At 45.8% G+C, this 72089-nt stretch overlaps 2 protein-coding genes across 2 annotated transcripts; one reads left to right on the forward strand and one right to left on the reverse strand.

Annotated features, from left to right (window-relative positions):
- The first annotated feature begins 30448 nt into the window (after positions 1-30448).
- On the forward strand, positions 30449-33306 carry LOC125551534 (ALG6, ALG8 glycosyltransferase family). The gene is made up of 6 exons (XM_048714792.2): positions 30449-30914; positions 31003-31195; positions 31299-31406; positions 32063-32224; positions 32401-32653; positions 32744-33306. Exons 1-6 carry the CDS (start codon positions 30517-30519, stop codon positions 33181-33183), a joined length of 1554 nt encoding a protein of 517 aa, XP_048570749.1. The 5' UTR covers positions 30449-30516; the 3' UTR covers positions 33184-33306.
- A 543-nt stretch (positions 33307-33849) lies between these two features.
- Positions 33850-38861, reverse strand: LOC125551533 (Leucine-rich repeat protein kinase family protein). Its single transcript, XM_048714791.2, has 18 exons — positions 38565-38861; positions 38288-38414; positions 38119-38190; positions 37926-38000; positions 37764-37835; positions 37501-37662; positions 37323-37397; positions 37163-37234; positions 36997-37068; positions 36842-36910; positions 36664-36738; positions 36505-36576; positions 36271-36405; positions 35701-36173; positions 35437-35592; positions 34980-35336; positions 34660-34895; positions 33850-34554 (listed from the first exon to the last, which is right to left on the reverse strand). Exons 1-18 carry the CDS (start codon positions 38677-38679, stop codon positions 34039-34041), a joined length of 2931 nt encoding a protein of 976 aa, XP_048570748.2. The 5' UTR covers positions 38680-38861; the 3' UTR covers positions 33850-34038.
- Between the last annotated feature and the right edge of the window lie 33228 nt (positions 38862-72089).

A 72089-nucleotide genomic window follows, 5' to 3' on the forward strand; every position in this document is an offset into this window, starting at 1 on the left:
TTGCCTCTAGGGTATATTTCCTTCAGTCTCCCACTTGCACTAGAGTCAATAATCTAGTTCACATTGCCATGTGATTTAACATCAATGGTTCACATCACCATGTGATTAACACCCATAGTTCACATCGACATGTGACCAACACCCAGAGGGTTTACTAGAGTCAATAATCTAGTTCACATCACTATGTGATTAACACCCAAAGAGTAATGAGGTGTGATCATGTTTTGCCTGTGAGAGAAGTTTAGTCAACGGGTCTGCCACATTCAGATCCGTAAGTATTTTGCAAATTTCTATGTTAACAATGCTCTGCATGGAGCTACTCTAGCTAATTGCTCCCACTTTCAATATGTATCCAGATTGAGACTTAGAGTCATCTGGATCAGTGTCAAAACTTGCATCGACGTAAATTTTTACGACGAACCTTTTGTCACCTCCATAATTGAGAAATATTTCCTTATTCCACTAAGGATAATTTTGACCGCTGTCCAGTGATCTACTCTTAGATCACTATTGTACTCCCTTGCTTAACACAGTGTAGGGTATACAATAGATCTGGTACACAGCATGGCATACTTTATAGAACCTATTGCTGAGGCATAGGGAATGACTTTCATTCTCTTTCTATCTTCTGCCGTGGTCGGGCTTTGAGTCTTACTCAATTTCACACCTTGTAACCCCTGTTCAAGAATTCATCCGATTAACGAGTTAACTTGCCGATTAATCCCTACTCATAGGGTCACCGAGTAGCCGATAAACTAATAAATCGTCCGATTAATTGATTAAATGGCCGATTAACTTGCCGATTAGCCTATTAATCCCCTACTCGCCAGCCAACCGAGCAGTTACCAGTTAACGATTTCCTCAACAATGCTTGTAACACAGCCAAGAGCTCTTTCTTTGACTGTTCCATTTTTGAACTACAAAATATTGTCAAGGTATGTACTCATTGAAAAAACTTATCAAGCGTCTTGATCTATCTCTATAGATCTTGATGCTTAATATGTAAGCAGCTTCACCGAGGTCTTTCTTTGAAAAACTTCTTTCAAAACACTCCTTTATGCTTTGCAAAATAATTCTACATTATTTCTGATCAACAATATGTCATTCACATATACTTATCAGAAATGCTGTAGTGCTCCCACTCACTTTCTTGTAAATACAGGCTTCACCGCAAGTCTGTATAAAACTATATGCTTTGATCATCTCATCAAAGCGCATATTCCAACTCCGAGATGCTTGCACCAGTCCATAGATGGATCGCTGGAGCTTGCACATTTTGTTAGCACCTTTAGGATTGACAAAACCTTCTGGTTGTATCATATACAACTCTTCTTTAATAAATCCATTAAGGAATGCAGTTTTGTTTATCCATTTGCCGGATTTCATAAAATGCGGCAATTGCTAACATGATTCGGACAGATTTAAGCATAGATACGAGTGAGAAAATCTCATCGTAGTCAACACCTTGAACTTTGTCAAAAACCCTTTTCGACAAGTCTAGCTTTGTAGATAGTAACACTACTATCAACGTCTGTCTTCCTCTTGAAGATCCATTTATTCTCAATGGCTTGCCGAACATCGGGCAAGTCAACCAAAGTCCATACTTTGTTCTCATACATGGATCCTATCTCAGATTTCATGGCCTCAAGCCATTTTGCGGAATCTGGGCTCATCATCGCTTCCTCATAGTTCGTAGGTTCGTCATGGTCAAGTAGAATGATCTCCAGAACAAGATTACCGTACCACTCTGGTGCGGATCTCACTCTGGTTAACCTACGAGATTTGGTAGTAACTTGATCTGAAGTTACATGATCATCATCATTAGCTTCCTCACTAATTGGTGTAGTAGTCACAGGAACAGATTTCTGTGATGAACTACTTTCCAATAAGGGAGAAGGTACAATTACCTTATCAAGTTCTACTTTCCTCCCACTCACTTCTTTCAAGAGAAACTCCTTCTCTTGAAAGGATCCACTCTTAGCAACGAATGTCTTGCCTTCGGATCTGTGATAGAAGGTGTACCCAACAGTCTCCTTTGGGTATCCTATGAAGACATATTTCTCTGATTTGGGTTTGAGCTTATCAGGATGAAACTTTTTCATATAAGCATTGCAACCCCAAACTTTAAGAAACGACAACTTCGGTTTCTTGCCAAACCACAGTTCATATGGTGTCGTCTCAACAGATTTAGATGGTGCCCCTTTTTAAACGTGAATGCAGCTGTCTCTAATGCATGACCCCAAAACGATAGTGGTAAATCGGTAAGAAACATCATAGATTGCACTATATCCAATAAAGTACAGTTATGACGTTCGAACACACCATTATGCTGTGGTGTTCCAGGTGGCATGAATTCGTGAAACTATTCCACATAGTTTTAATTGAAGACCAAACTCGTAACTCAAATATTTGTCTCTGCGATCAGATCGTAGAAACCTTATTTTTCTTGTTACGATGATTTTTCACTTCACTCTGAAATTCTTTGAACTTTTCAAATGTTTCAGACTTATGTTTCATCAAGTAGATATACCCATATCTGCTCAAATCATATGTGAAGCTCAGAAAATAACGATACCCGCCATGAGCTTCAACACTCATCAGATTGTATACATCAGTATGTATTATTTCCAATAATTCAGTTGCTCACTCCATTGTTTCGGAGAACGGAGTCTTTAGTCATCTTGCCCATAAGGCATGGTTCGCAAGCACCAAGTGATTCATAATCAAGTGATTCCAAAATCCCATCAGCATGGAGTTTCTTCATGCGCTTTACACCAATATGACCTAAACGGCAGTGCCACAAATAAGTTGCACTATCATTATTAACTTTGCATCTTATGGCTTCAAATTATGAATATGTGTATCACTACGATCGAGATCCAACAAATCATTTTCGTTGGTGTGTATGACCATAGAAGGTTTTATTCATGTAAACAGAACAACAATTGTTCTCTAACTTAAATGAATAACTGTATTGCAATAAACATGATCAAATCATATTCATGCTCAACGCAAACACCAAATAACACTTATTTAGTTTCAACACTAATCCGAAAGTATAGGGAGAGTGCGATGATGATCATATCAATCTTGGAACTACTTCCAACACACATCGTCACCTTGACTTTTACTAGTTTCTGTTTATTCTGCAACTCCCGTTTCGAGTTACTACTTTTAGCAACTGAACCAGTATCAAATGTCGAGGGGTTGCTATAAACACTAGTAAAGTACACATCAATAACATGTATATCGAATATACCTTTGTTCACTTTGCCATCCTTCTTATCCACCAATTACTTGGGGTAGTTCCACTTCTAGTGACCAGTCCCTTTGCAGTAGAAGCACTTAGTCTCAGGCTTAGGACCAGACTTGGGCTTCTTCACTTGAGCAGCAACTTCTTTGCTGTTCTTCTTGAAGTTCCCCTTCTTCCCTTTGCCCTTTTCTTGAAACTAGTGGTCTTGTCAACCATCAACACTTGATGCTCTTTCTTGATTTCTACCTTCATCGATTTCATCATAATGAAAAGCTCAGGAGTCGTTTTCGTCATCCCTTGCATACTATAGTTCATCACGAAGTTCTACTAACTTGGTGATGGTGACTAGAGAATTCTGTCAATCACTATCTTATCTGGAAGATTAACTCTCACTTGATTCAAGCGATTGTAGTACCCAGACAATCTGAACACATGCTCACTAGTTGAGCGATTCTCCTCCATCTTTTAGCTATAGAACTTGTTGGAGACTTCATATCTCTCAACTCGGGTATTTGCTTGAAATATTAACTTCAACTCCTGGAACATCTCATATGGTCCATGACGTTCAAAACGTCTTTGAAGTCCCGATTCTAAGCCGTTAAGCAAGGTGCACTAAACTATCAAGTAGTCATCATATTGAGCTAGCCAAACGTTCATAGCGTCTGCATTTGCTCCTGCAATAGGTCTGTCACCTAAAGGTGCATCAAGGACATAATTCTTCTGTGCAGCAATGAGGATAATCCTCAGATCACGGATCCAATCCGCATCATTGCTACTAACATCTTTCAACTTAGTTTTCTCTAGGAACATATCAAAATAAAACAGGGGAGCTAAATGCGAGCTATTGATCTACAACATAGATATGCTAATACTACCAGGACTAAGTTCATGATAAATTTAAGTTCAATTAATCATATTACTCAAGAACTCCCACTTAGATAGACATCCCTCTAATCCTCTAAGTGATCACGTGATCCAAATCAACTAAACCATGTCCGATCATCACGTGAGATGGAGTAGTTTCATTGGTGAACATCACTATGTTGATCATATCTATTATATGATTCACGCTCGACCTTTCGGTCTCCGTGTTCCGAGGCCATATCTGTATATGCTTGGTTCGTCAAGTATAACCTGAGTATTCCGCGTGTGCAACTGTTTTGCACCCGTTGTATTTGAACGTAGAGCCTATCACACCCGATCATCATGTGGTGTCTCAGCACGAAGAACTTTTGCAACGGTGCATACTCAGGGAGAACACTTCTTGATAATTAGTGAGAGATCACCTTAAAATGCTACCGTCAATCAAAGCAAGATAAGATGCATAAAAGATAAACATCACATGCAATCAATATAAGTGATATGATATGGCCATCATCATCTTGTGCTTGCGATCTCCATCTTCGAAGCACCGTCATGATCACCATCGTCACCGGCGCGATACTTTGATCACCATCGTAGCATCGTTGTCGTCTCGCCAATCTTATGCTTCCACGACTATCGCTACCGTTTAGTGATAAAGTAAAGCATTACAGCGCAATTGCATTGCATACAATAAAGCGACAACCCATATGGCTCCTGCCAGTTGCCGATAACTCGGTTACAAAACATGATCATCTCATACAATAAAATTTAGTATCATGTTTTGACCATATCACATCACAACATGCCCTGCAAAAACAAGTTAGACGTCTTCTACTTTGTTTGTTGCAAGTTTTACGTGGTTGCTACGGGCTTAAGCAAGAACCAATCTTACCTACGCATCAAAACCACAACGATAGTTTGTCAAGTTGGTGCTGTTTTAACCTTCGCAAGGACCGGGCGTAGCCACACTCGGTTCAACTAAAGTTGGAGAAACTGACACCCGCCAGCCACCTGTGTGCAAAGCACGTCGGTAGAACCAGTCTCGCATAAGCGTACGCGTAATGTCGGTCTGGGCCGCTTCATCCAACAATACCGCCGAACCAAAGTATGACATGCTGGTAAGCAGTATGACTTATATCGCCCACAACTCACCTGTGTTCTACTCGTGCATATAACATCAACACATAAAACCTAGGCTCGGATGCCACTGTTGGGGAACGTAGTAATTTCAAAAAAATTCCTACGCACACGCAAGATCATGGTGATGCATAGCAACGAGAGGGGAGAGTGTTGTCTACGTACCCTCGTAGACCGACAGCAGAAGCGTTATGACAACACGGTTGATGTAGTCGTACGTCTTCACGGCCCGACCGATCAAGCACCGAAACTACGGCACCTCCGAGTTCTAGCACACGTTCAGCTCGATGACGATCCCCGGACTCCGATCCAGCAAAGTGTCGGGGAAGAGTTCCGTCAGCACGACGGCGTGGTGACGATCTTGATGTTCTACTGTCGCAGGGCTTCGCCTAAGCACCACTACAATATTATCGAAGACTATGGTGGAGGGGGGCACCGCACACGGCTAAGAGAACGATCTTGAAGATCAACTTGTGTGTCTAGAGGTGCCCCCCTGCCCCCGTATATAAAGGAGCAAGTGGGGGTGCGGCCGGCCCAAGGAGGAGATGCGCAGGAGGAGTCCTACTCCTACCGGGAGTAGGACCCCCCCCCCTTTTCCCTAGTTGGATTAGGACTTGGGGGGAAGGAGGAGAGGGAAGAAAGGAAAGGGGGGGCGCCGCCCCTCCTCCTTGTCCAATTCGGACTTGGGGGGGAAGGGGCGCGCGGCAGCCCCTAGGCCTCCTCTCCTTTTCCTCCACTAGGCCCATTAAGGCCCATTAGGTTACCGGGGGGTTCCGGTAACCTCCCGGTACTCCGGTAAAATGCCGATTTCACCCGGAACACTTCCGATGTCCAAACATAGGCTTCCAATATATCAATATTTATGTCTCGACCATTTTGAGACTCCTCGTCATGTCCGTGATCACATCCGGGACTCCGAACAAACTTTGGTACATCAAAATATATAAACTCATAATGAAACTGTCATCGTAACATTAAGCGTGCGGACCCTACGGGTTCGAGAACAATGTAGACATGACCGAGACATGTCTCCGGTCAATAACCAATAGCGAAACCTGGATGCTCATATTGGCTCCCACATATTCTATGAAGATCTTTATCGGTCAGACCGCATAACAACATACTTTGTTCCCTTTGTCATCGGTATGTTACTTGCCCGAGATTCGATCGTCGGTATCTCAATACCTAGTTCAATCTCGTTACCAGCAAGTCTCTTTACTCGTTCCGTAATACATCATCTCGCAACTAACTCATTAGTTGCAATGCTTGCAAGGCTTAAGTGATGTGCATTACCGAGAGGGCCCAGAGATACCTCTCCGACAATTGGAGTGACAAATCCTAATCTCGAAATACGCCAACCCAACATGTACCTTTGGAGACACCTGTAGAGCTCCTTTATAATCACCCAGTTACGTTGTGATGTTTGGTAGCACACAAAGTATTCCTCCGGCAAACGGGAGTTGCATAATCTCATAGTCATAGGAACATGTATAAGTCATGAAGAAAGCAATAGCAACATACTAAACGATAGGGTGCTAAGCTAATGGAATGGGTCATGTCAATCACATCATTCTCCTAATGATGTGATCCCATTAATCAAATGACAACACATGTCTATGGTTAGGAAACATAACCATGTTCGATCAACAAGCTAGTCAAGTAGAGGCATACTAGTGACGTTTAGTTTGTCTATGTATTCACACAAGTATTATGCTTCCGGTTAATACAATTCTAGCATGAATAATTAACATTTATCATGATATAAGGAGATAAATAATAACTTTATTATTGCCTCTAGGGTATATTTCCTTCATTTCAATCCTACCGGTGGTTCGTTGAAGACCTTTCTGAAGTTTGTGCTATATCTCTCTTAATCCTTTTCAACGAGAATAAGTAGTATGCCAAATCCGTTTGCTCGTCATCAATTAAATTGGTGAAGGATACGCATAACGTAATTCTTATTATTGTTTCATCCAAGTGATCTAATTCCTGCTTTCCGGAGTGGTTCATCATATCACATTCTCGGTTCGAGATGCTTTATCTTTTCTTTTCCAAGAGTTCCAAGCTCTCACAATTATATCACCACGGAGATCCATCTAATCATTGCAAGTCTTCACCTTGTGTTTTCAACTTCTCTTTCATTTTGATTGATCATTCTTTTGTTACCGGAGTTCTTCATGGAGGTTCTACATGATGGTTCATAAAGGATTTAATTCCTTCTTGAAGTGTTCATCGAGATTCTTTTCAGAGGAGCTCAAACATTCTTCATCTTCCATTTCTAAGTGCAGTTCTTCCTATTTTATCTTTTTGAGGTGGTGTTATGTCATTCTTGATAATTTTCCTTCGTGTTTCATGATTCACAAGTTATCAAGAATGAGGTATTTTAAATCCATCAATCTCGCCATTGGAGTTATCTTGGGTTATATTTCACCTAGAGCTTTCCCTAAGGATTGTTGCTAATTATGGTGTTTATAAATGACCCATGTTTTTTTATCCTCCCGATGAAATAGTTTCTCGTCTCCTTGTTCATATCAATTCAAATCCATTGTTTCCGTTAGTGGCAAAATTTCACCTCATAGTTTTGAGAAGTTTTCCATAAGCCCACTACAAGCTTACTCTTTTCGTTGTTGGTTTTCCAACAACTTCGTTCGACCCTTCTACTAAGGATGCCTTTTCAAGCTCAATTGTGGCAGAAGTTGGCATTTTCTTCTTCATTCTTTTATTTCAATTATCAATCTTCTATTCTTTCTCCCGGAGGCTTTGTGTTGTTGCTCTTTTCAATCATCATCTCGAATGGTGAGGATCGTGTTTTTTTCCATGCCTATCCATTCAACCGGAGTGGCGTGTTCTTCATTCAAGTTCTCTTATCTTATCAAATTTTGCCTCCTTTCTCAACCGGAGTGCTTCCCGAATTTGTTCTTCCTTGTTCCTCTTTCCTAACGGAGTGCTTTCAACTTTGTTCATCTCCATTGTATTCCTTTCTCGAAATTGGTTAACCTCGCAAGGTTCAGTGGTTTCACTCGTTTGTCAAAGAAGCAACTTAGTTTTACCTCTCCTCTTCCTCTTCCTTTTTCCCTCTGGTGCCAACCTAGATCTCGGGACGAGATCCTCTCGTAGTGGTGGAGTGTTGTGACGCCCCGAGACCCTTGCGCCAGGTGTCTTCCAGTTATCCGTTGTGGTTGCCTTTGTCATTTGCTTGCGTGTCACATCTTGCCATGTCATCATGTGCATTGCATCATCTTGTTTTCAAAACTTGCATCCGTCCCGGTCTCCTCATTCTTTCCGTTGTCCGTTTTGAGCCCAGCCACACTTGCACGCGCCCGCGGCACGCCCGAAATATTATTTTATAAGTGGCCGAAAAAGGTTCTCGGAATGGGATGAGAGTTGGCGTGCGGTCTTGTTATAGTGTAGGTAGTCCGCCTGCCAAGTTTCATCGCATTCAGAGTCCGTTTGGTAGCCCAACCGTTAAACTATAGCGGCAATATAGCCGGTCAAACATCGGACGTTTCGGTCTCAGAAACTGCTGTCGGGCATCTCTCTTCTCTCTCTTTTTTGAGCCCATCAAACCCCTCACCTTCGTTGACCGTTTCGAGACCAACCGGGTTTTTCGATCCCCTCTTGTCATACCACCTAATCCCTCTTTGCATAGTTCTCGACCCCCTCGTGCGCGTCCGAAAGTTGTCCCGGACCCGACCCGGACAGTCGTCACTGTTGGATCCGGATCATCCCCAAACGTCTGTAAAACATCTCCGTTTTCGTTTTTGGACTCCCTACCTATTTTTCTCTCTCGACCATCCATTTTAGATCAGACGGACCAGATAGCCCCTAATTTAACCCACCTGATATATATACACAGTTGAAACCCTAGCTATCCCATCCATTCGTCTAATCCTCCCAGCCGCCGCCACTCACTCTCCCTTGTTTTCTCGGGAGCTTGTCCCATCACCACTGATTCCCTCCTTCATCGGGATCCCCATCCCATCAACCACCACGGCCGATCGCCTCCACCTTGCTTTTAGTGCCGCCCAACCAGATCACAGCCAGCCTCTCTCCTTCCCTTGTTTGCAGCATCAGACCAACCGAAGCCGCACCCAATACAGATCCTCTCTCGCCTCCGACCATCTCCCTGGATTCGCGCCTCCTCGCTTCCTCCATCCATGGAGACGAGCTCCTCCTGAACCAAGGCTGTGCCCCTGCTTCCTTCCCTCTTCCTCGAGTTCTCTCTCTCTCTCTCTCTCTCTCTCTCTGTCGCTCAAATTTCTCTCTGTTATCTTTGCCCCGCAGGGCGTCATGGATGCACAAGCTCAATCCTCGCTCGCTTGCGCCTTCATCTTCGACCCTGCGCCCCTGCCGAAGCCCACACTAAGTCCCTCGCAGAGCCGCCGCCCGGATCAGGTGTCCCCGCATTGTCCCTATCGCCAAGTTCATCGCTCGCAACGGCGCAGCCGCCCCGTTCCCTTTCTTCACCGGAGTTCTTTGCCGCAAGACATTCCTCGAGGAGCGTCGCCGCCATGCTGCCCGGTTCCTCTTGCGTCAAGCCCGCTGCAAGTTTTCGTTGCCGCCGTCGCTTCCTGTCGAGCAGAGGGCGCGCCTCCTCGGCATCGAGCCCCGTCGCTCCAACGCCCGCTGCGACGACTGGATCGTTGCCGCCCCAGGCCGCCGCACCTATAGTCCACCGCCGTCGCCAAGCCCCTCACCTCGCCGCCCCTTTGCCCCGCTCGCCGGAGTTTGGCTCCCAGTCGCCGCGCCCCTGCTTCCTCTATGCTGAAGATGAGCGAGTACTTTTCTGCTCGAGCTGCACTGCCCGAGCGCTCGCGTTGACCGTGCGTGGGCCTTCTCTTGCGGCGCCTCAAGCCCAGCCGAAGCCTGCCGGCCTCTCTCCTCTCCACCGATTTGGGCTTGGCCCAGTGGTAATCAGTCGCCCACCTTCCCTTGTGCAGTTGGGCCTGCCATTTTCGGCCCATAGTATTTTTTTTTCCTGCGCTGCGTTTTTAATCTTTTATTCCAGGTTTTCCAGTTTTACAGAAAAACCCTCATACTCCATGCATTTTAAAACTCAACAACCGTGCATCATATGTAAAAACATTATATATGAAAAATGCTTAGAATTTTGTGTAGGTTAATAATTTGCAGCTTTCATGAATGTTTCACATGTTTAAAATGTTGTTTGGTTAAAATTGCTCCTATGCCATGTTAAAATGCTTTATTTCATAACTAAATAACCGTAGTTCCAAACCTAATAAACTTTATATGTAAATGGGGTAGAAAAATGTCTAGTTTAACATGGTGGCATTACTTTGCATGTTTAACAACTCTAAAATTTGGTTTAGGGTAGAACAGTACCAAATCCATAATTATGCTCATGAGGATTTTTCCAGAATTGTTGTTTGTTGTTCCGGCCTCATTTAAACTTGCCTAGATAGGTAGTTTTCTTTTGGTTCACCCCTTGCCGTGTTAATCAACATTTAATATTTTTGGGTACATAAACGAGATCGAACTAAATAAACGAATGTGGTGCTTCTTTAATATGAAACTCGTTGCATATTGAGCTCCACTTAATTTGTAGGATTGCTTGTGCACTTTGCCATGTCATGCCTCATTAAACCGGACATGCATCATACTTGTTTGCGCATCATGCCATGTTTATGTGATGGTTGTTTACGATGCTGTTTGCTTCTTTCCGGTGTTGCTTCTTTGGGTTGGTTCCGATAACGTCGCGTTTGTGAGGATCCATTCGACTAAGTCCGTTTGTCTGTTTAGGGACTCGTTCTTCTTCCTTGCGAGATCTCAGGCAAGATGACCATACCCTCGAAATCACTTCTATCTTGGCTTGCTAGTTTGCTTGCTCTTTTGCTATGCCGCGATACCTACCACTTCCTATAGCATGCCTCCCATATTGCCATGTCAAGCCTCTAACCCACCTTGTCCTAGCAAACCGTTGTTTGGCTATGTTACCGCTTTGCTCAGCCCCCTCTTATAGTGTTGCTAGTTGCAGGTGAAGATGAAGTTTGTTCCTTGTTGGAACATGGATATTGTTGGGATATCACTATATATATTGTTTACTTTAATGCGTCTATAAACTCGGTAAAGGGTGGAAGGCTCGGCCTTATGCCTGGTGTTTTGTTCCACTCTTGCCGCCCTAGTTTCCGTCATGCCGGTGTTATGTTCCTTGATTTTGCGTTCCTTACGCGGTTGGGTGTTATGGGAACCCCTTGACAGTTCGCTTTGAATAAAACTCCTCCAGCAAGGCCCAACCGTGGTTTTACCATTTGCCACCTAGCCTTTTTTCCTTTGGGTTCTTCAGACTCAAGGGTCATCTTTATTTTAACCCCCCCGGGCTAGTGCTTGTCTAAGTGTTGGTCCGAACCTGTCAACAGCCGGTGGCCACCAGGGGCAACTCTGGGCTGGCCTACCAGAATCTTGGACAATCCGGTGTTGCCCTGAGAACGAGATATGTGCAGCTCCTATCAGGATGTCGGCACATCGGCTGGCCTTGCTGGTCTTGTTTTACCATTGTCTAAATGTCTTGTAACCGGGATTTCGAGTCTGATCGGGTCTTCCTGGGAGAAGGAATATCCTCCGTCGACCGTGAGAGCTTGTGATGGGCTAAGTTGGGACACCCCTGCAGGGTTTTGAACTTTCGAAAGCCGTGCCTGCGGTTATGGGCAGATGGGAATTTGTTAATGTCCGGTTGTAGAGAACTTGAAACTTAACTTAATTAAAATGCATCAACCACGTGTGTAGCCGTGATGGTCTCTTTCCGGCGGAGTCCGGGAAGTGAACACGGTTTTGGAGTTATTTTGAACGTAAGTAGTTTCAGGATCACTTCTTGATCACTTCTAGTTCACGACCGTGCTTTGCTTCTCTTCTCGCTCTTATTTGCATAAGTTAGCCACCATATATGCTTAGTGCTGCAGATCCACCTCACTACCTTTTCCTACCCATAAGATTAAATAGTCTTGATCGCGAGGGTGTGAGATTGCTGAGTCCCCTCGACTCACAGATTACTTCCAAAACCAGTTGCAGGTGCCGTTGATACCAGTGCAGATGACGCAGCTGAGCTCAAGTGGGAGCTCGACGAAGATCGTGTTCGTTGTTGTTTCGTTTCCAATTGATCAGTAGTGGAGCCCAGTCGGGGCGATCAGGGATCTTTTGCATTAGGGGTTGTCTTTCTTTATTTGGTTCCGTAGTCAGACCTTGATTGTATCTGGATGATGTAATGCTATATTTATGTATTGTGTGAAGTGGCGATTCTAAGCCAACTCTTTATCCCTTTCATATTCAGTACATGGGATGTGTAAAGATTACCCCTCTTGCGACATGCCTACAATGCGGTTATGCCTCTAAGTCGTGCTCCGACACGTGGGAGATATAGCTGCATCGTGGGTGTTATACCTAAGCTCCGTTGTTGCTCCAAGCTCCATTTTCGCCCGATCTCACTCCCTAGCCAATCAAACTTGTTGATTTGCTCGGGAGTGGTTGAGAAGGCCCCAATCTACACTTCCACCAAGAGAAATTTGATTCCCCCCACTAATCCCTTGCGGATCTTGTTACTCTTGGGTGTTTGAGCACCCTAGACAGTTGAGGTCACCGTGGAGCCATAGTCCATTATGGTGAAGCTTCATGGTATCGTTGGGAGCCTCCAATTGAGTTGTGGAGTTTGCCCCAACCTTGTTTGTAAAGGTTCGGTCGCCGCCTCCAAGGGCACCAATAGTGGAATCACGGCATCTCGCATTGTGTGAGGGCGTGAGGAGAATACGGTGGCCCTAGTGGCTTCTTGGGGAGCATTGTGCCTCCACACCGCTCCAACGGAGACGTACTTCCCCTCAAAGGGAAGGAACTTCGGTAACACATCCTCGTCTCCACCGGCTCCACTCTTGGTTATCTCATGCCTTTACTTGTGCAAGCTTATTTGTGATATATCTCTAGCTTGCTTGTGTACTTATCTTTGTTGCATCATATAGGTTGCTCACTTAGTTGCATATCTAGACAACCTACTTTGATGCAAAGTTTAAATTGTTAAAGAAAAGCTAAAAATTGTTAGTTGCCTATTCAACCCCCCCCTCTAGTCAACTATATCGATCCTTTCAACGCGGATTGTCACGGGCCCCAGTGATGCTCCTGAGCCACTGTGCCACAGTTTGCTCCTTGACTTCCTCTGGATGGGTCCGAGTGGTATCATCTTCACCCGAATACAACCACATGGGGTGGTCGCATGCTTGCAGAGGCTGGATGCGTCGACTAAGAAACACTTCCAATAAATCCAGACCCGTCACTCCGCCCCAGATCAACTCAACTACATCATCTACTAGGACCCCGCCTCAACTTTCTCCTCATCCACGGTCAGCGAGCGAGGAGCACTAAGTCTTGCCAGCGAGAAGGGAGGAAGGCCAGTCGACAAGCCAGGGGTCGGAATGTCGTTGCAGTAAAACCAGGTCTACTGCCAACCTCTAACTCAGGAAAGGTCATGGAAGGGAAGGCGCTTCTACCTCGCATCTGGACACATAAGCCCCCACACATCTAGATCACGTGGGTCCTCGCTTCACTCGGATTCGCTTTCTTAACCGACTATGAACGGCATGCGAAGATGTGTTTGAACAATCCCCAATGAGGACGGCAACCTAGGAAGTTCTCACACATTGAAACGAAGGCAGCTAGATATGCTATGGCATTCGGAGGGAAGTGATGGATTTGCGTACCAAAGAATTTGAGAAAACCACGGAAGAACGGGTGAGGGGGCAAGGAAAAACCTCTCTCCACGTGGGTGAGGAGAAGGACCCACTCCTCAGGGCGCGACGCAAGCTCGACCTCCCCTTCCAGCAGCCTCTAGGATCTAGGGGCCAACAGGGCGTCAGTGGTGAGCCCCTCGAGATCATCCGTCGTGACCGTCGAGGGCAGCCAATCACCCTGGATCCATCCAGGTGGCAGCGCGGCTATAACACCCCGGATATAATTTTCCCAATATGTACTCCAACTCTTGCCGTTTCCGGCCTTAAGTTATTTTATTTTCTCGGGTTCGGGTTTTTGTCTCTGTGTGTTGTTGCCGTTGTCATGCATCTCATATCATGTCATCATGTGCATTGCATCTGCATACGTGTTCATCTCATGCATTCGAGCATTTTCCCCGTTGTCCGTTTTGCATTCCGGTGCTTCATTCTCCTCCGGTGGTCAATTCTACCTTTCTTTCATGTGTGGGGATTAAACATTTCCGGATTGGACCGAGACTTGCCAAGCGGCCTTGGTTTACTACCAGTAGACCGCCTGTCAAGTTTCGTACCATTTGGACTTCGTTTGATACTCCAACGGTTAATCGAGGAACCGAGAAGGCCTCGTGTGTGTTGCAGCCCAACACCCCTCCAAGTTGGCCCAAACCCACCAAAACCCTCTCCATCATCTAGAGCGTTCGATCACGATCGCGTGGCCGCAAACCGCACCTCATTTGGACTCTCCTAGCTCCCTCTATGCCTATATAAAGGCTTGTCCCCAAAAATCCCGGGTCTCATCCTACCCTAACCCTAGAAATCCTCCTCGCGCCGCGCCGGACATGTCCGCCCGCGTCGGACGCCTCTCCGCCGCCGCCCGCAGCCACTCGTAGGCTGCCACGTGGCCCGGCCACCGCCTCAGCCGCCGCAGCCCGCCCGGCCCGCAGGAGGCCCTCCCGGGCCCGGGCGCCGCCTCCCCGCGCCTTCTCCACCCCGCCGCCCGACGCTGCTGCCCCGCCGCCTTCGCCTCGCCGGCCGGCGCCGCCACGCCGCCGCGCCAGGGCGCCGCACTCGCCTCCTCCGGCGGATCCGGGCCGCCGCGTCCGCGCCGCCGCCGCCAACCGCCGTCCGCCGCTTCGGATCCGGCCACCTCGCCGTCGAGCCACCTCCTCCGCGCCAAGTCCGATGACTCCGGCAACCTCGAAACTCCGGCCGGCGAACCTCGTTCCACGTGCAACCCGGATCTGGATCTGGATCTCGTCTGGGTTGACTTTTTTGCCCGAAACCCTAATTTTATTGCTATGTTCATCGTGCCGTAACTCCGCATCCATAGCTCCATCTTGGGCATATAGCATATCAAAATGTTCGTCTCAGAGAGCACATCATTTCATCTCATTGCATCATTTTCATTTGAGTTCATCTTGATGCCTGAAATGCTGTTAGAAGAATGCTATTTGAGTTAATTGTCAGATCTGCTGCTCCAATTAGATATTTGTCATTTTTGCCATGATTATTTTGTGCATGGTATGCCCTGGAGCTCTACATGTGTTTTGTTATATGTTTTGCCATCTATCCAGAGGTGCAACCCATGTATTTTTGTGATGTGTGTGGTGACTAGCACAAGCTTGCAAAGTGGAGCATTCGATAATGCTGATTTCAGGGACTTAGCATTTCCACTAAGTCCTTGACCTGTTTATCTCATATGGCCATATGTTCATATTGTTTCCTAGTGATCCGTGCCTCTTTTGAGGATGATCAGTAAGGATGTTTTGTTAATGTTGTAGTGCTCTATCCATCCATGTCTTTGTTTGCAATTATGGAGTACCCTAGCTTGAGTCAATCGAGCTCTACTTTTGTTATTTCGTGAATCTGGGCAGATTGTGTACTTGTTAGCAATTTTGCCGAGGATGTTGTAGTTGATCCGTGCATGCTATGCTATTGTTCTTGCCATGTCTAGCTTGCATTTTGGGTATTCTTGATGGGTGTATGCTTAGCTTGTCATGACTTGCTCTGTAGTGAGTGCATCGAGCTCGTAAACATGCCTACTTGATATCTGTTTTCGGCATGTTCCAGTTTTCACTAAGTCTGTGATCTGATTATGTTTTTGCCATGTTCACATGCTTGCAAATGTATTTTCTGATCCCTTTTGGCTCAAGGTCACTAAGGGACTTTTGTTAAGATCTTTGAGTAGCTCCATGCCATGCTTTACTTTGCCATGTTTAGATCCTGTAGCATATTGTTTTCATGCTCCAAAGAGTGCTATCTGATCTGAAATTCCAGACAAGTGTTAATTTCACTAAGTCTGAAATCTGTTTGTCAAATGCACTTTTGCCATGCTTGTTTGAACCTGTTAATGGATGAATTGGACGTAGCTCAGTGCTAGACTTTTGTTAAGCCTCATGAATGGATCCCTGCCATGTATTTTGATGCCATGTTTTGGGTGTTGTAGCATGTTCATCTTGTTGCATCTAGTTGGCTACTTGCTGTAAATAGCAGAACGTGGTCATATTTGAATTGCTTGCCATTTCCAAACCGTAACTCCGATTCCGGCGTTCTTTATATCGTTTTCAAGCGATTTCATCTCATCTTTCCAGTGGCACACTTGGATTCCCAAGTTGAGGCCAGGTTCATGCATTCTCTGTCAAATCTTGCATATGCATCACATATTGCATCCCGCATAGCATACCATCTTTGCATCATATTGTTTGAGCCTTGCACGTGGTTGGTTGTGTCCTTGTTGCTTGTTTGTCTTGTTTGGGTAGAGCCGGGAGACGAGTTCGCTAACGAGGAGCCCGTTTAGTTTGCTTTCGAGGATCCGGTCAACTCTGACAACTTTGCAGGCAAGATGATCATACCCTCGAAATCACTACTATCTTTGCTTTGCTAGTTGCTCGCTCTTTTGCTATGCCATTCTACGATGCCTACCACTTGCTTATCATGCCCCCCAAATTGCCATGTCAAACCTCTAACCCACCATGTCCTAGCAAACTGTTGGTTGGCTATGTTACCACTTTGCTCAGCCCCTCTTATAGCGTTGCTAGTTGCAGGTGAAGATTGGAGACCGTTCCTTGTTGGAACATTATTTTACTTGTTGGGATATCATTATATTGCCATGTTATCTTAATGCATCTATATACTTGGTAAAGGGTGGAAGGCTCGGCCTCTCGCCTAGTGTTTTGTTCCACTCTTGCCGCCCTAGTTTCCGTCATATCGGTGTTATGTTCCCGGATTTTGTGTTCCTTACGTGGTTGGGTTATAATGGGAACCCCTTGATAGTTCGCCTTGATTAAAGCTTTTCCAGCAATGCCCAACCTTGGTTTTACCATTTGCCACCTAGCCTCTTTTTCCCTTGGGTTTCCGGAGCCCGAGGGTCATCTTATTCACCCCCCCCCCCCCCGGGGCCAGTGCTCCTCTGAGTGTTGGTCCACCTCGTCAGCCGCCGGTGGCCACCAGGGGCAACTCTAGGCTGGCCTACCGGAAGTTTGGACAATCTGAGTGTGCCCTGAGAACGAGATATGTGCAGCTCCTATCAGGATTTGTCGGCGCATGCGGGCGGTGTTGCTGGATTTGTTTTAACTTGTCGAAGTGTCTTGTAGAACCGGGATACCGAGTCTGATCGAATGTCTCGGGAGAAGGTCTTCCTTCGTTGACCGTGAGAGCTTGTCATGGGCTAAGTTGGGACTCCCCTACAGGGATTTGAACTTTTGAAAGCCGTGCCCACGGTTATGGGCAGATGGGAATTTGTTAATGTCCGGTTGTAGATAACTTGAACTTTAACCTAATTAAAATGAATCAACAGTGTGAGTTACCGTGATGGTCTCTTCTCGGCGGAGTCCGGGAAGTGAACACGGAGTTGGAGTAATGCTTGCCGCAGGTTGCCCTCTAGTTTTTCGTTCGCGCTTTGCCTCCTTTTCTCACTCTCTTTTGCGAACAGGATAGCCACCATATATGCTAGTCGCTTGCTGCAGCTCCACATATTTATCCTGCCTTACCTATAAGCTTAAATAGTCTTGATCGCGAGGGTGCGAGATTGCTGAGTCCCTGTGGCTCACAGATTACTTCCAAACCAGATGCAGGGCCTGATGATTCCGTTCCAGATGACGCGCTTGAGCTCAAGTGGGAGTTCGACGAGGACTCACGCCGATACTACGTGTCTTTCCCTGACGATCAGTAGTGGTGCCCAGTTGGGGTGATCGGGACCGTGTCGCATGCTGGGTTATCTTTTATTTTGGCGCCGTAGTCGGGCCATGAGTGTTTGAATGTTGTAATGCTATTTATGTTCTTGATTGACGTGGCGAGTGTAAGCCAACTATGTATCTCCCCTTTATTATTTATATTACATGGGATGTTGTGAAGATTGCCTAACTTGCGACATTGCTTTCAATGCGGTTATGTCTCTAAGTCGTGCCTCGACATGTGGGAGCTATAGCCGCATCGAGGGCGTTACAAGTTGGTAATCAGAGCCTTCCCCGACCTTAGGAGCCCCCATTGCTTGATCGTTTTTAGCAGCCGAGTTGAGTCTAGAAAAATGTTTTGAGTCATTTAGGAATTATATATCAGAGAGTTTAGGAATTCTTTTTACTTCCCAGTCTCCTCATCGCTCTGGTAAGGCATCCTGACGTAGAGTTTTGACTCTTCTCTTCTCAAATTTCACTAAAAAAAATTAGGATCATGCGGGTATCTTGGAATCGTTCCGATGCTTTTGTGACGAGAACATTGTTCTTGGTGCCTCCTGTCTTTAGGGGTTGTGGCAGTGTCCCGGGGAGTTGAGCTCCGAGGTGTTGTCGTCACAATTTTATCGTTGCAGTTCTGGAATACCTGAGTTTAGTACGCCGACATCGAAAATCTCTTTTATGCAGTTCGTTGGTGAGATAACCTCGACGCCACCCAGTACTGGGGCGGGAGTTCGGGAGTATCGCCATAACTTGTATAACGGATGCTTTTCGAAGGTTGAGGTAGATGGTTTCCGAAGTTTTTCTCGGTTATGTGTTGAAGGATGGATACAGCTGGATGTAGGATTTGCTAGATTTGGGTGAGATATTATGCTTCCCCTGTATCCCCAACACCTGATTGCATAACCGGGAAGGTTCGGGAGTTTCATAGGTGGGAATTCTTGTAGCTCTAGTTCTTCTTCCACGGATATTTGGTTTGGGATTGGGATTTCTTACCGAGTATTCGTTCTTGATCTGCACCTTATTGATTTATTTCTCTACCTAAATTCTAAGTGGCTTCTCAATTTATGGATATGTGACCATTTCAAGAGGAATGCATTCGTTCATTTTGTTCGGATGTGAAGACTTTATGTTGCAATTTTCATTCCGTTGGATTCAGCTTCATTTTATCTGTCAATGTGCTAACAGTGGTCAACCTCTTCAGGATGGCTCCCGCTAAGAGCACCAATCAGAATCAGAATCAAGATCCGCCACCACCTCCACCTTCTCCAGAGGCATGGCAAGCTGTGATGGCCGCAACCAATGCAAACACACAGTTGATCATGCAAATTCTTCAAGAGCGCAATCAAGCGAACCAAGGCAACCAAGGCAACAATCAGAATCACTTTGCTACACTCAACCAGTTCCTTGCTAACGGGCCAAAGACTTTCAGCAATTGTGTTGAGGCAACTGATGTTGACGATTGGCTAGTGGATCTATGCAAGCATTTCGAGTGCAGTAACGTCAGGCCTGAGGACTTTGTCAAGTTCGCTTCCTTCCAACTCAAAGATCAAGCTGCAGAATGGTTCCAGCAGTACAAGGATTCCAGAGGTGGCCGTGCGATTACCTAGGATGAATTCCATCAAGATTTCAGAGCTCATCATATTCCCCAGAGCGTGGTTGAAAGTAAGCGTGAGGAATTCCGCAACCTGAAGCAAGGCTCTTTGTCTGTTTATGACTACAACAAGTTTTTTCAGAAGCTCACCCACTTTGCTAAGCAGGACGTCCCTAACGAGAAGAGCATGATATACCAGTTCAGGGGTGGTCTCAGAGAAGAAATTCAGCTAGCACTTGTTCTCTTTGAGCCCTTGAGGTACGATGAGTTCTACAACATGGCATTGAAGCAAGAGGCCGCTCAACTGAGGTGATGCTTCCAAGAAGCGAGTCAGAGACACTACTCCTTCTTCCTCTACTCAAGTGGCCAAGCAGCAGAAGTATTGGCTTCCTCCTCCTCCGTTCCGTCAGCCGTATCAGAAGACCAAAGGTGGCAGTGGATCTTCCCACCCACCCAACCCTGGCTTTCAGAACAAGACTTCGTCTCAAGCTCCAAGATCGAGTGCTCCGTATCATCGTCCGCTTTCAGAGGTCATGTGCAACAAGTGCCAACAGAAGGGTCACTATGCCAACAAATGCTTCAATTAGAGGCGCCTCCCTCCTCCTCCTGTGAGATCGGCAAGTACAGCTGTGGTCAAGCATAACCCCAAGCACGCCAAGGTCAACTTGATGAACGCAGCTCAGGCAGAGGACTCGTCAGATGTCATCATGGGTAACCTTCCTGTTAACGATATTCCTGCAAAAGTTCTTTTTGACACTAGTGCATCGCATTGTTTCATCTCGAAACCTTTTGCATCTAAGCATGATTTGACTTCCCAAGTTATGCATAAACCGTTAGCAATTGTCTCTCCGGGTAAATGTTTGCTCGCTAACCACGAGATTCTGGATATTTCTATTATGATGGATGATTTCAAGTTTCTGGCTTCTCCAATGGTTCTTGGTAACTCGGATATTGATCTTATTCTCGGGATGGATTGGCTTTCTAAGCACAAGGCTCAGCTTGATTGTGCAGCCAGGCAGATTCAATTGACTCATTCGTCTGAGGATGTAATTGTCTTTGCCGCGAATGACAATACCATCCGTCTGTTTTCTCTCAATGAGAAGGGTGAACTGGATGCCATCTCGCAAATTCCAGTCGTTTGCGAATATGAAGACGTCTTTCTAGAAGAGCTTCCAGGAATGCCTCCACACCGGCCAGTTGAATTCGTCATCGATCTTGAGCCTGGAACGGAACCTGTGTGCAAGCGTCCTTACAAGCTCGGACCTGAAGAGTTGAAGGAGTTGAAGAAGCAACTCGATATTCAAGAGAAAATGGGTCTCATCCGACCTAGTTCTTCTCCGTGGGGTTGTGGTGTTCTTTTTGTGAAGAAGAAGGATGGAACGGACCGACTTTGTGTTTATTACCGTCCATTGAACAAGAAGACCATCAAGAACAAATGCCCACTTCCCAACATCAACGAGCTGTTCGAACAACTCAAAGGTGCCCAAGTATTCTCCAAGCTTGATCTCCGTATGGGTTATCATCAGTTTCGAATCCGTGAGCAAGATATTCCCAAGACGGCTTTCAGGACAAGCTATGGTTCATATGAGTACACTGTCATGTCTTTTGGCCTCGTCAATGCTCCTCCGATGTTCTCTCGCATGATGAACTTCATCTTTAACGCCTACACCAATGACTTCGTTTTGGTCTATCTCGACGACATTCTGGTCTTTTCGAAGAACAAGGAAGATCATGCCAAGCACTTGTGTTTGGTACTCGATAAGCTCAGGGAACACCAGTTTTACGCCAAGTTCTCTAAGTGCGAATTTTGGCTCGATGAGGTTCTTTATCTTGGTCATGTCATCTCTGCCAAGGGCATTGCGGTGAATCCTGAGAAGGTGTCTGCAATTGTGAATTGGGAACCTCCTTAGAACGTGAAGCAACTCTGTAGCTTCCTTGGTCTCACAAGCTACTGCCGAAGATTCGTTGAAAACTTTTCTAAGATCGCGAAGCCTCTCTCAAATCTTCTCCATAAGCACGTCAAGTACGTTTGGTCTCCGGAATGTGACATTGCTTTCAACACTTTGAAAGAGAAATTGGTCACCGCTCCAGTTCTGACTCCGCCTGATGAATCCAAACCGTACGAGATCTTTTGCGATGCCTCTCTCCAAGGTCTTGGCGCAATGTTGATGCAAGAGAAGAAAGTTGTTGCTTATACCTCTCGCCAGTTGAAGCCCAATGATAAGAACTACCCCACTCATGATCTCGAGTTGGCGGCAGTTGTGCATACTCTTTTGACTTGGAGACATCTCTTATTGGGAAGAAAAGTGGATATTTTCACTGATCACAAGAGTCTCAAGTACATCTTCACTCAGCCTAATCTCAATCTCAGGCAAACTCGATGGGTTGAAATGATTCAAGAGTATAATCCGAGTATCGAGTATACTCCAGGCAAGGCCAATGTGATTGCTGACGCATTGAGCAGGAAGGCTTATTGCAACAGTCTGATTCTCAAGCCTTATCAACCCGAGCTTTGTGAGCTTTCCACAAACTTAATCTGCAAGTTGTTCCTCAAGGTTTCCACGCCAACCTTCAAGTCTCTCCTACCTTGGAAGACCAGATTTGCCAAGCTCAGGTTCTTGATGCTATGGTGAAGAAGGTGAAGATTGGGATTGCCAAGAGTCAACCCAAGTACAAGTGCTACCGCCTTGATGACAAGGATACTCTCTTCTTCGAGGATCGTATTGTTGTGCCCAAAGGTGACCTTCGTAAAGTGATCAGGAACGAGGCTCATAATTCTCTCCTCTCCATCCACCCTGGGAGCACGAAGATGTATCAGGACCTGAAGCAGGCTTATTGGTGGACTCGAATGAAGCGCGAGATTGCTCAATTCGTGAATGAGTGTGATGTCTGCAGAAGAGTGAAGGCAGAACATCAAAGGCCAGCTGGTCTCCTCCAACCTCTTGCCATTCCAGAATGGAAGTTTGACCACATTGAGATGGACTTCGTGACTGGGTTTCCAAAGTCCAAACGTGGCAATGATGCTATATTCGTTGTCATCGACAAACTCACTAAAGTGGCTCACTTTCTGCCTATCAAAGAGTCTATCACTGCAGCTCAATTGACGGAACTCTATACCTCTCGGATTGTCTCTCTGCACGGTATTCCACAAGTGATCTCTTCAGACCGTGGCAGCATATTTACCTCCAAGTTTTGGGATTCTTTTCAAAAGGCCATGGGCACCAACATCCACTTCAGCATAGCTTTCCATCCTCAAACTAGCGGTCAAGTCGAGCGTGTCAATCAGATTTTTGAAGATATGCTCAGGGCTTGTGTGATCTCCTTCGGCATGAAGTGGGAGGATTGTCTTCCTTATGCTGAATTCTCCTACAACAACAGTTTTCAAGCAAGTTCGGGCAAGGCCCCAATTGAAATTCTGTTTGGCAGGAAGTGCCGTACCCCTCTCAACTGGTCTGAAACCGGTGAACGTCAACTTCTGGGAAATGACTTAATCACAGAGGCAGAGGAAATGTGCAAAGTCATTCGAGATAACCTCAAAGCATTCCAATCCCGCCAAAAGAGCTACTATGATAGTAAGCACCGTGATTTGGCTTTCGAGATCAGAGATCATGTTTACCTCCGCGTCTCTCCAATGAAAGGTACTCGTCGCTTCGGTATCAAAGGGAAGCTTGCCCCTAGATACGTGGGACCTTTCAAGATTGTCAGCAAGAGAGGCGATCTCGCATATCAACTCGAGCTTCCTTCAAACTTTGCAAATGTTCATGACGTGTTCCATGTCTCTCAGCTTCGAAAGTGCTTCAAGACTCCGGACCGCACCGTCAACTTCGAGGACATTGAGCTCCAAGAAGATCTCTCTTATCGTGAGCACCCCGTTGCTATTCTCGAAGAGACTGAACGCAAGACTCGCAACAAGTCAATCAAATTCCTCAAAGTCAAGTGGTCACACCATTCCGACCATGAAGCTACCTGGGAACGCGAGGGTCACCTCCGTTCTGAGTACCCGACGTTCTTTCAGTCCTAGATCTCGGGACGAGATCCTTTCGTAGTGGTGGAGTGTTGTAACACCCCGGATATGATTTTCCCAATATGTACTCCAACTCTTGACGTTTCCGGCCTTAAGTTATTTTATTTTCTCGGGTTCGGATTTTTGTCTCCGTGTGTTGTTGCCGTTGTCATGCATCTCATATCATGTCATCATGTGCATTGCATCTGCATACGTGTTCATCTCATGCATTCGAGAATTTTTCCCCATTGTCCGTTTTGCATTCCGGTGCTTCGTTCTCCTCCGGTGGTCAATTCTACCTTTCTTTCATGTGTGGGAATTAAACATTTCCGGATTGGACCGAGACTTGCCAAGCGGCCTTGGTTTACTACCGGTAGACCGCCTGTTAAGTTTCTTACCATTTGGACTTCGTTTGATACTCCAACGGTTAACCGAGGGACCGAGAAGGCCTCGTGTGTGTTGCAGCCCAACACCCCTCCAAGTTGGCCCAAAACCCACCAAAACCCTCTCCATCATCTAGAGCGTTCGATCACTATTGCGTGGCCGCAAACCGCACCTCATTTGGACTCTCCTAGCTCCCTCTATGCCTATATAAAGGCCTCTCCCCGAAAATCCCGGGTCTCATCCTACCCTAACCCTAGAAATCCTCCTCGCGCCGCGCCGGACATGTCCGCCCGCGTCGGACGCCTCTCCGCCGCCGCCCGCAGCCACTCATAGGCTGCCACGTGGCCCGGCCACCGCCTCAGCTGCCGCAGTCCGCCCGGCCCGCGGGAGGCCCTCCCGGGCCCGGGCGCCGCCTCCCCGCGCCTTCTCCACCCCGCCGCCCGACGTCGCTGCCCCGCCGCCTTCGCCTCGCCGGCCGGCGCCGCCACGCCGCCGTGCCAGGGCGCCGCACTCGCCTCCTCCGGCGGATCCGGGCCGCCGCGTCCGCGCCGCCGCCGCCAACCGCCGCTGCCGCCGTCCGCCGCTTCAGATCCGGCCACCTCACCGGCGAGCCCCCTCCTCCGCGCCAAGTCCGACGACTCCGGCGACCTCGAAGCTTCGGCCGGCGAACCTCGTTCCGCGTGCAACCCAGATCTGGATCTGGATCTCGTCTGGGTTGACTTTTCTACCCGAAACCCTAATTTTATTGCTATGTTCATCGTGCCGTAACTCCGCATCCGTAGCTCCATTTTGGGCATATAGCATATCAAAATGTTCGTCTCAGAGAGCACATCATTTCATCTCATTGCATCATTTTCATTTGAGTTCATCTTGATGCCTGAAATGCTGTTAGAAGAATGCTATTTGAGTTAATTGTCAGATCTGCTGCTCCAATTAGATATTTGTCATTTTTGCCATGATTATTTTGTGCATGGTATGCCCTGGAGCTCTACATGTGTTTTGTTATATGTTTTGCCATCTATCCAGAGGTGCAACCCATGTATTTTTGTGATGTGTGTGGTGACTAGCACAAGCTTGCAAAGTGGAGCATTCGATAATGCTGATTTCAGGGACTTAGCATTTCCACTAAGTCCTTGACCTGTTTATCTCATATGGCCATATGTTCATATTGTTTCCTAGTGATCCGTGCCTCTTTTGAGGATGATCAGTAAGGATGTTTTGTTAATGTTGTAGTGCTCTATCCATCCATGTCTTTGTTTGCAATTATGGAGTACCCTAGCTTGAGTCAATCGAGCTCTACTTTTGTTATTTCGTGAATCTGGGCAGATTGTGTACTTGTTAGCAATTTTGCCGAGGATGTTGTAGTTGATCCGTGCATGCTATGCTATTGTTCTTGCCATGTCTAGCTTGCATTTTGGGTATTCTTGATGGGTGTATGCTTAGCTTGTCATGACTTGCTCTGTAGTGAGTGCATCGAGCTCGTAAACATGCCTACTTGATATCTGTTTTCGGCATGTTCCAGTTTTCACTAAGTCTGTGATCTGATTATGTTTTTGCCATGTTCACATGCTTGCAAATGTATTTTCTGATCCCTTTTGGCTCAAGGTCACCAAGGGACTTTTGTTAAGCTCTTTGAGTAGCTCCATGCCATGCTTTACTTTGCCATGTTTAGATCCTGTAGCATATTGTTTTCATGCTCCAAAGAGTGCTATCTGATCTGAAATTCCAGACAAGTGTTAATTTCACTAAGTCTGAAATCTGTTTGTCAAATGCACTTTTGCCATGCTTGTTTGAACCTGTTAATGGATGAATTGGACGTAGCTCAGTGCTAGACTTTTGTTAAGCCTCATGAATGGATCCCTGCCATGTATTTTGATGCCATGTTTTGGGTGTTGTAGCATGTTCATCTTGTTGCATCTAGTTGGCTACTTGCTGTAAATAGCAGAACGTGGTCATATTTGAATTGCTTGCCATTTCCAAACCGTAACTCCGATTCCGGCGTTCTTTATATCGTTTTCAAGCGATTTCATCTCATCTTTCCAGTGGCACACTTGGATTCCCAAGTTGAGGCCAGGTTCATGCATTCTCTGTCAAATCTTGCATATGCATCACATATTGCATCCCGCATAGCATACCATCTTTGCATCATATTGTTTGAGCCTTGCACGTGGTTGGTTGTGTCCTTGTTGCTTGTTTGTCTTGTTTGGGTAGAGCCGGGAGACGAGTTCGCTAACGAGGAGCCCGTTGAGTTTGCTTTCGAGGATCCGGTCAACTCTGACAACTTTGCAGGCAAGATGATCATACCCTCGAAATCACTACTATCTTTGCTTTGCTAGTTGCTCGCTCTTTTGCTATGCCATTCTACGATGCCTACCACTTGCTTATCATGCCCCCCAAATTGCCATGTCAAACCTCTAACCCACCATGTCCTAGCAAACCGTTGGTTGGCTATGTTACCGCTTTGCTCAGCCCCTCTTATAGCGTTGCTAGTTGCAGGTGAAGATTGGAGACCGTTCCTTGTTGGAACATTATTTTACTTGTTGGGATATCATTATATTGCCATGTTATCTTAATGCATCTATATACTTGGTAAAGGGTGGAAGGCTCGGCCTCTCGCCTAGTGTTTTGTTCCACTCTTGCCGCCCTAGTTTCCGTCATATCGGTGTTATGTTCCCGGATTTTACGTTCCTTACGCGGTTGGGTTATAATGGGAACCCCTTGATAGTTCGCCTTGATTAAAGCTTTTCCAGCAATGCCCAACCTTGATTTTACCGTTTGCCACCTAGCCTCTTTTTCCCTTGGGTTTCCGGAGCCCGAGGGTCATCTTATTAACCCCCCCCCCCGGGCCAGTGCTCCTCTGAGTGTTGGTCCACCTCGTCAGCCGCCGGTGGCCACCAGGGGCAACTCTGGGCTGGCCTACCGGAAGTTTGGACAATCTGAGTGTGCCCTGAGAACGAGATATGTGCAGCTCCTATCGGGATTTGTCGGCACATTCGGGCGGTGTTGCTGGATTTGTTTTAACTTGTCGAAGTGTCTTGTAGAACCGGGATACCGAGTCTAATCGAATGTCTCGAGAGAAGGTCTATTCCTTCGTTGACCGTGAGAGCTTGTCATGGGCTAAGTTGGGACTCCCCTGCAGGGATTTGAACTTTTGAAAGCCGTGCCCGCGGTTATGGGCAGATGAGAATTTGTTAATGTTCGGTTGTAGATAACTTGAACTTTAACTTAATTAAAATGAATCAACAGTGTGAGTTACCGTGATGGTCTCTTCTCGGCGGAGTCCGGGAAGTGAACACGGAGTTGGAGTAATGCTTGTCGCAGGTTGCCCTCTAGTTTTTCGTTCGCGTTTTGCCTCCTTTTCTCGCTCTCTTTTGCGAACAGGATAGCCACCATATATGCTAGTCGCTTGCTGCAACTCCACATATTTACCCTGCCTTACCTATAAGCTTAAATAGTCTTGATCGCGAGGGTGCGAGATTGCTGAGTCCCTGTGGCTCACAGATTACTTCCAAACCAGACGCAGGGCCTGATGATTCCGTTCCAGATGACGCACTTGAGCTCAAGTGGGAGTTCGACGAGGACTCACGCCGATACTACGTGTCTTTCCCTGACGATCAGTAGTGGTGCCCAGTTGGGTTGATCGGGACCGTGTCGCATGCTGGGTTATCTTTTATTTTGGCGCCGTAGTCGGGCCATGAGTGTTTGAATGTTGTAATGCTATTTATGTTCTTGATTGACGTGGCGAGTGTAAGCCAACTATGTATCTCCCCTTTATTATTTATATTACATGGGATGTTGTGAAGATTGCCTAAATTGCGACATTGCTTTCAATGCGGTTATGTCTCTAAGTCGTGCCTCGACACGTGGGAGCTATAGCCGCATCGAGGGCGTTACAGCGGCCCAAGAGGTGAACGCCTTCTTCCCCTTGGTCGTCTTCTTCACGCGCTCCAGCTTTGCCGTCTTGTCCTTCGCCATATCTGCGGTGGTCGATGGGGTCGAGCGGGGCGGTGCAGCGCTGGAGCAGATGAGGCGGAGAGGCGAGGAGAGAGGGGAACAATGGAGAGTACGTTGAACACACCGGCTGCGTCGTCTTTTATAATCTGCGCGTCCGAGTCACTAACCTATGGGCCAGCAAGATCCTATCACATCCCATGACCGGCGTCCACGCGATACGTGGCGATAAAGGAGGCGCAAAAATCGAGGAGCCCCTCCCCACTTGCTCCACTTACCGCTCTACAGCCGGCCCGCGCGCTTCTCCAAAATTTTGAATCCCGTGAAATCCGGGATCTGGCAGAGCAATCGGCCGCATCAGAGGTATTCACATCCATTCGGGTCAGATACGCCACTCTATGAATCGCAGCTTATCTCACTCGAACAATTCACAAGCCAGAATCGATCGAGACGATTGACAAAGGGTATAACAGCTCATGTATCCACATACCTCTAACAAATGTCTCTGTGACATCAAGTCTGGTCTGAATCAATTTCAGCCCTTTCTCACTCGTACCCTGATCCATTCGGGGGCTAATGATGATGACATGTACCTAGGGTAGGGTTTTAGGCCTGACCAACATGCCCTACCCAAGGACACTACAGAAAGACTCCAAGACCTACAAAGTTAGAAAGGAGATACCGACTGGAATTGCCACGACATGCAAGTCACTCGACAGAAGATCCACTCGGTTACTCTACCCCCCACTTGACCATCGTCGTTCACTCGAAATATCTGATTCCACTCGGAGTACAGAAGACCTAGAGCTGCCCCAGGATGGCAACGGTCAGGTATTCACTCCGTCGTTGTAAAGATCATTAAATATGGGCGTTTCCAGTAACATTCTGGTCCTTAACTCTCTCATTGAACCCTTGCATAATGGAGGGTGACGAGGGTCCAACAGACTTTATATAAGCCGCCCCTCTCCTCCCGCACAAGGGTTCGCACCCCCTGTAACTCAACACCCCAATCAAACAAAGCCTCCGCGGCACCGAGACGTAGGGCTATTACCTCCTCCGAGAGGGGTCTAAACTCGTAAATCAGAGTGTACAATCTCGGCGTAGCTAGGCTCTGCCCTCTCCTACATATCCCTACCTCTATTGTCACATCTGCTCCCACGACACCAGGCTCGCCTGCTACCCACGTGTTTGGTTCTTGTCTTTGCCTGGTTGATGTGAGTTTATTGTTTAAAATATTTTTAAAGAATAGAAGTACAATTACTGGTCATTAATTAACTCTAGGCTCTTGCCGTAGCGCGCGAGGCGCATGGAAAGGGACGCCTCGACCAGGCTAACGAGGTTGCCTGGGCTAAATATTTTCTTCGTAATTTTTATTCCTAGTTGAGCCAGGCTAATCATATGGCAGGAACGGTCGGGCCATAGAGACATCTTTTCTACATGGACGCGAAGCAAACAGCTGCGAGGCAAAACACAGGCATCATCCAGGCCAGGTGTACACTAGCGTGGAAAGCATCCAAACACGCCCATATTGTGTTCATATTTTTTTTCAGTTCTATGTTTGGTATGTGCTCACACGTTTATATATTTGTATGGGCTCTATACTGATAATAACATGTTGATGATTTACTTAAGATTATAGTAAAGACAATTTTTCCTCTCTCTCAAGGCGACTTTGCAAAACCTTCCTTCCCTCCATCTTCTCCGGTGAACCCGTGGATTCGCCTCCCCCGGCTGCCGCTCCGGCTGCTGGTGGTGGGGAGGAGAATCCTGGTGTCTTGACTCCCGCTAGTAGATAGGTAGGGTTTTAGTCCTCGCAGAGGCGACGTTTGGACGGATGGTGGTCCGATCCTCCTCAAGTTCGTCCGTTGGGACGTATTAGACGGAGCTCCGGCATAGAATCCTACTAGCTCTTTGGGGCGGCAAGGTTAGCCGTGCGTACGTAACGGCGATATTTGGTGTTAGGTTCTTCAAATTGACTCAAGGATTAAAAGATGACGACTGCGGCTCCAGGGCACTGGTCTTTAGGGGCACGTGCACGAAGACTTCCTGACTGTCATTGACAAGGTCAAACCGGTTTCGGTATGGGAATGGCGACAACGGCGCGTCGACGGCTCGTTCTGGCGATGACAATGGTCATTCGATGATTCATGGATCTCGATGTAATTTTTATTATGTTTGTGGTGTTCTAAACTTCCGGTGAATCTTTATAATAGATCTGATCTTTTTTGAAAAAAATATGATTTACTTAAAAATTAAATTAATCGAAAAAGTGCTAATATATCCGGCAGAATTCAGTATAGACTTACGAGTTCGCAATATACGAATTAAAGGTCCATTCAGAATACTACGGTAAACCACCAGAGCCGGAGTAGAAAAAAAATAAGATTATATGCGTACGGTAAACCACCAGCAACTAATCAAGTCGACACCAAGATCTGCCGGAAGCAAAGCCGCCCATGGCGAAGCCGAAGAAGTCCCGGAACTCCGCCCCAGATCCATCGGTCGCCGCCCGGCTCCCATGGCAACCCTCAGCGCCGCCGCTCGCCACTGCCCTCCTTATCTCCTTCGCTGCCCTCCTTCTCCGCGCGCTTGTCTCCGTCGGACCCTACTCGGGTCAGGGCGCAGCACCCAAATTCGGCGACTACGAGGCTCAGCGGCACTGGATGGAGCTCACCCTCCACCTCCCCTCCTCCGACTGGTACCGCAACACCTCCGACAACGACCTCGCTTACTGGGGCCTCGACTACCCGCCCCTCTCCGCCTACCAGAGCCGGCTCCACGCCCGCCTCATCAACGCCTCCCTCCCCGACGCCGTCGCCCTCCGATCCTCTCGCGGGTTTGAGTCCCACGAATCGTACGCGCCCCTCTGCACTAACATTTAGCACATCGTGGTGCGCAGAACTCCGTGTCTGTTTCAAGTCTCTGTGGTCTGTTTCCTGCAGGAAGTTGCTTATGCGGTGGACAGTACTCTCGTCTGATCTCATGGTGTTCTTCCCCGCGGCGCTATGGTTCGTGTGGGCGTACATCAAGGATGGGGTTGGCGGTAGTGGGGAGAGGCGAGAGGGGTGGATGTGGCTGCTCGCCATGGTTCTTCTCAACCCGTGTTTAGTACTGATCGACCACGGCCATTTTCAGGTGGGGATTATACTAGTGGTCTATGTGCATTGGAGCAGGCCAAAATAGTGTTGACTGCATTGCTCAGTGTGTTACACAATGACGGATTGTCCTTTTGTTTCAGTATAACTGCATCAGTCTTGGGCTGACACTCGGGGCGATTGCTGGTATTCTGTCGAGGAACGAACTTGTTGCTGCTGCTCTCTTCAGTCTTGCAATTAACCATAAGCAGGTTCTTCCTTATCTGGAACAAAGATAAATATATTTGTTTTATCTCCAGGGAGATGAAACTGCCTTTACTCTTTAAAATTATTTCTTACTCTCAAGCTTCGGCAACAAACATGATATAGGCCATACATCTTAGAGATCTTTGCCTTTGCAAACCCCACAGATTCCCAAAGGGGGTTCCTGGGGTGTATAGTGGATACTAACTTAACCCAAGCGACTGCTAGCATGAATGACAAAGTCAGTGATCACGAGTGGCAGTAGCATCAACAGTGAATGCCAGTAGCCACAGACCTGTAAGAGACAATCCCAAAGTAATACAAATAGAGTAGGCTGTCACGAAAAGTGCATGCAGTGTTGGTACAATTCTTAGGAGTACTCAACTTTTGAGGGCTACTAGCTGAATTTCCAACTAGCTCAAGCTGGCAATATAATGGGCTGCTAGAGATGGAAATTGGGAGTGAATCCATTAATTGTCCCACTTACTTTGATGGGAAATAGAGTAAACCTGCTGAATCAGTTACAAGTCTTGCATGGATTTTTATCCACTACAGTTTCCTGCACTACTTCCATAAAACTAACCTGCGCCTCTCCCTGTTCATATAGAGCTTTTCAAAATATTGTGATTCTATAAATTCATTGGCCATGTTTGATATATTGCAGATGAGCATGTACTTTGCGCCAGCTTTTTTTGGGCATCTTCTTGGAAAATGCCTGAAGCGGAAGTGTCCAATTGTTGAGATCATGAAACTTGGTTTTGTTGTACTGGGAACTTTTGCTCTTGTTTGGTGGCCTTATTTGCATTCTTATGAGGCTGCCATGCAGGTAATTGCTGCATGTGTGATCTGGTTATTTTGTTGTTCAAGCAAACTAGTCTATACTGAAGAAATCTTGTTCAACTAAAATGTAGTGGTCTCCTTACTGAGCTGGTCAATTCACCAATGAAGCTTATTCTATATATAATTGGCTCAGTTCACTAAACATGTTAATTCCACTGTCAGGTAATCTCTCGATTGGCTCCGTTTGAGAGGGGTTTATATGAGGATTATGTTGCAAATTTCTGGTGTACCACCTCAGTTCTTATCAAGTGGAAGCGATTGTACGCAATAAAGCCGCTGAAACTTATGAGTCTTTCTGCTACCATCCTGGCTTTCTTGCCTTCATTTATTCAGCAAGTCAAGTCACCAAGTAATCTTGGCTTCCTCTATTCTCTGTTGAACAGCTCGTTCTCTTTCTATCTATTCTCGTACCAAGGTATGTTCTACTGCTGGGTTGATACTCTTTTTGTTGCAAGTATATGTGATGTTTCTTTGATCTTCGTGTTTCTTTGTTTTATAATTGCAGTGCACGAGAAATCAATTTTGCTTCCTCTTTTACCCGCAAGCCTTTTAGCATTACACGAACCTCACCTGCATGGATGGTTCACGTACTATGCACTTTTTTCGATGTACCCGCTTATCTGCCGTGATCAGCTTCTTCTACAATATATAGCTGTTCTTGGATTATTCGTTCTTATTTACTACTCACCTGGTGGAAACTATGGAAAGGGGACGAACATTTCGTCTGGAACAATGGCAGTTCTGAGCCTGCCATTGTTATGCTCGATCTTGCTTCACACTGTGTACCTGCAAATAGAGCCTCCAAAGAGGTATCCCTTCCTCTTTGAAGCACTGATAATGTTCATCTGCTTCTCACAGTTTATTATTTTGACCCTGTACACAAATTATAAGCAATGGATGTTGGACTTCCACCCTAGACCTGTAGGTAGCAAGAAGGACCTATGATTGGAAATTTTGACAGCTAATTTTACAGAAAATAGTCATTGTACCATTGTAACCTTGAGTGTGTTCCTTCTGTAACGGAATTGATTCACTTTTTATGAAATGGATGAAATCTTTGCATGTGGAGCAGATACGAATAAATTTTATACGACCAGTAAATTGTGTTTAAGAATTATCCTATGTTCGGTTGTATGATAAAACTAGATAGCAAAATGCAAGCTATGCGGCGGCGGCATTAGCTTTTGCAGCAAATCTGATAGTATTATCCCTCAGGAAATACAACATAGATAGATGTCTTGTTAGTTGTCGAGTCAGTGTGCCTGTTTAATTGCACTATCGGGGGAGAACTTAGGACTGGTAATCTGATCCAAATTCCTGACATAGAATTGGACTAGCAATGAAACATGGCACTTGTGCCGCAACAGTGTTTTTTGTACATGTGCAACATAGAAATTGCTGTATCATAACATTATTTCTGAGATGTTTTCATGCAACAAATGTAGTGCGCTCAAAACATTTTTGTGTGTGATGAAACAAGAAGCATTCTTCCGTGCAATGAACTCGTCTGGCAAAAGTTAGGACCAATCTAATACCATAAATAGGATTTCCCCCCTATTAGTAGGGTATAAGTACTCATTCAGAACTGTTTGTTTGGTGGCCCTGGCGGTGTTAGCCGTAAGTAACAACGTTTTGATTAGAACATCGCCAATCGCCATACAAAATCACTCTAATAAGAGAGTGCTAATGGTAAATCACATAGAATAAAAATTCTTCACATCTCGACATAGTATTAGGCAAGCTACTTGCTGAGGAGGAAGAAAATGGTTCGGCCAGCATAGAAACCCTACCAGAAACCAGCTACTTTGGTTCGACCTTTGACTGGAAGGAATATCCTCCGCTGTAGTCGTCGAATGAGTCTGTGCTCATGTCCTTCTCCTTCTTTGGGAGAGGGTCGTTGTAAGGGTGGCGAGGAGCGCTTTTAGTGACGTCAAAGTCCGTCGCAGACGTGGAGGCGGATGTCGAGGCGCTGCTGAGCCCCTCGCTCTGCAGCATCATCTCGATCTCCTTGACGACGTCGCTCATCGAAGGTCGGGCGGCGGCGCCCTCCTCCACGCACCGGAGGGCCAGCTGCACGAACTTGCTGAACGCGGCGAGATGGTTGGTGTTCATGATCCTGGAGTCTATCATGCCCCTGAGGCCGCAGAACTCGGCGTCGGCAGCGTCGAAAACCCTCTTGGCCTCCCTGACGATGTACTTCCCCTTTTCGATCGGCTGCCTGGCGATGATCAGCTCGAGCATGACCACACCGAAGCTGTAGACGTCGCTCTTCTCGGTGAGTTGCTGGGACATGTAGTACTCGGGGTCCAGATAACCCTGCAGGCGAAGAACAAAAAACACACCAAGTCACATTCACTGGAACTCTGGAAGGAACATGTGCAACTGCAGGGATGAATGCCTGAGCCGATCACTGAGTCTTACCAGCGTTCCTTTGACTTGGGTGCTGACGTGCCCCTTGTCGCTATCAGACACTAATTTGGAGAGGCCGAAGTCGGCGACCTTGGCGGTGAGGTGCTCGTCCATGAGGATGTTGCTGGACTTGACGTCCCGGTGGATGATGGGCGGGTCGGCGAGCTCATGCAGGTAGGCGAGGCCGCGGGCCGCGCCCAGCGCCACCCGGAGCCGCTTCTTCCAGTCGAGATGCAGGCCGCTCTTCCCTGCAGCCACGGGCGGAAGGTTGCCGGACTTGTACTTGACTTGATATGGTTATCGAGACGAGACAAGACGAGAGGAAGGCTTACCGGTGAGGCTGTCGCGCAGCGTGCCGGCGGACATGTACTCGTAGACGAGCATCTGCTCGCCCTGCTCGAAGCAGAAGCCGACGAGGCCGACGAGGTTCTTGTGGTGCACCCGGGAGAGCAGCTCGATCTCGGTCTTGAACTCGTGCCCGCCCTGCATGGAACCTTGCTGCGCCTTCTTGATGGCGATGAACTGCCCGTTGGGCAGCATGCCCCTGTACACCTTGCCGTACCCTCCGTACCCCAGCTCGTTGGCCTCCGCGAAGTTGTTGGTGCTCCGCTTCAGCTCCTCGCACGAGAACCACCTCGCCCCTTTCAGCCGCGGCGCGCCGCCCCGCTCCTCGCTCCGAGCCCACGACGCTGCAGCACCACCACTTTCACTTCACTCGTACTCGTCCGGCCGGCCGGTGAAGAAAATGCTTTCAGTTCTCTGACAAGTTTATTTTAAGAGAAGGCGTACCGAAAGGCCCGCCAAGCTCTTCCGTGGCCTTCTGCGCGCGCCGCCTCTGCATGAACGCGTAGACGGCAGCTCCGACGAGCGCGATGAGCAGGACGCCGCAGCCAACCGCGATCCCGATGATGGCGCCCTTGCTCTTGGACGCCGGCCCGTTCCGATCTGCAAGCCACACATCCCACATGGTGGTATCTCACTCAGCCACATACGTACGTACTCAAAGGTTGAGCAAACAACAGGTAAAAGGTATTATCGTTGTTCGCTGGTGACCTGGGAAGGGGTACGGGGAGGCGATGAAGTAGTAGGGGCCGAACTCCTTGGGCGGCTTGAAGGTCTGGTTGCTGAGGTCGAAGCCGATGCGCATCACCTCGGTGCGGTTGAAGTAGGGCCCGCCCGAAGGGAAGAGCTTCACCTGGACCTGCATGTAGGAGTCGCTGTTGAAGAAGGGGTCCTGCAGGGCCACGGAGCCCGGGGAGAGCTCCAGCTTGGTCCACAGCTTGCTCTCCAGCTCCTGGAACGCAGTGCCGTTGCCCACGTCCGCGAAGAAGGGCGCGCGGAAGTACATCACCCCCTGGTACGGGTACGCGCACCCGCAGCTCTGCGGGCTCATGCTCTGCTCCGGCGGGCACGCCCCCGAGAAGCACTTCACCAGACTCGTCGTGTACGCCGGCGAAGGCGCGTGCTGCGTCACGTTGCAGTACGCCGTGTTCGGCAGGTGGTCGCACACCGGGTTCCCGGCCAGCCTGAACGATGCCATGCCGTGGCAGGAGTTTGTAAGTAAGATGGCAGCACTGCCACTGTCTGGAAACCGGAATTGGCCACTGCTATCTTGGTACTCACGCGAGCGTGCCGTTGTAGCTGGAGGTCACCGTGACGGAGGAGAAGTCGTTGTCCTTGAAGCTCACCATGCTCAGCTCGCTGCTGATGCTCCTCCCCAGGTCGAGGGTGCCATTGAACGCGTTGCCGTCCAGGATCCTGCAAAGAGGCCTTGTCAGATTCGCCACAAAGACCCACCAGTTTCACCATTTTTTGGTGCAAAGAAAAAATGCAGACAAGGTTTTTGCGCGAATTTACACTTGCTGCAGCTGCGGGCTGCTGAACAGCTTCATCGGCACCGTGCCGTAGAGTCTTCCGGATTGTATGATCCTTGGTTTGGCATCACAAGACACTGTCAGATTTAGCCATCCAAGCATATATACTGTGAAGTTGCAAAGTTATTTCAGGGGAACTTACAGAGCTGAGAGCTGTGGCAACTTCCAAAACCACTGCGGGCTCGGGGAAGGATCAAATGTGTTGTTGCTCAGATCGCTGCGGTGCAATTAGACCAGATGAATTACTATCAGATCAAGCCTGGTGGTTCGAACAAATTAGCAGCAGAAATCTTCTGCGGTGTAAATTGCTTAGTGCTTACACATAATTGAGAAGAGTCATCCCAGATAGATTGGGCAACGGTCCGTTAAGCTGGTTGTTGGCTAAGTTGCTGAAACATATATGAAGATAATGTGCTTACAATGGCTATAGCTTTGTACTTGCACTTACTTACACAGTGCATCGTAGACAACTTACAGCTCGTTTACTTTGGTGAGGTTATTCAGGTTCGCTGGAACTGGGCCGGAGAGGGAATTTCTATCCAGCCGTCTGTCCAAACAAACATATAGAAGATTCATATCTGGCAGACCATCCAACAAAATAAGATGAATTGGGCAGAGTTTCGTCTGACAAGGACACTTACACAACTTCGAGTGTACTAACAAACCCAAGAGAGTCCGGGATGTCACCGGTGAATTTATTTCCATCGAAAAGCCTGCACCGAATATCTTGAGGTGTCAGCACACATGTCGCGAAGCAGGAGAAAGATGAATCTATAGGCAGAGAGGGCTTCGGGAACTCACAGATGAATCAGTGTCATCTCAGGGCTGAAGAGAGCATCTGGGATGGGACCAGACAATTGGTTCTTATTGAAGTGGCTACAGATCACCAGAAACAGTACGGTTAGAGATACGTTCCACTTCTCATCTCTGCTTCAGAAATGACAATACCCCCCCAAAAAAAACAACTTGTATAACCTACAAGTGTTTGGTTTTTGTAAGCTTGTCTAGACCCATTCCCCCGTTTGATGAGATTGGCAATGGGCCAGTCAGCTGATTGTCGGCGACATCAAACCAATAGAGGCTGGAGAGATTGCCCAGAGATGCTGGTATTTTTCCAGAGAACTGATTCGAGTTCAGAGCCCTGAAATAGAGTTTGATCAATGTCATTTTTTTCCTGCAAAAACTGAATCACAGTGGCACAAATGTGCAGTATCATCTGTGGGGCACCAGTGAATCTCTTACATGTAAGATAGGTTGGGAAGATTCCCTAGCTCATCAGGGATGTTGCCGTGAAAGCTGCAACCTGCCAGAATCCTTCAAACCATGCGGCACAAAGTACAAGACATGAGCATAGTGACATAACCTAACCGAAAACAAGAAGGCCGTGCACGTTTAGAAACTTACAAGGTTGCAAGCTGCTTCAAATTACCGATGGTCGGAGTGAGCACACCTCCAAGGTCTTTGTTGAATGACAGGTCCCTGCATACACATAGAATTGCTCATGTCATGGCTCAGTAATGCAAGCAGAGCTGCAAGAAGAGGGATTATGTTGAAGAAAAGGTTTAGCTTGACACTCTAGTGCTCTGCCGCTACATACAGGGATTGCAGCTCGGTCAGCTGCCCGATGTCAGCAGCTAGAAGTCCTTTGATGCCCATGGTTGACACTTTTCTGAAAGACACGGTTGTATAATAATGGTAAGTTTTGTTGACCTGGCACTTTGGCGGAAGTTGCAGTGAAATTCTTGTCGAGCTTTGCCGACACTTACATGGAGATCACCCTGTTGTTGCTGCATGTCACCCCATCCCATGGCGAAACACCGCAGGGATCATCAGACTGTCCCCATGTCGGCGGCGAGTTCTGCCACTGATCCATTAGCGCTCGGAGAACAGAAGCTGCGATCGACTCAAGGTAGTAGAGTTAGCACACGTGAGTTATACTACTTGGGTAAAGAAAGAGGAGAAGAGCTCAAAATTCTTGTCTCATCATCGATGAATTGTACTAGTTGTGAAACTAAGCAAGAATGGATGAGGCAGGGTACTCACTGTCCTGGCTGTCCGTGAGTCCATGGCTTGCTCGCACGCACACCGAGAGCAGCAAGGCCAGAGCGAGCAGCACCCCTCTCAGACCCATCCTCGCACACCCACCAGCTTCCTCCATGCACGCACGCACGCACGCACGCACGGACGGACGCAAGAAGTGAGCCGATCGGGCTCGCAGGGGGGCGAGGTGCGGTTTTAGGTGCTCAGCAAAAGCTGTGGAGCGCAAGGCAACCACCGGCACCACAACCGCAGCCCATGATGCGGCTCATGATGGGACGTGCATTCACCAAGCTAAAATGATAGGATCCTGCGAGCTCTGGAGAGAAAGATACAGGCGGGAGAGGTGGTGCCAAATGCCAACGACTTGACTTGAAAGCAAGCCAAGCCTCAAGCTCCCACTGTCTCCCTCGGTGGCTGGCTGTAGCTGAGCACGCCGATACCGGTCGTCCCCGTACGTCTCGCTGTCCGCCGAAGCCACCGAGCGAGCGGTCAAAAGGGCGGAGGATACGGCCGCGCGAACGTGTCCCTTGCTCTACGGCAACTCCTCCCCACCTCAATCTTGAGTTCAGTCGGTACGAGTGCACTAGTGTGCTGGTCTTTCATGTCATGCTCATGCTGCTGCTCCAAAAGTCTGTTTTTATTCATGCGGTTTAAAGGAGTTTAGTGATGATGATTAGGGGTGCGATTCAAGGCACGTAAAGAGGGAAATTTGGTGGGGATTAAACTAATGATTCCCATGATTGACCTTCTTTATCACCCACTTTTGCACTGGAGAGAATGTTCTTTCAGTTATATAGAGTAGATTATATTTTGGACTATGCTGACAAGGCATGCCTTAATTAGAGCAGGGTTAAGGAAAAGGTCTTCACAAGAGATAATAGGACCGTGTCTCGCTGATGTTAATCTGTGATCGACATTGAAGTGAAAGCGAAGCCGACGCTGTCCGCGGAAGGCAGTGCATGGTTGAATCTCCTCACAAAACAAGGAAGATAAACTGAGCTTGATCTCACATGTTTTTCCATGATCTTTCTTGCGTTCAGTTGAGTTAATTAACTCTAACAAGTGGCTAATTTGTAAACACTGAAAATATACGTTGCACTTACTCTAGGTGCAATACATATTTTAGAAGGCAATACGCCCTCTTCTTACCGACTAGGCTGCCTTTTCAGAGTCATGATGGTGATTTCTGTCGCTGATGATGAAAGGCTGTGAACCACGGTGGCAGGACAATTGGTCTGAGGCGGGGTAAGTTCCACGCCATTATTTGATGCTCTTGCAGTAACATTAAGATTACAACTATGAAACTAGACCAAGTTGTTATCGCGTGGTTTACAGTTTGGGAAATATCTAGATACCCTGGTGATGAGAGTGTTAGGAAGAACCAAAACACCATCACGGGGTCTTTTACACGCGGGGTACAACTCGTGCCTAAGAGAGATGATGCCCGTGTTGAAAACAACGTTATTAACCACACCTGGTCACAGTCACGAATGGTGATGCCCTTTCTAGGATCTTTTGACGCCAAAAGGAGGAGGAAACACAATCAACAAGTTATGCAACAGGCTCCATGAATGAAACCTCGAGAGAAGTAGCGGAACTACATGAAAATATATCCAAGTTTATTTTCCTAATAAATTTTGATACATGAAGCCCGAAATTTAAAAGAAAGAAAACTGAAACTCTTTTTTTTTGTGAGAAAACTTCCGATCTATTCATCTTCAATCATGGTAGTACAACCTCGGCGTGCTAAAGACGGCACACGTCCTACGACTACGTTGGCTATAGTTCAAATGGACGGAACCGTCTAAGATGTGGGTCGGCATGGGCAACCCTTGTGATGACGAGGATAGGAATTTTTTCTATGCCTTCACTACTATCACCGTTGGGAACGGTGCCAAGACTCCTTTCTGGGAAGCGCCTTGGGTGCACGGCAAGAAGCCTAAAGACATTGCGCCTCTCATCCATGAGGCTTCCACAAGAAAAAAATTGGGAGGTAAGAGAAGCTCTCAAGGAGGGAGCTTGGATCAAGAAAATCAAGATGACCGCCAACTTCTGGATGACCCACATTCGTCAATTTGCTGAACTCTGGCTACTTATCTCGGAGTTCCCGCTCGAGGAGCACATGGAAGATGAGATTACTTGGAAGCACGCCACAGATGGTCGATACTCGGCGGCAACGGCTTACCTCGCGCAATTCCTGGGAACCTTCTACTCCCCTATGGATCACATGGTTTGGACCGCTTGGGCACCGCTGAAGGTGAAATTCTTTACTTGGCTCGTAATACAAGACATGCAATACAAGATAGAATCTGGACAACTGATAGGTTGGCGCGTCATGGATGGCCAAACTGTCATCTTTGCCCCCTATGCAGAAGAGAACAAGAATCCATGTTACACCTTTTCGTCAAATGTCGTCTCACCCTCCGCCTATGGAATTTGGTTAATGAGTGACTACATCTTGAAGACCTTGACACATCTACTTGGCACCTTGAGGACTCTATAAAGGATTGGTGGGTGAATAGATCAAGCAAGAGCACCCCCAACCAAAAAGCCATGGCCTCCCTCCATGCTAATTGGATGCACCATTTGGAATGAAAGGAACACCCGGGTATTTCGACAAAAGAGTATGCCTCCAACAACATTGCTTAACAACATCAAGTGTGAGGCCATCCTCTGGTAACCGTCGGGGCAAAAAAATTGGGCACCATCATACCGGGAGAGTAACACTTTTTGTTTTTCAGTTCTGAGGTGTATTTCAGTTGTGAGGTGTTTTTCAAACTCTATTCTCCCTTAATTAATATATGAGGCAAATCTTCTGCCTCGGTTTCGAAAAAAAAGAAAATAAATAACATCCAGATCTGTAGACTACCTAGCGACGACTACAAGAACTGAAGCGATTCGAAGGCGCGCCGCTGTCATCGCCCCTCCCTCGCCGGAACCGGGCAAAACTTATTGTAGCAGACAGTCGGAAAGTCATCGTGTTAAGACTCCATAGGACCAGCACATCAGAATATTAAACGCCGCCGATGAAGAGTAGCGTAGACCAGAAGGACCCAACCTAAAGACACACGAACACAGACGTACTACAACCAGACCTGAGCAAATCCACTAAGGATAGATCCATCGGAGACACACCTCCATACGCCCACCGACAATGCTAGACACACCATCGGGATGATGGCTAGGAGGGGAGAACCTTATTCCATCTTCAAGAATCCGCCGCCGTCTCGTCTTCCTCAGCAGAACACAAACCCTAAGAAAACTCAAAGGAACATCTAAAAATAGAGCCCTCCCGCCGGCAAGAGTCGGGATCCACCATGCCGCCATGTCCCTAAGGTCATCGGAGACGAAGCGGACATGCGAGAAATTTTGCACATGCGTAGTAGGTCTATGTATATCTAGAATTTTATTCTTACATTTTTTTGAAAATGTGAATTTTATTTCCAAGTTTTCAAAAATAACAGGGTCCATGAAGCCCAAGATCCAAAACATATTTTCAACTTTTAACCCCCTAATTACACATTTGTGACACCAATTACCCATTTAGTTAAAAATTCCCCCTAACTATTTGATTTAGTGAAATTGTCCCTAAATATACCTTTTTAAAGATTATGGCCCGTTGAGTCATGCAGGATAGCCTCGCCAGGCGCAGACTAAGGTGGTCCATAATAGAAGCACACACGTAGTGAAGGAAATATGCCCTAGAGGCAATAATAAAGTTGTTATTTATATTTCCTTATATCATGATAAATGTTTATTATTCATGCTAGAATTGTATTAACCGGAAACTTAGTACATGTGTGAATACATAGACAAACAGAGTGTCCCTAGTATGCCTCTACTAGGCTAGCTTGTTTATTAAAGATGGTTAAGTTTCCTAACCATAGACATGTGTTGTCATTTGATAAACGGGGTCACATCATTAGAGAATGATGTGATGGACAAGACCCATCCGTTAGCTTAGCACTATGATCGTTTAGTTTATTGCTATTGCTTTCTCCATAACTTATACATGTTCCTATGACTATGGGATTATGCAACTCCCGAATACCGGAGGAACACTTAGTGTGCTATCAAACGTCACAACGTAACTGGGTGATTATAAAGATGCTCTACAGGTGTCTCCGATGGTGTTTGTTGAGTTGGCATAGATCAAGATTAGGATTTGTCACTCTGATTGTCGGAGAGGTATCTTTGGACCCTCTCGGTAATGCACATCACTATAAGCCTTGCAAGCAATGTGACTAATGAGTTAGTTACGGAATGATGCATTACGGAACGAGTAAAGAGACTTGCCGGTAACGAGATTGAACTAGGTATGATGATACGATCGAATCTCGGGCAAGTAACATACTGATAGCAAAGGGAACAACGTACATTGTTGTGTGGTTTGAACGATAAAGATTTTCATAGAATATGTAGGAACCAATATGAGCATCCAGGTTCCGCTATTGGTTATTGACCGGAGAAGTGTCTCGGTCATGTCTACATAGTTCTCGACCCCGTAGGGTCCGCACGCTTAACGTTCGATGACGATTTTTATTATGAGTTTATGTGATTTGATGTACCGAAGGTTGTTCGGAGTCCCAGATGAGATCACGGATATGACGAGGAGTCTCGAAATGGTCGAGACATAAAGATTGATATATTGGACCATGTTATTCAGACACCGGAAGTGTTTTGGGTGGTTTCGGATAAAACTGGAGTGCCAGAGGGTTACCGGATCCCCCCGGAAGATAATGGGCCACCATGGGCCTTAGAGGAGAGAGGGTCGGCCAGGAGGTGGCGCCCCCTAGTCCAAATTGGACGAGGGGTGGGGGCGGCGCCCCCTCCTTCCTTCTCTCCCCTTCCTCTTTCCTTCCCTTCCTTGTTGGACTAGGAAAGGGGGGAACCTACTCCTAGTAGGAGTAGGATTCCCCCCTTGGGGCGTGCCCCTTGAGGCCGCCCGACGCCCTCCTCCCCTCCTTTATATATGAGGGAGGGGAGCACCCCATAGACACACAAGTTGATTTCTTAACTGTGTGCGGTGCCCCCTCCACAGATTTCCACCTCGGTCATATTATCGTAGTGCTTAGGCGAAGCCCTACGTCGGTAACTTCATCATCATCATCAACACATTGTCGTGTTGATGAAAATCTCCCTCGGCCTCAGCTAGATCTAGAGTTCGAGGGACGTCACCGAGCTGAGCGTGTGCAGATCGCGGAGGTGTCGTGCGTTCGGTACTTGATCGGTTGGATCGCGAAGACGTTTGACTACATCAACCGCGTTACTCAACGCTTCCGCTTTCGGTCTACGAGTATACGTAGACACACTCTTCCCTCTCGTTGCTATGCATCTCCTAGATTGATCTTGCGTGATCGTAGGAATTTTTTTGAAATACTGCGTTCCTCAACAGTGGCATCCGAGCTAGGTCTATGCGTAGATGTTATATGCACGAGCAAAACACAAAGAGTTGTGGGCAATAATAGTCATACTACTTACCAACATGTCATACTTTGATTCGGCGGTATTGTTGGATGAAGCGACCCAGACCGACATTACATGACCACGTTCATGAGACTGGTTCTACCGACGTGCTTCGCACACAGGTGGCTAGTGGGTGTCTGTTTCTCCAATTCTAGTTGAATCGAGTGTGACTACGCCCGGTCCTTGTTGAAGGTTAAAACATCACACTTGACGAAAAATCGTTGTGGTTTTTGATGCGTAGGTAAGAACGGTTCTTGCTAAGCCCGTAGCAGCCACGTAAAACTTGCAACAACAAAGTAGAAGACGTCTAACTTGTTTTTGCAAGGCATGTTGTGATGTGATATGGTCAAGATGTGATTATATAAATTGTTGTATGAGATGATCATGTTTTTTAACACAATTATCGGCAACTGGAAGGAGCCATATGGTTGTCGCTTTATTGTATGAAATGCAATCGTCATGTAATTGCTTTACTTTATCACTAAGCGGTAGCGATAGTCGTGGAAGCAATAGTTGGTGAGACGACAACGATGCTACGATGGAGATCAAGGTGTCAAGCCAGTGACAATGGTAATCATGACGGTGCTTTGGAGATGGAGATCAAAAGCACAAGATGTGATGATGGCCATATCATATTCACTTATATTGATTGCATGCGATGTTTATCCTTTATGCATCTTATTTTGCTTAGTACGACGATAGCATTATAAGATGATCTCTCACTAAATTTGAAGGTATAAGTGTTCTCCCTGAGTATGCACCGTTGCTACAGTTCGTCGTGCCGAGACACCACGTGATGATCAGGTGTGATAAGCACTATGTTCACATACAACAGGTGCAAGCTAGTTTTGCACAAGCATAATACTCGGGTTAAACATGACGAGCCTAGCATATGCAGATATGGCCTCGGAACACTGAGACCGAGGTCGAGCGTGAATCATATACTAGATATGATCAACATAATGATGTTCACCATTGAAAACTTCTCCATCTCACGTGAAGATCGAACATGGTTTAGTTGATGTGGATCACGTGATCATTTAGATGACTAGAGGGATATCTATCTAAGTGGGAGTTCTTAAGTAATATGATTAATTGAACTTTAATTTATCATGAACTTAGTACCTGATAGTATTTTGCATGTCTATGTTCTTTTAGATAAATGGCCCGTGATGTTGTTCCATTGAATTTTAATGCGTTCCTAGAGAAAGCTAAGTTGAAATATGATGGTAGCAACTACACGGACTGGGTCCGTAACTTGAGGATTATCCTCATTGCTGCACAGAAGAATTATGTCCTGGAAGCACCGCTAGGTGAAAAACCCGTTGCAGCAGCAACACCAGATGTTATGAACGTCTGGCAGAGCAAAGTTGATGACTACTCAATAGTTCAGTGTGCCATGCTTTACGGCTTAGAATTGGGACTTCAACGGCGTTTTGAACGTCATGGAGCATATGAGATGTTCCAGGAGTTGAAGTTAATATTTCAAGCAAATGCCTGAATTGAGAGATATGAAGTCTCCAATAAGTTTAATAGCTGCAAGATGGAGGAGAATAGTTCTGCCGGTGAACATATACACAGAATGTCTGGGTACCACAACCACTTGACTCAACTGGGAGTTAATCTTCCTGATGATAGTGTCATTGGCAGAGTTTTTCAATCACTGCCACCAAGCTACAAAAGCTTCATGATGAACTATAATATGCAAGGGATGGATAAGACAATTCCTGAGCTCTTCGCGATGCTAAAAGCTGCAGAGGTAGAAATCAAGAAGGAGCATCAAGTGTTGATGGTCAACAAGACCACTAGTTTCAAGAAGAAAGGCAAAGGGAAGAAGGGGAACTTCAAGAAGAACGGCAAGCAAGTTGCTGCTCAAGTGAAGAAGCCTAAGTCTGGACCTAAGCCTGAGACTGAGTGCTTCTACTGCAAAGGGACTGGTCACTGGAAGCAGAACTGCCTCAAGTATTTGGCAGATAAGAATGATGGCAAAGTGAAAGGTATATTTGATATACATGTTATTGATGTGTACCTTACTAATGCTCGCAGTAGCGCATGGGTATTTGATATTGGTTCTGTTGCTAATATTTGCAACTCAAAACAGGGGCTACGGATTAAGCGAAGATTGGCTAAGAACGAGGTGACGATGCATGTGGGAAATGTTTCCAAAGTCGATGTGATCGCGGTCGGCACGCTACCTCTACATCTACCTTTGGGATTAGTATTAGACCTGAATAATTGTTATTTGGTGCCAGCGTTAAGCATGAACATTATATTTGGATCTTGTTTGATGCGAGACGGTTATTCATTTAAATCGGAGAATAATGGTTGTTCTATTTATATGAGTAATATATTTTATGGTCATGCACCCTTGATGAGTGGTCTATTTTTATTGAATCTCGATAGTAGTGATACACATATTCATAGTATCGAATCCAAAAGATATAAGTTTAATAATAATAGTGCAACTTATTTGTGGCACTACCGTTTAGGTCATATTGGTGTAAAGCGCATGAAGAAACTTGATACGTCTCCAACGTATCTATAATTTTTGATTGTTCCATGCTATTATATTATCAACCTTGGATGTTTTATATGCATGTATATGCTATTTTATATGATTTTTGGGACTAACCTATTAACCCAGAGCCCAGTGCCAGTTTCTGTTTTTTCCTTGTTTTAGAGTATCGCAGAAAAGGAAAATCAAACGGAGTCCAATTGACCTGAAACTTCACGGAACATATTTTTGGACCAAAAGAAGCCCACGGAGTATTGGAGTTGGACCAGGAGAGTCCCGGGCTGCCCACGAGGGTGGGGGGCGCGCCCCCCTGCCTCGTGGACAGCCCGGAGGTCCACCGACGTACTTCTTCCCCCCATATATACCCATATACCCTAAAAACTTTGAGGAGCACAATAGATCGGGAGTTCCGCCGCCAGAAGCCTCCGTAGCCACCGAAAACCAATCTAGACCCGTTCCGGCACCCTGCCAGAGGGGGGAATCCCTCTCCGGTGGCCATCTTCATTATCCCGGTGCTCTCCATGGCGAGGAGGGAGTAGTTCTCCCTCGGGGCTGAGGGTATGTACCAGTAGCTATGTGTTTGATCTCTCTCTCTCTCTCTCGTGTTCTTAAGGTGGCACGATCTTGATGTATCGTGAGCTTTGCTATTATAGTTGGATCTTATGATGTTTCTCCCCCTCTACTCTCTTGTAATGGATTGAGTTTTCCCTTTGAAGTTATCTTATCGGATTGAGTCTTTAAGGATTTGAGAACACTTGATGTATGTCTTGCGTGGGATACCTGTGGTGACAATGGGGTATTCTATGATCCACTTGATGTATGTTTTGGTGATCAACTTGCGGGTTCCGTGACCTTGGGAATCTACGCATAGGGGTTGGCACACGTTTTCGTCTTGACTCTCTGGTAGAAACTTTGGGGCACTCTTTGAGGTTCTATGTGTTGGTTGAATATATGAATCTGAGATTGTGTGATGCATATTGTATAATCATACCCACGGATACTTGAGGTGACATTGGAGTATCTAGGTGACATTAGGGTTTTGGTTGATTTGTGTCTTAAGGTGTTATTCTAGTACGAACTCTAGGGCTGTTTGTGACACTTATAGGAATAACCCAACGGATTGATTGGAAAGAATAACTTTGAGGTGGTTTCATACCCTACCATAATCTCTTCGTTTGTTCTCCGCTATTAGTGGCTTTGGAGTGACTCTTTGTTGCATCTTGAGGGATAGTTATGTGATCCAATTATGTTATTATTGTTGAGAGGACTTGCACTAGTGAAAGTATGAAACCTAGGCCTTGTTTCAATGCATTGCAATACCGCTTATGCTCACTTTTATCATTCGTTACCTTGCTGTTTTTATATTTTCAGATTACAAAAACCATTATCTACCATCCATATTGCACTTGTATCACCATCTCTTCGCCGAACTAGTGCACCTATAAAATTTATCATTGTATTGGGTGTGTTGGGGACACAAGAGACTCTTTGTTATTTGGTTGCAGGGTTGCTTGAGAGAGACCATCTTCATCCTACGCCTCCTACGGATTGATAAAGCTTAGGTCATCCACTTGAGGGAAATTTGCTACTGTCCTACAAACCTTTGCACTTGGAGGCCCAACAACGTCTACAAGAAGAAGGTTGTGTAGTAGACATCAAGCTCTTTTCTGGCGCCGTTGCCGGGGAGGTGAGTGCTTGAAGGTATATCTTTAGATCTTGCAATCGGATCTTTTTGTTTCTTGTTTTAGCACTAGTTTAGTTTATAAAAGAAAACTACAAAAAAATATGGAATTGAGTTTGCCTCATACACTTCATCTTTTTAATGTCTTTCGTGAGAATAAGGATTCCGATAATTGTGCCAAAGTGTTAGAAGAGGAATGCATTAAAATGTTTGGCACTAAATCTTTGTATGATGAGCATGATTGCAATGTTGTTAGTATGTATTCCTTGAATATCCATGATGCTAATGATATGCAAAGCCACAAGCTTAGGGAAGCTATGTTTGATGAAGATGATATTTTTGTCCCCCAAGGTTTGATGAGCAAATTTATTATGATGAAAGCATGCCTCCTATTTATGATGATTATATTGATGAAAGTGGAATTGGAGAGGTCATGAATTTATTTAGTAATGATTCCACTATTTCGGAAGAGGTTCCAATTGATTATGAGAACAAAGTTGCTATCTATGATGATTATTGTGATGACTTGTATGCTATTAAGAATAATGATAACCATGAAACTTGTCATCATGATTTTAGTTTTCAATTGGATTATGCTTCACATGGTAATTATTTTGTTGAGTTTGCGCCCACTATTATTCATGAGAAGAAATTTGCCTATGTGGAGAGTAGTAAATTTTCTATGCTTGTAGATCATGAAAAGAATGCCTTATGTGATGGTTACATTGTTGAATTCATTCATGATGCTACTGAAAATTATTATGAGGGAGGAGTATATGATTGTACGAATTGCAATAATACCAAGTTTCCTCTCTATGTGCTTAAAGTTTTTAAAGTTATGCTTGTTTTGCCTCCCTATGCTAGTTGATTATTGCTCTCATAAATTGTTTGCTCACAAAATCTCTATACATAAGAAGAGGGTTAGACTTAAATGTGCTAGTCATATTCTTCATGATGCTCTCTTTATGTTTCAATTATTATCTTTTATGTGAGCATCATTGAAATCATCATGCCTAGCTAGGGGCGTTAAACGATAGCGCTTGTTGGGAGGCAACCCAACTTTATTTTTGTTCCTTGCTTTTTGCTCCTGTTTAGCAATAATTAATTTATCTAGCCTCTGTTATGATTGAGTTTCTATGTTTTAGTTAGTGTTTGTGCCAAGTAGAACCGTTGGGAAGACTTGGGGAAAGTCTTGTTGATCTTGCTGTAAATTCTTTTTGCATATTATTAATAGATAAATTCCTCATGTCCAGAAATTTATTTTAGAATTTTTGGGGTTCCAGAAGTTTGCGTTAGTTACAGATTACTACAGACTGTTCTGTTTTTGACAGATTCTGTTTTTCGTGTGTTGTTTACTTATTTTAATGAATATTTTTTTTGAAAAGGGGTTTTACCCCAGCCTCTGCATCAGAAAGATGCATACGGCTCATATTATTAAAAAAATATCCAGCAACAAGTCTCCAAGTCTCGAAGTAAAAAAACGCTCATAAGAGCTAAACAGAAAGCCACAACCGGCTGGCAAATAAAAATAGGAGCACTACATGCCTATCCTATTACATGACCGCCATCCAAAGCGGTTGAAAATATCTCGAGCTACCATCTCCCATCGGGTAGACGCAGTAACCAAATGCTCTCTGGCCTCCGTCGGAGTGAGTAGCGACCACATACGGATCAACGCTGTGGCCCTGAAGATAACCTGCAAAAAGTGAATGTTCGTTGATCTGTTAAAAACCAAATCATTTCTGCAGTTCCAGACTGCCCATAATAAAGCACAAACGCCAACACGAATGTGCTTCACTGTATCGGAGGCAACCCCATCAAGCTACGTTCCAAATAACATGTTGATTGAAGTAGGCGGATTAATATTAAAAGCAATATGAACCGACCGCCATAGAATCTTAGCCAGTGGACAATCAAGAAAGAGGTGTTTGATAGTTTCATTATGGTCACAAAAACTACATCTAGCAGAACCCACCCAATTGTGTTTTGCCATATTATCCTTAGTCAAAATAACTTGTTTATGCACGAACCACATAAACACTTTCATTCGCAAAGGTACCTTTACTTTCCAAACGTGCTTTGAGGAAGGAATGACGCTAGAATTTATGACGTCTAGATACATGGATTTGACCGAGAACACACCGTTCTTAGTTAGTTTCCAATACAACTGATCTGGCTGCTGAGACAGCTGGACATCCATCAAACGTCTTACAAGATGAAGCCAGGCCTCCCAACGATTTCCAACTAGCGCCCTTCGAAAACTAATATTGAGGGGAGTGGATTGTAGAACTGTTGCAACGTAAGCTTCTCTACGTTGAACAATGTTGTACAGAGTAGGATATTGAAGTGCAAGGGGAGTCTCCCCAAGCCACGAATCCTCCCAGAACCTCGTATTAGCTCCATTGCCGACTAAGAACCTTGTCCTATTAAAAAAGAGTGGCTTGAATCTCATCAAGCCTTTCCAAAATGGTGAGTCAGTCGGCCTCACTGTCACCTGGGCCAAGGTTTTAGATTGAAGATACTTATTTCGCAAAATCTGAGCCCAAGTATCCTCCGTCTCGGACGAAAGTTTAAACAGCCACTTGCTAAAGAGACATCTGTTTTTGACTTCCAGATTTTCAATACCTAGACCCCCTTGGTCCTTCGGCCTACAGATTATATCCCATTTAGCAAGCCGATACTTTCGTTTAAGCTCATCACTCTGCCAAAAGAAACGAGATCGATAGAAGTCTAGCCTCTTCCTAACACCCACCGGGACCTCGAAAAAGGATAGGAGAAACATAGGCATACTAGTGAGGACCGAATTAATCAAAATTAATCGCCCTCCATATGACATAAGCTTCCCTTTCCAACAGCTCAGTTTCTTCTCAAAACGATCCTCGATGCATTTCCACTCTTTGTTAGCCAGCTTACGATGATGAATGGGTATACCTAAATACGTGAACGGTAACGTGCCCAATTCACATCCGAACAATTGTTTATACGCCTCCTGGTCATCATTAGCTCTCCCAAAACAGAACAATTCGCTCTTGTGGAAGTTAATTTTGAGCCCGGACAATTGTTCAAATAAGCATAACACAAGCTTCATGTTTCTCGCTTTCGCCAAGTCGTGCTCCATAAAGATGATAAGTATCATCATCATACTGAAGGATGGAGATACCGCCATCAACTAGATGTGGAACAAGGCCACGTACCTGCCCCGCATCCTTAGCCCGTCCTATTAAAATAGTCAGCATATCAACCACTATATTGAATAGGATCGGTGACATGGGATCTCCTTGCCTTAACCCTTTGTGTGTGTGGAATTAGTGACCTATATCGTCATTCACTTTAATCCCTACACTCCCTTTTTGCGTAAAGGATTCAATCTGTTTTCTCCAGGCCGTGTCAAATCCTTTCATACGCAAAGCCTGTTGAAGGAAAGGCCATTTAAATTTATCGTATGCTTTTTCAAAATCCACTTTAAAAACAACGCCATCTAGTTTTTTTGAGTGAATCTCATGGAGCGTTTCATGCAAGACGACAACCCCTTCAAGGATATTTCTATCTGGCATGAAAGCAGTCTGGGACGGTTGCACAACTGAATGTGCAATCTGCGTAAGTCTGTTTATCCAATCTTGGTGAAGATTTTGAAACTAACATTAAGCAGACATATAGGCCTGAACTGCTCAATGCGAACGACCTCTGTCTTCTTAGGAAGAAGAGTTATCATTCCAAAATTCAGCTTAAACAAATGAAGTTGTCCATTAAAAAACTCATGAAACATCGGCAACAGGTCTCCCTTAATGAAGTGCCAACACTTTTTATAAAACTCCCTCGGAAACCCATCCAGTCCTGGAGCCTTATTATTTTTCATTTGTGCGATGGCCTCAAACACCTCTTTCTCCGTGAAGGGAGCAGTCAAAATCTCATTCCCGTCAGTCTCAAGTTGAGGAACATCCTCAACCCTTGACTCATCTAAAGACACAAAATTATCTTTCGGAGGTCCAAACAACTGCTCATAATAGTTGGTAATGTAAACTTTCAGGTTTTCTTGACCAACTATCGTTCCTTCGTCTTGTTCTAATTGGAAAATGCTCTTCTTACGATGCTTCCCATTAGCAATAATATGAAAGAATTGAGTGTTATCCTCGCCTTGGACGATTTTGCGAACCTTAGCTCGCAACACCCACTTCAATTCCTCCTCGCGGAAAAGCTCTTTCAGCCGCAACTCAGCCTCCATCTTAGTTTCCAGCTCACTGGTGTCTAAGATGGAAGTTTCAGCTTTTACTTCAAGGGTCTGAATAAGTAGAAGGAGTCGCTCCTTCTCCGCCTTATATATCCCATGCGTATGCTTAGCCCATCCACAAAGGAACCTTCGAAGATGACGAATCTTGCATTGCCAACGCTCAATCTGAGTCTTTAGCCCACTCTCTAGCTAAGAACTCGAGGAAACCTTCTCTTTCAAACCATGCAAGTTCAAACGAGAAAATATTCTTGTTACCCACATGAGTTTGAGCCCCTGAGTCAACAAGTAGCGGCGTGTGATCCGAGATACCTCGTGTCAACGCCTGCACTGTTACCAGGGGAAACTTCTGCTCCCATTCGACACTAGCTAAAACACGGTCAAGCTTCTCAAAAGTCGGTACCGGTAACGAGTTAGCTGTAACACCCGGAGAATCATGCTACAGTAATATCATGCCTAATGATACTATGACATCATAATTATTTTGATACTCCTCGCTTTGCTTCAAACCAAACTCAAATCCAAGTTTGAATGCCAAGTCAAGTTATAATTTTTATAAAACTATAAATTAAAAATGCTCCTTAGGTTGGAAATATTCACTACATAATTTTCATTCATTAGACAAATATTTTGGAGATGCTTAAAAATACTCGTGGTTTTTAAACAGTGGACCATCGACACCTTTTTAGCCCTTTTTAAATACAATCATAATTTATATTAACTCCATTTGACCCAAACGTTTTGTGCAGCCCCATAATATAGTGCTTGGGTTATGTGCAAAGTTACATGGTCCAAAAAATTCATTTGATAGCAGAACCTAATTAAAAACAGGAGCTAATAAATAGAAAAGAAACTAATAAAAAGGAAGGAGACGAGGTGGACCTAAACTAATGGGCACTATGGCCCAGCTAGCAAAGAGGTCGGCCCAACCCACCTCATCTCCTCTCCCTCCCCACGCTACAGGAAACAGGAGGAGGCCGTGGCGGACATCCACGCCTCCCTGGCCGGCAATGCCGCCGTGGCGGCCATCCCGCGGTTCCCCGTCGTGCTTAAGGCCACCCCTCGCCCCCCTGCAACCCCAACCAAACCCTAGCGCCCATTTTCCCCTCCCCCTCACTCGCTCTCTTCTCCCCAACGCGAACCCGACGTCGTCGTCGCCATGGCCAACCTTGCCTGCGTGCTCCTCGTCATCCTCGTCGGCAAGGAGCTTGTTCAAAAGCTCCGTCTGCCTCTGCTGCTTCCACTACGAGGTTCGGTTCAAGCCGGGCGCCTTCGCATCGCGGGGATCGAGCCCATCTTCAACCTCCATTCGCCGCCATTCGACGCGTCGATCCGCGCGTCTCCGATAGCCCCGGCCTCGTCGAGCCTTCCACGAGCTTCTCTTTGAGCCGCCGTTCCTCCTCGACCTCCCCTTGCTCCTTCCCGCGGCCCGTAGGCTAGTTCCGTAGAGCACCACCGTCGGACGTGGTCGTCCCGGTCACTTCCGACCGTCGTAGCTTGCGCCGTGCTCACCGCGCCCGCGACCCACGCCTCGGCCGCGCCCCGCGCCCGCCTCCAGGCATGCCCCAGAGAGTGTCCGCGCACGCAGCCATGCTCGCCTGCTGCTCTGCCGCACGCGCGCCCGCGGCCACTCCCGCGCTCGCCGCCCGCATCCGACCGCGCCCGGCCTCCCCATCCGCGCGCGCTCTGCTGCGCTTGCCCGTGCGCCGCCGCCTGCATAAGCTCGCGTGCCCCCCGCGCCGTACGCGCGCTGCTGGCGCGAGCGCCTGCCTGCAGGTGGCTTCGCCCGCGCCCTCGCGTGCCCCGCGCTGCTCTGCTTGTGGCTGCTGTTGCGCCTCGCTCGACTGCAGCGCCGGAGCCACGCCGCTGCTTGCTGTACTGCTGATGCTAGTTACTGTAGCGGTTACTAGCTAGCCTTTCTGTTTATACATTGAGTAACCCCTGGGCAGCCCCTAAATTGCGTTTAAACAACTGTTTTCAAGACCTAAAAAATATGGGAAGATAGTACACTTGACAATGCTCAAATGTTTCCATTGGACCAAATCCATTTAGTGCATAGATTAAATTCGATGAAAATCACAAAATGCTATCTTTCGTTAGCAGAAAACAAAACTATGTGCCTGTGTGTATTCTGTGTGTGTGGTGGCCGGCCGGCTCTCCGTTAGCTAATTAATACTCCTACTAGTTAGTCTAATGGTATAGTGCAAATGACAGGTGGACCCCCCTCTAAATATCCACTTAAAAAGAAAATGCAAGATATGTGTGAATGACACCTGGGCCCCATCTACAGTTTTGACCAGTCAACAGTCAAATAATTGACTGTTGACTGCACTATTGACTGAGTCAACAGGGACCCCTGGACCCACTGTCAGCCTCCGGTGGCACTGCTGTGTGCACTCTGTTGGGTGCGCATAGCAATTTCCCCTTTTAATTCGAATTAATAATAATTTCGGAAAATTGTTTAAATTTTTATAAATTCATATAAAATAATCCATAATTCGGATGAAAAAGTTTTATATATGAAAGTTGCTTAGAACGACGAGACGAATCGGGATACGCAGCCCGTTCGTCCACTACACGTCTCTAGCATAGCGAACACGCAACTTTCCCTCTTCGGTTCATCTGTCTGAAAAACGCGAAACACCGGGAATACTTTTCCGAATGTTTCCCCCTTTTGCCGGTATCACCTATCCCTACGTTAGATCACCCCTGGCACCGCGTATTGACTTGTTATCTTTGTGATGCTTTGTTTGCTCCGTATTTACTGTTTCTTCCCCCTCTTCTCTCTGGTAGACTCCGAGACCGATGCTGATGCCCCTGTGATCGACTACGTCGACGACGACCCCTCCTTGCCAGAGCAAGCAGGCAAGCAAACCCCCCTTGAGCATTCCGATATCACCCATTTCTTTCCCTCTCATGCTTGCATTAGAACTGCTACTGCTTTCTGTATGATCCTACTCTGATGCATAGCCTGTTGTTGTTACCTGCTTTCGTACATTATCTGCTTATCCTAAACTGCTTAGTATAGGTTGGTTAGTGATCCATCAGTGACCCCCACCTTTTCCCAGTTGCCCCGCTTTATGTTCGTTGACTCGATCAACGTGATCGACATCCAGGCCCCGACACCGCACATCACCCCCCTAGTTGTACGACTCTGTAGAGTTATCATCCAGTGCCGAGGGTGGAACCTCATACATCACTCCTGATGAGATCTCTGTAGTGTAGCTATCCGGCCGTGGTCATCGAGGGTGATTTCCTCCTTAACCACTTCCGATACGGCTCTGTCGTGCAACCCCTCAAGTGTGAACCTCGAGGGTGGATCCTCTTACGTTCACCTTGATGATAAGATCGAGTGGAATTCACCGAGGGTGATTCCTCGGGTTTTTCCCTTGGTGTTAGACACACAGTTACTATGGTTACTATGAATTTGCACCGAGCCATGTTAGTAAAGACGGGTCGGCCCTGAGGGGTACCCGCGCGAGCTTAATAGCGAGTGATGTGGAGTCGGGTTGACCTGGAAGGTGCCCGCGAGATACTTACGAGGCGTGGCCGGGCATTCTTAGCCCTTGCCGCAAGTACTTGAGATGGGGCGACGGGGTCACATTGATCGTGAGTCTCTGCTCGTTACCGCGTGCTCCTAATCCACTACGATTTGGATATTTGATCCGAGGGGCCTCTGGCCTGATAGCACTAACCATCACGTGGGCATAGTATGGGCGTTCTGCGTCGTATGCATCAGCCGAAGCTTCATAGATGTCAGCGACTGAGCGGCGCGCGCCGGGTTGGACTGCATAAGCGCCTGCCTTGTTGAAGGAGGTAGCTAGGTCTGCTCACCGGCCGCGTTCGCAACGTGCAGGAGTTCCCGGGGCGATGGCCCATGACCCCTGGGGGCATAGGTTTAGTCCGGCGTGTTGACCTCTCTATTAAGCCTAGGTCGGGTTGCGGCGTATTGTTTGGCCGAGGCCGGGCATAACCCAGGAAAGTGTGTCCGGCCGGAGTTAATCGAGCGTGGTGGGTAAGTTGGTGCACCCCTGCAGGGAAGAAAACATCTATCGATAGCCTGTCCTACGGTAAGGACACTTGGAGTTGTATCCCGATCGATACAACTAGAACTGGATACTTGAGATGAGAAATGGTTACGAGAAATGGATTGTGATGATAACTTGATAGTATGGCTCTGGGATTGCTTTCTCGCAGGGAGTCGAGAAAGGATCTCTGGCCGAGGTTGATAACATTACTGCTACTTTACTTTATGCTACTCTACTCCTTCCTGTTGCTGCAAGATGGTGGTTTTCAGAAGATGCTAGTATTCGATAGGCTAGGCTTTCCCCTTCCCTTCTGGCATTCTGCAGTTTAGTCCACAGATACAACCCATTCCTTTGATACAGATGCATACTTAGTTTAGATCTGATGCAAGTCTTGCGAGTACTTTGGATGAGTACCCACGGTTGCTTTGCTACTTCTTTTTCCCCCATACCCGATTGTTGCGACCAGATGACGGAGCCCAGGAGCCAGACGACGCCACTGATGACTGCTACTACTCGGAGGATGCCTACTACTACGTGAAGACCGCCGACGACTAGGAGTAGTTAGGAGGCTCCCAGGCAGGAGGCCTTGCCTTTTCGATCATTATTGCTTTTGTGCTAGCCTTCTTAAGGCAATCTTATTTAACTCATGTCTGTACTCAGATATTGTTGCTTCCGCTGACTCTTGTGTATTCGAGCTTATGCATTCGAGTCCTCGAGGCCCTTGGATTGTAATATAAAGCTTGTATTATTTTAATTTGTGTCTAGAGTTGTGTTGTGATATCTTCCCGTGATTCCTTGATCTTAATTGTACACATTTGCGTGTATGATTAGTGTATGATTGAATCGAGGGCGTCACATTAGCCCAAGTGAATTTCCTACCCGAGAGCTCTATCTCTCTGAGATCCAAGCTTTCAATGATAGTATTGAACATAAACGACCATCTGCCGTCAAAATTCTCATTATTCTTTTCCTCCCTTCTTCGAATAATGTTGAAATCACCCCCCACTAAGACAGGGAGCTGCTCATTACCGCAGACACGGACGAGATCGGCCAAGAAATCTGGCTTGAGTTCTGGTTGCGCTGCTCCGTAAACCGCGACCAAAGCCCAATCAAATCCATCGGCCTTAGTTCTGACCCGAAACTTTACCGCAAAATCTCCCAAAACTACACTCCGAACTTCCAAGGTTTCACACTTAACCCCGAGTAAAACCCCACCGGATCTTCCTCGAGGGGGAGGCAATGCCAGTTGAAATCTACCCCCAGATAAAGTGCTAAGAAATTGTGGCGTGAAGCTGCCTCTTCCAGTCTCAGACAAAGCAATAAAATCCAAATGATGTTCAAGAGAAGCATCCGCTAGAAACCTTCTTTTAGCCAAGTCTTTAAGACCTCTGTTATTCCAGAAAATGCCTCTCATATTTCATCATGAATTTTTTTAGAGGTACGGATCCTAGCACTTCTACGCACAGCCGACGCTGGATAAACCTTCCATTTCCAAGTCCGTTTAGGCTTAATGCGATCATCAGATCGGTCACCACACTCGGGCTCTGCCGCAATCACCAAAGACTCATCTACATGGATAGAGGTCTCAAGATAGGCATACCCCTCCTCCTCCTCCGTCTCCGGTAACGCAGGGTCAAGATCGGCACACAAACCATCAAGAGCCCTAACCCCAAGCGCATCTATCTCCGACTCATTCATAGGCTTAACGACAGCTATGTGACGAATCAATTCTAACGCTCGTTCAGCTTCCAAATCAAGAATGTCATTAACAGACCTAGAGATCTCTATATCATTATTACCAAGTGATACTCTTAGTTGGTTTGCATTGTGAACAATCTCATCATTGGTAAAATGCATAATTGAATTAGATTTATTAACAGACATACCAATGGAGATCTCGACGTCACGCAGCTTGGCCGCCCTCTTAGCACACCATAAATCTATGGCTAGTAAAAGAGTTTATAAACCATAGAGAAGTTGGAATACAGTAGGTTTAACACCAATATAAATAAAGAATGAGTTCATTACAGTACCTAAGTGGTGATTTATTTTCTTATACTAATGGAGCTTACGAGTTTTCTTTTAAGTTTTGTGTTGTGAAGTTTTCAAGTTTTGGGTAAAGATTCGATGGACTATGGAATAAGGAGTGGCAAGATCCTAAGCTTGGGGATGCCCAAGGCACCCCAAGGTAAGCTTGGGGATGCCCCGGAAGGTATCCCCTCTTTCGTCTTTGTTCACCGGTAACTTTACTTGGAGCTATATTTTTATTCACTACATGATATGTGTTTTGCTTGGAGCGTCAATTTATTTTGTTAGGATTTGCTTGCTGTTATTTAGAACAATGTTTTGCATCTTTTATTTCAATAAAAGTGGCATTGATAGCCTTTACTATGCCTATTTTACTAGTCCACATGTTGCTGTTTGAAAACAGAAAGTTTACCGCTGTTGCAAAAATTCCCTAGAAAAGTCAGAATGTGATAAAATGTTGAAACCTTTTGCATAATAAGCTCTGATAAATTTACTATAGTGGGAATTTTATTTCATAATTTTTGGAGCTAGGGAAGTATGAATCTTGCTGCACTCTTTACAGACTGTCCTGTTTAGGCAGATTGCTGTTATGTTTGCATTGTTTGCATATGTTTGCTTCTTTAATGATTCTATTTTAGGATAGGACTATTAAATATGCAGAGGCATTTAGTATGCAATGTAATAATTTTAGTGATTTGCTACATTAGAGTATGATAAAGTTTTTGCATTGGTTTATACTAACTTATCTCACGAGTCCTTGTTGAGTTTTGTGTGGATGAAGCTTTTGAGATTTAGGGAGACCGTGATATGAGAGGAATTAAGGAGACACAAAAGCTCAAGTTTGGGGATGCCCAAGGCATCCCAAGATAATATTTCAAGAAGTCTCAAGCGTCTAAGCTTGGGGATGCCCCGGTTGGCATCTCACCTTTCTTCTTCAACAACTATCGGTTAGTTTCAGTTGATCCTAAGTTTCTGCTTCTTCACATGATGTTTATCATTCTTAGAATGTCATTTTATTTTTCTTTGCTTTCTGTTTGAATAAAATACCAAGATATGAAATTATTAAATGTTAGAGAGTCTTCACATAGTTGCATAATTATTCGACTACTCATTGATCTTCACTTATATCTTTTGGAGTAATTTGTCATTTGCTCTAGTATTTCACTTATATTGTTTTAGAGCACGGTGGTGGTTTTATTTTATAGAAATAGATGAACTCTCATGCATCACTTATATTATTTTTAGAGTCCTAAACAGCATGGTAGTTTGCTTTGGTTATGAATTTAGTCCTAATATGATGGGCATCCAAGAGGGATATAATAAAACTTTCATATGAAGTGCATTGAATACTAAGAGAAGTTTGATACTTGATAATTGTTTTGAGATATGAAGATGGTGATATTAGAGTCATGCTAGTTGAGTAGTTGTGAATTTGAGGAATACTTGTGTTGAAGTTTGTGATCCCCGTAGCATGCACGTATGGTGAACCGTTATGTGACGAAGTCGGAGCATGATTTATTTATTGATTGTCTTCCTTATGAGTGGCGGTCGGGGACGAGCGATGGTCTTTTCCTATCAATCTATCCCCCTAGGAGCATGCACGTACTACTTTGTTTCGATAACTAATAGATTTTTGTAACAAGTATGTGAGTTCTTTATGATTAATGTTGAGTCCATGGATTATACGCACTCTCACCCTTCCACCATTGCTAGCCTCTCTAGTACCGTGCAACTTTCGCCGGAACCGTAAACCCACCATATACCTTCCTCAAAACAGCCACCATACCTACCTATTATGGAATTTTCATAGCCATCCCGAGATATATTGCCATGCAAATTTCCACAGTTCTGGTTATTATGACACGCTCCATCATTGTCATATTGCTATGCATGATCATGTAGTTGACATTGTATTTGTGGCGAAGCCACCGTTCATAATTCTTTCATACATGTCACTCGTGAGTCATTGCACATCCCGGTACACCGCCAGAGGCATTCATATAGAGTCATATCTTGTTCTAAGTATCGAGTTATAATTCTTGAGTTGTAAGTAAATAAAAGTGTGATGATCATCATTATTAGAGCATTGTCCCAGTGAGGAAAGGATGATGGAGACTATGATTCCCCCATAAGTCGAGATGAGACTCCGAACGAAAAAAAGAGGCCATAAAAAAAGAGAAAACGCCCAAATAAAAAATTAAAAAAATTAAAAAAGAGAAAAAGAGAGAAGGGGCAATGCTACTATCCTTTTACCACACTTGTGCTTCAAAGTAGCACCATGATCTTCATGATAGAGAGTCTCCTATGTTGTCACTTTCATATACTAGTGGGAAATTTTCATTATAGAACTTGGCTTGTATATTCCAACAATGGGCCTCCTCAAGTGCCCTAGGTCTTCGTGAGCAAGCAAGTTGGATGCACACCCACTTAGTTTTTTTTGTTGAGCTTTCATACATTTATAGCTCTAGTGCGTCCGTTGCATGGCAATCCTATGTTGTCACTTTCATATACTAGTGGGAAATTTTCATTATAGAACTTGGCTTGTATATTCCAACAATGGGCCTCCTCAAGTGCCCTAGGTCTTCGTGAGCAAGCAAGTTGGATGCACACCCACTTAGTTTCTTTTGTTGAGCTTTCATACATTTATAGCTCTAGTGCGTCCGTTGCATGGCAATCCCTACTCACTCACATTGATATCCATTAATGGGCATCTCCATAGCCCGTTGATACGCCTAGTTGATGTGAGACTATCTTCTCCTTTTTGTCTTCTCCACAACCATCATTCTATTCCACCTATAGTGCTATATCCATGGCACACGCTCATATATTGCGTGAAGATTGAAAAAGTTTGAGAACATCAAAAGTATGAAACAATTGCTTGGCTTGTCATCGGGGTTGTGCATGATTTAAATACGCTGTGTGGTGAAGATGGAGCATAGCTAGACTATATGATTTTGTAGCGATAGCTTTCTTTGGCCATGTTATTTTGAGAAGACATGATTACTTGGTTAGTATGCTTGAAGTATTATTATTTTTATTTCAATATAAACTTTTGTCTTGAATCTTATGGATCTGAATATTCTTGCCACAATAAAGAGAACTATATGGATAAATATGTTAGGTAGCATTCCACATCAAAAATTCTGTTTTTATCATTTACCTACTCGAGGACGAGCAGGAATTAAGCTTGGGTATGCTGATACGTCTCCAACGTATCTATAATTTTTGATTGTTCCATGCTATTATATTATCAACCTTGGATGTATTATATGCATTTATATGCTATTTTATATGATTTTTGGGACTAGCATATTAACCTAGAGCCCAGTGCCAGTTTCTGTTTTTCCTTGTTTTAGAGTATCGCGGAAAAGGAAAATCAAACGGAGTTCAATTGACCTGAAACTTCACGGAACTTATTTTTGGACCAGAAGAAGCCCACGGAGTATCGGAGTTGGACCAGGAGAGTCCCGGGCTGCCCACAAGGGTAGGGGCGCGCCCACCCCCCTGGGCGCGCCCCCTGCCTTGTGGACAGCCCGGAGGTCCACCGACTGTAACGCCCTCGATGCGGCTATAGCTCCCACGTGTCGAGGCACGACTTAGAGACATAACCGCATTGAAAGCAATGTCGCAAGTCAGGCAATCATTACAACAACCCATGTAATATATATAATAAAAGAGGGAAGAACATAGTTGGCTTACACTCGCCACGTCACATCAGGGTGCATAAATAACATCCATCAAACAAACACTCATGGCCCGACTACGGCGCCAAAATAGAAAAGAACCCAACATGCGACAAGGCCCTGAATCAAACCCCAACTAGGCACCACTACTGATCATCGGGAAAGGAAACATAATAACGCTGAGAGTCCTCGTCGAACTCCCACTTGAGCTCGTACTCGTCACCTGGAGCGAAATCACCTGGACCTGCATCTGGAATTATAGTATCTGTGAGCCACAGGGACTCAGCAATCTCGCACCCTCGCGATCAAGACTATTTAAGCTTATAGGAATGGATATGGCAAATATATGTGGAGTTGCAGCAAGCGACTAGCATATATGGTGGCTACCTTATACGCAAAAGAGAGCGAGAAGAGGGGGCAAAGCGCGAGCGAGAATCTAGAGGAACAACCTGCGCAAGCATTACTCCAACACCGTGTCCACTCTCCGGACTCCGCCGAGAAGAGGCCATCACGGCAACTCACTCAGTTGATTCATTTTAATTAATTAAGGTTTAAGTTATCTACAACCGGATATTAACAAATTCCCATCCGCCCATAACCGCGGGCACGGCTTTCGAAAGTTCAATCCCTGTAGGGGGTCCCAACTTAGCCCATGACAAGCTCTCACGGTCAACGAAGGAATAGACCTCCACCCGAGACACACCGATCAGACTCGGTAACCCGGTACAACAAGACAATTCGACAGGTTAAAACAAGACCAGCAACACCGCCCGAATGTGCCGACAAATCCCGATAGGAGCTGCACATATCTCTTTCTCAGGGCACACTCAGATTGTCTTAGGTACGGGTAGGCCAGCCCAGAGTTGCCCCTGGTGGCCACCGGTAGCTGACAGGTGGAACAACACTCAGAGGAGCACTGGCCCAGGGGGGGGGGTTAAAATAAGATGACCCTTGAGTCTGCAGAACCCAAGGGAAAGAAAAGGGCTAGGTGGCAAATGGTAAAACCAAGGTTGGGCATTGCTGGAAAAGCTTTAATCAAGGCGAAATATCAAGGGGTTCCCATTATAACCCAACCGCGTAAGGAACGCAAAATCCGGGAACATAACACAGATATGACGGAAACTAGGGCGGCAAGAGTGGAACAAAACACTAGGCGAGAGGCCGAGCCTTCCACCCTTTACCAATTATATAGATGCATTAAGGTAACATAGCAATATAGTGATATCCCAACAAGTAAATAAATGTTCCAACAAGGAACGGCTCCAATCTTCACCTGCAACTAACAACGCTATAAGAAGGGCTGAGCAAAGCGGTAACATAGCCAAACAAAGGTTTGCTAGGACAAGGTGGGTTAGAGGTTCGAACATGGCAATTGGGAGGCTGACAAGCAAAAGGTAGGCATCGTAGCATTGGCATAGCAAGAGCGAGCAAACTAGCATAGCAAAGATAGTAGTGATTTCGAGGGTATGATCATCTTGCCTGCACAGTTGTCAGAGTTGACTGGATCCTCACAAGCAAACTCAACGGGCTCCTCAGTAGCGAACTCGTCTCCCGGCTCTACCCAAACAAGACAAACAAGCAACAAGGATCCAATCAACCACGTGCAAGACCAAGCAAAAATGATGAAATGATGATATGCTATGCGGGATGCGATGCGGGATGCAAAATGCAAGATATGACAGGAAATGCATGAACCTGGCCTCAACTTGGAATTCCAAGGGTGCCACTGGATAGAGGGGATGAAATCGCTTGAAAACGATATAAAGAACATAGGAATCGGAGCTACGGTTTGGAAATGGCGAGCGTTTTACGAAACGAACCGATCTGCGATATACAGCAAGTAGGCTCCTAAATGCAACGAAACGAACATGCTACAGCCACCAAACATGAAAACAAAATACATGGCAGTGATGCACACAAGATGCTTAACAAATCACTAGCACTGAGCTACAGGCAAATTCATCCATTAAGAGGTTCAAACAAGCATGGCAAAAACGCAAACGCAAAACAGATTCCAGACTTGGTGAAATTAACACTAGCCTGAAATTTCAGATCACGAAGCCCTCTTCGGAGCAGCAAAACAACATGATACATGACCTGAACAGGACAAGTAAGAACATGGCATGGAGCTACTCAACAAGCTTAAAAAAACACCCAAAGTGACTTGGGGCCAAAAGGGTTCACAAAATACTCTACCGAGCTCACGAACATAGCTCGAACACAATCAGTTTTCAGACTTAGTGAAAACTGGGACATGCAGAAATTTAACTCACAAAGGCATGTAAACGAGCTCGATGCACTCACCACGGTGCAAGTCATGGCAAAGCAAGCATATATCCAGCAAGAAGACACAATATGCTAGCTACACATGGCAAGAACAATGGCATAGCATGCATGGATCACTAGCAATAGCACCGGCAAAATCGCAAACGAGTTGACGACCTGCCCAGATTAACAACGAAGCAAAAGTTGAGCTCGATTGAGTCAACCCAGAGCACTCCACATATGCAAACAAAGACATGGATGGATAGAGCATACATAAATATCAAAACTCCCTTACTGATCATCCTCAAAAGAGGCACGGATCACTAGGAAACAAGCTGGACATATAGCATCATGAACTAAAATATCCTAGACTTAGTGAAAATCACTAAGTCCCTGAAATCAGCAATCTCAGGTGCCTCTCTTTGCAAGCTTGCACAAGAGAACACACACACCCTAAAAATGCATGGTTGGCACCTCTGGAAAGAAGACAAAATGCTTAACAATTCATCCCAAAGGGGCACATGCATATCATGCATGGATTAAACATGGCAAAAATGACAAAAGTGCATGATGAACTAACGGATCTGCAATTTAACTCACGAAGCCTCCTTCTAACAGCATTTAGGGCAACAAGATGACCTCAAATGCAAATGATGCAATGGAATGAAATGATATACATGTCGAGACGAAGATTTTGATATATCATACGCCCAAATCGGAGCTACGGATGCCAAGTTACGGGTCCTCGAACAGAGCAACTTGGATCAAATTTCCAGGACTTGGACAAAAAAATCGGGGTTAGGGTTTACTGTTCACGCGACCGGATCTGGATCGGGCGAGGCTCTCAGAGCCCGAGGATCGCCGGGGCCTCGCCGGCGTTGAGGCCCGTGGTGGCCGGCGGCGAGGGAGGAGGCGGTGGCCGGCGACGTGAGGAGGAGGCGGTGGCCGGGGGCGACGGCGCCCGGGCGGCGGATGGCGGTGAACTGGGGACCGGGCGGCGGCCACTAGGAGGCCGACACGTGGAGGCGGACGGGGAGGCCGGACATGTCCGTCGGCGGCGGGAGGAGTTGGATCTTTTTTTTTCGGAGGAGGACGGGGAGGAATCTGAGATCCGAATGGGGGGGTGTTTAAATAGGCATAAGTGGAGCTAGGAGAGTCCAAATGAGGTGCGGTTTTCGCCCACGCGATCGTGATCGAACGCTCTAGGACATGGAGAAGAGTTTGGTGGGTTTTGGGCCAAATTTTGGGGGTGTTGGGCTGCAACACACACGAGGCCTTTCGGTCCCTCGGTTAACCGTTGAAGTATCAAACGAAGTCCAAATGACCCGAAACTTGACAGGCGGTCTACCGGTAGTAAACCAAGGCCGCATGGCAAGTCTCGGTCCAATCCGGAAATGTGTAATCCCCACACACGAAAGAAAGCTAGAAATGACCACCGGAGGAGAATGAAGCGCCGGAATGCAAAACGGACAACGGGGAAAATGCTCGAATGCATGAGATGAACACGTATGCAAATGCAATGCACATGATGACATGATATGAGATGCATGAAAACGAAAACAACACACGGAGACAAAGACCCGAACCCGAGAAATAAATATAACTTAACGCCGGAAACGGCAAGAGTTGGAGTACAAATAGGGAAAGTTACATCCGGGGTGTTACAACACTCCACCACTACGAAAAGATCTCGTCCCGAGATCTAGGACTGAAAGAACTCCGGGTACTCAGAACGGAGGTGATCCTCGCGTTCCCAGGTAGCTTCACGGTCGGAATGGTGAGACCACTTGACTTTGAGAAATTTGATTGACTTGTTGCGAGTCTTGCGTTCAGTCTCTTCAAGAATAGCAACTGGGTGCTCACGATAAGAGAGATCTTCTTGGAGCTCAATGTCCTCGAAGTTGACGGTGCGGTCAGGAGTCTTGAAGCACTTACGAAGCTGAGAGACATGGAACACATCATGAACATTTGCAAAGTTTGAAGGAAGCTCAAGTTGATAGGCGAGGTCGCCTCTCTTGCTGACAATCTTGAAAGGTCCCACGTATCTAAGGGAAAGCTTCCCTTTGATACCGAAGCGACGAGTACCTTTCATGGGAGAGACGCGGAGGTAAACATGATCTCCGATCTCGAAAGCCAAATCACGGTGCTTACTATCATAGTAGCTCTTCTGGCGGGATTGGGCTGCTTTGAGGTTATCACGAATGACTTTGCACATTTCTTCTGCTTCTATGATTAAGTCATTACCCAGCAGCTGACGTTCACCGGTTTCAGACCAGTTGAGAGGGGTACGGCACTTCCTGCCATACAGAATTTCAAATGGGGCCTTGCCCGAACTTGCTTGAAAACTGTTGTTATAGGAGAATTCAGCATAAGGAAGACAATCCTCCCACTTCATGCCGAAGGAGATCACACAAGCCCTGAGCATATCTTCAAGAATCTGGTTGACACGCTCGACTTGACCGCTTGTTTGAGGATGGAAAGCAGTGCTGAAGCGGATGTTTGTGCCCATGGCCTTCTGAAAAGAATCCCAAAACTTGGAGGTAAAGATGCTGCCACGGTCTGAAGAGATCACTTGAGGAATACCGTGCAGAGAGACAATGCGAGAGGTATAGAGTTCCGCCAATTGAGCTGCAGTGATCGACTCTTTGATAGGCAGAAAGTGAGCCACTTTGGTGAGCTTGTCGATGACAACAAATATAGCATCATTGCCACGCTTGGACTTTGGAAACCCAGTCACAAAGTCCATTTCAATGTGGTCAAACTTCCATTCTGGAATGGCAAGAGGTTGGAGGAGACCAGCTGGCCTTTGGTGTTCTGCCTTCACTCTTCTGCAGACATCACATTCATTCACGAATTGAGCGATCTCGCGCTTCATTCGAGTCCACCAATAAGCTTGCTTAAGGTCCTGATACATCTTCGTACTCCCAGGGTGGATGGAGAGGAGAGAATTGTGAGCCTCGTTCATGATCACTTTACGAAGTTCTCCTTTGGGCACAACAATACGATCCTCGAAGAAGAGAGTGTCCTTGTCATCAAGGCGGTAGCACTTGTACTTGGACTGACTCTTGGCAATCCCAATCTTCACCTTTTTCACCATAGCATCAAGAAGCTGGGCTTGGCGAACCTGGTCTTCTAAGGTAGGAGAGACTTGAAGGTTGGCGAGGAAACCTTGAGGAACAACTTGCAGATTAAGCTTGCGGAAAGCTTCACAAAGCTCGGGTTGATAAGGCTTGAGAATCAGACTGTTGCAGTAGGCCTTTCTGCTCAAAGCATCAGCAATCACATTGGCCTTGCTTGGAGTATACTCAATACTCGGATTATACTCTTGAATCATTTCGACCCATCGAGTTTGCCTTAGGTTGAGATTAGGCTGAGTGAAGATGTACTTGAGACTCTTGTGATCAGTGAAAATGTCCACTTTTCTTCCCAATAGAAGATGTCTCCAAGTCAAAAGAGCATGCACAACTGCCGCCAACTCGAGGTCATGAGTGGGGTAATTCTTCTCATTAGGCTTCAACTGGCGAGATGTATAAGCAACAACTTTCTTCTCTTGCATCAAAACTGCGCCAAGACCTTGGAGAGAGGCATCACAAAAGACCTCGTACGGCTTGGATTCATCAGGTGGAGTCAGAACTGGAGCAGTGATCAACTTCTCTTTCAAAGTGTTGAAAGCAATATCACACTCTGGAGACCAAACGTACTTGACATGCTTCTGAAGAAGATTAGAGAGAGGCTTCGCGATCTTGGAAAAGTTCTCAACGAATCTTCGGCAATAGCTTGCGAGACCGAGAAAACTGCGGAGTTGCTTCACGTTCTGAGGAGGTTCCCAATTCACAATTGCGGATACCTTCTCGGGATTCACGGAAATGCCCTTGGCAGAGATGATATGACCAAGATAAAGAACCTCATCGAGCCAAAATTCACACTTGGAAAACTTAGCGTAGAACTGATGTTCCCTGAGCTTATCGAGAACCAAAGGCAAGTGCTTGGCATGATCTTCCTTGTTCTTCGAGAAAACCAGAATGTCATCGAGATAGACCAAAACGAAGTCATTGGTGTAGGCGTTGAAGATGAAATTCATCATGCGAGAGAACGTCGGAGGAGCGTTGGCGAGGCCAAAAGACATGACAGTGTATTCATATGAACCAAAGCTTGTTCTGAATGCTGTCTTGGGAATATCTTCTTCACGAATGCGAATCTGGTGATAACCCATACGGAGATCAAGCTTGGAGAATACTTGGGCACCCTTGAGTTGTTCGAACAGCTCATTGATGTTGGGAAGTGGGTATTTGTTTTTATATTTTCAGATTATAAAAACCATTATCTACCATCCATATTGCACTTGTATCACCATCTCTTCACCGAACTAGTGCACCTATACAATTTACCATTGTATTGGGTTTGTTGGGGACACAAGAGACTCTTTGTTATTTGGTTGCAGGGTTGCTTGAGAGAGACCATCTTCATCCTACGCCTCCTACGGATTGATAAACCTTAGGTCATCCACTTGAGGGAAATTTGCTACTGTCCTACAAACCTCTGCATTTGGAGGCCCAACAACGTCTACAAGAAGAAGGTTGTGTAGTAGACATCAAAACTCCATGCTGATGGGCGTTTGGAATCACTTGATGCTTGCGAACCATGCCTGATGGGCAAGATGACTAAGACTCTGTTTTCCGGAACAATGGAACAAGCAACATACTTATTGGAAATAATACATACTGATGTATGCGGTCCGATGAGTATTGATGCTTGTGGCGGGTATCATTATTTTCTGACCTTCACAAATGATTTGAGCAGATATGGTTATATCTACTTGATGAAACATAAGTTTGAAACATTTGAAAAGTTCAAAGAATTTCAGAGAAGTGGAAAATCATCGTAAAAAGAAAATTAAGTTTCCACAATCTGATCGTGGAGGCGAATATTTGAGTTATGAGTTTGGTCTTCATTTGAAACAAAGCGGAATAGTTTCGCAACTCACGCCACCTGGAACACCACAGCGTAATAGTGTGTCCGAACGTCGTAACCGCACTTTATTAGATATGGTATGATCTATGATGTCTCTTACTAATTTACCGCTATCGTTTTGGGGTTATGCTTAAGAGATGGCTACATTCACGTTAAATAGGACACCATCGAAATCCATTGAGACGACACCATATGAACTAGGGTTTGGCAAGAAACCCAAGTTGTCATTTCTTAAAGTTTGGGGCTGCGATGCTTATGTGAAAAAGCTTCAACCTGATAAGCTTGAACTCCAATCGGAGAAATGTGTCTTCATAGGATACCCAAAAGAGACTGTTGGGTACACCTTCTATCACAGATCTGAAGGCAAGATATTTGTTGCTAAGAATGGATCCTTTCTAGAGAAGGAGTTTCTCTCGAAAGAAGTGAGTGGGAGGAAAGTAGAACTTGATGAGGTAACTGTACCTTCTCCCTTATTGGAAAGTAGTTCATCACGGAAATCAGTTCTAGTGAATCCTACACCAATTAGTGAGGAAGCTAATGATGATGATCATGAAACTTCTGATCAAGTTACTACCGAACCTCGTAGGTCAACCGGAGTAAGATCCGCACTAGAGTGATACGGTAATCCTGTTCTGGAGGTCATGTTACTTGACCATGACGAACCTACGAACTATGAGGAAGCGATGATGAGCCCAGATTCTGCAAAATGGTTTGAGGCCATGAAATCTGAGATGGGATCCATGTATGAGAACAAAGTGTGGACTTTGGTTGACTTGCCCGATGATCGGCAGACCATAGAGAATAAATGGATTTTCAAGAAGAAGAATGACGCTGACGGTAATGTTACTGTCTACAAAGCTCAACTTGTTGCGAAAGGTTTTTGACAAGTTCAAGGAGTTGACTATGATGAGACCTTCTCACCTGTTGCGATGCTTAAGTCCGTCCGAATCATGAGTAGCAATTGCCGCATTTTATGATTATGAAATTTGGCAAATGGTTGTCAAAACTGCATTCCTTAATGGATATCTTAAAGAAGACTTGTATATGATGCAACCAGAAGGTTTTGTCGATCCAAAAGATGCTAACAAAGTGTGTAAGCTCCAGCGATCCATTTATGGACCGGTGCAAGCATCTCGGAGTTGGAATATACGCTTTGATAGTGTGATCAAAGCATATGGTTTTCTACAGACTTTTGGAGAACTCTGTATTTACAAGAAAGTAAGTGAGAGCTCTATATCATTTCTGATATTATATGTGGATGACATATTGCTGATCGGAAATGATACTGAATTTCTTAATAGCATAAAAGGATACTTGATAAGAATTTTTCAATGAAAGACCTCGGTGAAGCTGCTTATATATTGGGCATCAAGATCTATAGAGATAGATCAAGACGCTTAATTGGACTTTCACAAAGCACATACCTTGATAAAGTTTTGAAGAAGTTCAAAATGGATCAAGCAAAGAAAGGGTTCTTGCCTGTGTTACAAGGTGTGAAGTTGAGTCAGACTCAATGCCCGACCACTGCAGAAGATAGAGAGAAAATGAAAGTCATTCCCTATGCCTCAGCCATAGGTTCTATCATGTATGCAATGTTGTGTACCAGACCCGATGTGTGCCTTGCTATTAGTTTAGCAGGGAGGTACCAAAGTAATCCTAGAGTGGATCACTGGACAACGGTCAAGAACATCCTGAAATACCTGAAAAAGGACTAAGGATATGTTTCTCGTTTATGGAGGTGGCAAAGAGCTCGTCGTAAACGGTTACGTCGATGCAAGCTTTGACACTGATCCGGATGACTCTAAGTCACAAACCGGATACGTATTTTTATTGAATGGTGGAGCTGTCAGTTGGTGCAGTTCTAAGCAGAGCGTCGTGGCGGGGTCTACGTGTGAAGCGGAATACATAGCTGCTTCAGAAGCAGCAAATGAAGGAGTCTGGATGAACGAGTTCATATTCAATCTAGGTGTAATACCTAGTGAATTGGGTCCAATGAAAATCTTTTGTGACAATACTAGTGCAATTGCCTTGGCAAAGGAATCCAAATTTCACAAGTAAACCAAGCACATCAAGAGACGCTTTAATTCCATCCGTGATTAAGTCAAGGAGGGATACATAGAGATTTGCAAGATACATATGGATCTGAATGTTGCAGACCCGTTGACTAAGCCTCTCTCATGAGCAAAATATGGTCATCACCAAGACTCCATGGGTGTTAGAATCATTACTGTGTAATCTAGATTATTGACTCTAGTGCAAGTTGGAGACTGAAGGAAATATGCCCTAGAGGCGATAATAAAGTTGTTATTTCTATTTCCTTATATCACGATAAATGTTTATTATTCATGCTAGAATTGTATTAGCCGGAAACTTAGTACATGTGTGAATACATAGACAAATAGAGTGTCCCTAGTATGCCACTACTAGGCTAGCTCGTTTATCAAAGATGGTTAAGTTTCCTAACCATAGACATGTGTTGTCATTTTATAAACGGGATCACATCATTAGAGAATGATGTGATGGACAAGACCCATCCGTTAGCTTAGCACTATGATCGTTTAGTTTATTGCTATTGCTTTCTCCATAACTTATACATGTTCCTATGACTATGGGATTATGCAACTCCCGAATACCGGAGGAACACTTATTGTGCTATCAAACATCAC

Source organism: Triticum urartu, chromosome 4A, assembly GCF_056163025.1.
Source record: "Triticum urartu cultivar PI428250 chromosome 4A, HENAU_Tu73, whole genome shotgun sequence".
NCBI lineage: Eukaryota > Viridiplantae > Streptophyta > Magnoliopsida > Poales > Poaceae > Triticum > Triticum urartu.

Excerpts from the sequence above, each read along its gene's own strand:
- LOC125551534 (XM_048714792.2), top strand. The coding sequence starts at position 30,517 with ATGGCGAAGCCGAAGAAGTCCCGGAACTCCGCCCCAGATCCATCGGTC. Across the intron at positions 31,407-32,062 it reads TTGCAATTAACCATAAGCAG|ATGAGCATGTACTTTGCGCC; the intron begins GTTCTTCCTTAT and ends GATATATTGCAG. Across the intron at positions 32,225-32,400 it reads CTTATGAGGCTGCCATGCAG|GTAATCTCTCGATTGGCTCC; the intron begins GTAATTGCTGCA and ends TTCCACTGTCAG.
- LOC125551533 (XM_048714791.2), bottom strand. The coding sequence starts at position 38,679 with ATGGAGGAAGCTGGTGGGTGTGCGAGGATGGGTCTGAGAGGGGTGCTG. Across the intron at positions 37,069-37,162 it reads GTTAGTACACTCGAAGTTGT|ACGGCTGGATAGAAATTCCC; the intron begins GTAAGTGTCCTT and ends TTGTTTGGACAG. Across the intron at positions 35,593-35,700 it reads CTCCCCGTACCCCTTCCCAG|ATCGGAACGGGCCGGCGTCC; the intron begins GTCACCAGCGAA and ends TGTGGCTTGCAG.